Source organism: Procambarus clarkii, chromosome 31, assembly GCF_040958095.1.
Source record: "Procambarus clarkii isolate CNS0578487 chromosome 31, FALCON_Pclarkii_2.0, whole genome shotgun sequence".
In the NCBI taxonomy this organism is placed as follows: Eukaryota; Metazoa; Arthropoda; class Malacostraca; order Decapoda; family Cambaridae; genus Procambarus; species Procambarus clarkii.
In genome coordinates, this window is record NC_091180.1 from 35,136,426 (window position 1) to 35,208,514 (window position 72,089).

General features: G+C 42.7%; 2 protein-coding genes and 1 pseudogene across 3 annotated transcripts in view; all 3 read left to right on the forward strand.

Moving 5' to 3' along the window:
• The window catches only part of LOC138370358 (uncharacterized), a 10,574-nt gene extending 5,930 nt beyond the window's left edge, over nt 1-4,644 (forward strand). For both annotated transcript variants that reach the window (XM_069334712.1, XM_069334711.1), the window contains exon 5: nt 3,564-4,644. In XM_069334712.1, the coding sequence (XP_069190813.1) occupies nt 3,564-3,861 (298 nt within the window). In that variant the 3' untranslated portion in view covers nt 3,862-4,644. The remainder of the gene's footprint in view (nt 1-3,563) is intronic.
• Nucleotides 4,645-18,438: 13,794 nt separating this feature from the next.
• On the forward strand, nt 18,439-24,740 carry LOC123753230 (uncharacterized). Its single transcript, XM_069334710.1, has 4 exons — nt 18,439-18,456; nt 18,651-18,755; nt 19,187-19,422; nt 22,261-24,740. Exons 2-4 carry the CDS (start codon nt 18,651-18,653, stop codon nt 22,760-22,762), a joined length of 843 nt encoding a protein of 280 aa, XP_069190811.1. The 5' UTR covers nt 18,439-18,456; the 3' UTR covers nt 22,763-24,740.
• A 3,972-nt stretch (nt 24,741-28,712) lies between these two features.
• On the forward strand, nt 28,713-53,856 carry LOC138370356 (uncharacterized; annotated as a pseudogene).
• Nucleotides 53,857-72,089: the final 18,233 nt, after the last annotated feature.

Sequence of the window (72,089 nt, forward strand, 5' to 3'; positions counted from 1 at the left end):
GTGGAAATGTGTCCACATGTCATACCAATCGTCTCTAGCAAATATCTTATTTACACTAACAGACTTTACTAAGTCCATATTAACTGATATAACCTACTGGCTGTTTACAACTTAATTACTTGTTTCCATAAAAACTCTCCAAGCCAGCCAGTAGCTTATGTTTAACAATTTAATCATGTTCAGGCAGTGTTGCACGATGTACTGACCAAAATCTTTTAATTTCATAATTTGTTCCTTACAATTTCTTCTCACTAGGCTGGTCTGGCCCTAGCTTCGGTACGGGGCGGACGTGTTGAATCGGCGCTCCAGCAGTTGGTGTTGTTTGCCCGTTTCGGCCGGTTGGGGGCGGGTGTGTCTCTGCTCTGTGGGACTAGAGTTCTCTGTGCGGGCTGGTTACCCGGAGATTGCCCTGGCTTGTGAAATGCTCTCTGTCCCTGTGTTTGCGATTTATGGGGTCGAGTTGGTAACGGCCCGTAGGGCGATTGTGAAGTTTGCAGAGGAGGTGGCGTATCGCGATTTTCTCCGGGGATACGAGGGGCGGACACTGCCCCTGCCGGATGGTGCGGGCACTGTCACCCTCTCGGATAGGAGTGGTGCACTTACTTACATCAGTGTGCATGGGGCTCCCTTGGAGTTTCCAGAGGCTCTGCTACGGCGGTATTTCGGCCGGTTTGGCGCAGTTGTTAGTGTGAGAGTGAACGTGGTGTCTTCTAGTCCTCTTAAGGGTGTGAGGTCTAACATTCGCACCCTGGGCATGAGACTCCGGGCGGATATTCCGTCCTCTGTGCGCCTTATGGGGTACAACGTTCGGGTGTTTTACGCCCGTCAGCCGCGGACGTGTTATCGTTGTGGTCTTTTGGGCCATCAGGCTGCTGACTGTTCTGCGCCTCCTGTTGCACCAGTGAATCTCTTCAGTGAGGAGGATTTTCCGCCCCTTCCTGTGGGGGATGATTCGGTGGGTATGGACGTCTCTTCGGCTGAGGAGGTGCCCTCTGTAGCAGCTGTTGCTCCACCTGTTGCGCCCCCTGTTGTTGCCGCATCTCCTCCGGAGGTTGGGTCCTCGCCTAGTGCTCCAGCTGGTGTCCGTGAGCCTCTTCCGCCTGCCGTTTGCTCGGACCCCTCGTCTTCCAGTTCTTCCTCTGCTGTGTCTGTCCCGGTCCCTGCGCCCTCGCCGTCTGTTCCGGCTGTGCTGGGAGCTGAGGTGGTTCCGGCATTCCCTCCTGTGCCTGGCCTGGTGCCCCGTGTGGTTGAGGAGGCTGCCGTGCTGCGGCGTGCGTCGGTTCGCTCGGTTGGTGCTGCGCGGGTCGCTGAGTCTGCCTCCGGGTCTGATGATGTGCGGCCCGAGCCTAAGCGTTCCCGGCGTTCTTCTGCGTGGGCTGATGTTGGCGAATTCGACGAGTGTCGTCCTTCCGTTGACGGTGGAGTGGCTCCGGATGTGGTGCACACTACGGTGGTGGCGGAGGTACACTTGCCTGAGGATGCCGGCGCCGGCGTTTCGGCCTCACCTTCTGGTCCGGTGTCCGAGGGTCCTGCTTCAGGTGCGTTGCCTGCGTCGGATGGCTCCGGTTCTTCGTGGGCGGTGGTTCCCCCTGCTGTAGTTGGTGGTGAGCGGGGTGGCCTGGTAGTGATGTTGAGAAAGGATGCTCGCTCTGGATGTTCGATGGCCCCTTCCTCGTTACCCGTTTCCTCGGCAGCGGTCTTGCCGCCTCTTCCGTTTTCTGCAGTCCCTTCCGTGTCTCCTGCGGTATCCGTGGAAGTGCTATCGTCTCAGCGTCCGGCACCTGCTCCGATGAAGAAGGCGTGGCAGGCTCGGCGACCCTCGTCCGCTTCTCCGGTGTCATCTGCTTCCTCGAAGGGCGTGGTTAGCGCTCCCCAGCCTCGTTATGCGACTTGCGTCAGTGACCTTGGGCGTTGGCCGATGCCGCCAGATATAGATGTTCCCGAGTTTATGATACCCGCTCGAGAGCGGGGGATCAAAAACCCTACCGACCTTGAAGATCTAGTCTGGGAAGCTTACAAGGGGAAATATCCTCATGCTCTTTTCCCGGAGAAGTACATTTCTCACGAGGTTCCTCGCAAGTGATTTCTATGTATTTTGTGTTGCCTGGTTGTGGGGTGTGTATGTGAGTGGGTGGGGTGGGTATTGTTTCCCGGTTTGTATTGTGGGTTTTCTTGTATGGTTGTCGTGTGCGCTTGTTTGTCATATTGTGTGCCCTTCAGGCTGTTGGGGTGTGCTCTTTGTTATGTGTGCATTATGTGTTTGAGGTGTTAGACTTGTTTTGTAAGTTTCTCGCCTCTCTGTTTCCCTTATGTTTGTATTACGCTGTGTTTATATTTGTGTTATGTTTGTATATGCATTTTTGTTTTGTGGTCAGCCCTTCTGGCTGGTCTTCTCTTGATTTGTTCCTTTGTCATTTAACATATGTGTGCTTTGTACTTTTGTTCTATGTTATATTTGTTCTGTTTTTATTGTATATTATACGCATGTAAAAATAAAAATAAAAAAAAAATTTCTTCTCACTCGAGCTCAAACTTTATCAAAACCTTTATAAAGACAAACTCTGGTCATTACAATAAACATTAATATGTTCTTATTAAAGTGCAAGTTCCATATTTCACTACATTTTCATGTAGTAGTCGTAATTTGTCAATTAAAAGGTTAACCAACTTGACAGATATAAGCTGATTTTATAGTGAAATTATCTGAGATGGGTTTCAGATTTTTGTACAGGAGCGTAATTTAAGTGCTTGTCATAGCAATTATTTTCCCTAGGTTCACTGTTACTTGTGTGTGTGCAGAAAGTTTAATGCTAATTATATTCATTATAACATGGATAATTACAATATCCAGGTAAGTAACTGGTGGAATAAACTCTGAGATAATTTATATATACATAAGTGTAGGAACCAAAATCCTATTATTGGAAATGTTTCAATAGTTGTCAGATTTTGACTAGTAAAGAAAAACTTTATTTGAGAGAGAAAGTCTTGTCATAGTAAGAAGCGTATATTTTATTACAATGTATAGTGAATAAAACAAAACAGGAAAAGCTTAAGCAGGGAATTTATAGAATTTACTTAAGGTATTTTCTTAGCAATTTACCATTGAACCTAGACGGCAAAATACTATTCTACCTTTAATCGTACTTAAATACTTATAAATAATAAAAAAAAATGAAATAGAGTAAATTGAGGAACAATTAATATGAAACTACATGCCGAAATTATAAAAAACTACATAAGAATACATAATGAATTCACAATGTGATATACCAGAAAATCTTTGGAGCAAGATATTGGGACCGATCCACCGTCCTACTCTTAATATTTTTTCTTATGTCAAAATCTTAGATTTTTAGGAGGAAATTACACTGATTTAAGCCAGTAGGAGATTACGTAAGCTCGATAAGTAACCCGCCTTCTGTGCCTATGGAAGATGGACACAGCGGATTTACTTATAGTGTGAGAGTATAAATCAGGCAACAAATGTGCTTGCTGCCTTGGCTGTTTACTTAAAAACATTGCTCTGTACCCAGCATATCATTCTTCCTTTTTGCTCTCAGGAACAATCCAGGTTTCCGTGTCTGTAAACTTGTCAAAACTGGGCTCCAACACCTGCTGGAGAGGAGCAGCTTTAACAAGACCCAACCGCTGGAGTCCACGTGGAGCCTATCGCAGCATCTGCCATCTGTTGGAGTGTTCCTCGACTCGAGCGTGACTAAGGACTCTCCGCTGGACCTCCAGCACCTGCCCTACTCCGGAAATGAGGAAACACCTGTCTCCTGGATGTCGCCGACCATGTATGGAAGCATCGGCATGTTGGGGACGGACGACAGCTACAGGAAAGCTGGGGCTCGGTAGACTGGTAATCAAGGTCATGGGGAGGCTATATGCTAGCCAAGGCTTCATTCCTAACGCCCACGTCGCCTACGACAACCCATCTTCTATAGCAACGTTTAGCAAGATACCAGGCTGGGAAAACACTCACACTGTCGCCTGGATGGCCTTCGAGCAGAGAAATGGAATCAGTGAAATATCACAGGACAAAGCTCTCCAATTACTATAGCAAAATATATTTTATAAGTTCTAAAGAAGAACTAAATTCTTATAAATTAATTATGACTAATTAATTATTATAATTATTATTGTATTTTTGTCATTATATTAATAACTAATAAACACAATTCCAATGTAACATATATTCCTCACTAGCATTGTTGCGTAAAGATTCAGCAAAAAAATTAGTATAGTCAGCTGAATAACTAAAAGGTTCTAGTATTCATTCATCCCAAAGCCGAATTATTATGGAAGATCAATTATACCCATACACTGCTGTAGTTGACTTCTGTATGCGTTATGGAACTGTACTGCAGTTTCAGGGAAAGCTAGTGGTGTGTAATAGGCAGTGGTATGAAAGATTGATAAAAAAGATGATGACACTCGTATCCCTGTTTTAAACTCCCACAAGTTGTTATGCAATACAACAATACAATATTAGCCAGAGTAACACTGTACTTCTATAAATTAGTACAGTACCATTAGTAAATATGGTTTTCACTCCCAAGTAAATACAGTTACTTTGATGAGGGCACAAATGTATCACATAGAGTATGTGAAGAGTAACATTAAAGTCTAATTCAGATACCTATGCCTTCAGATTATACCTATACCTTCAGATTCCTATACAGTATTCACATACTTGCAATTGCCATGATATTTGGGTTTTAGTGCATAAGGTGCCCATCCCGCTTCCAACCAGCTTGGGACTGAATGCATTCATAAATGTTGATTTTACATCTTTTGTAACTTCTTGTCATATCCTTTTGACACCATAAAATATTAATTTATTTCCGATAATACGTCACAATGGGGATGCCCTAAATTCTCTAAACTGTAAGCACGATATTTGGTACAATTGCATATTACACATTAAAGGAATATTTAAAGTACATGAAATAATATTGTACATACAGGCATACATGATAATGGGGGGTATGTCACTACATGGATACAGGCTCAATAGGGCTGCGGAACTTTCATACAGGATAATTTAACACATAACGTAACATTTGCCTTCAGGCCAAAACCCACAAAAACTTAAAAACAACAGAAATGGAATGTTCTCAACTAATTAACATCACACTCACTGTTGCTAGCTCGAAATGAAAGCAGCTAACATATTAGAACCTAACCAAAAACTAGATGAAGCCCAGTAACTACACACATCCTGCTTTGTATCTATTGAAGGGTTAAAATCCTTTCCTAATGTGCCAGAATGACCTATTGAGCAGTTACCTGATTAGAGTGATTGCCTGATCCTATCCTTATGATGGCTCTACTGGCCATCATAAGGATAGGAAGTCCATAGTTTAAGAGTAGGTCTTCCATTCTTTATAACTTGAGATGGTCCATAGTTTCATAGGTTACCCTATGGGTTAAATAACATTATGTTATGTCTGCTCTACACTGAAGCTAGATCAATGAGAAACTGTTACCGCTTGTGTGAGTCGCATTAAACCCATTAAAGTTTAAGTACTGTAGCTTGAATTGAGATTTTAAAACTTGTTCATGATTTGTCACAATAAGATTAACCATTATGTGTCTTGTTTGTAGAATTTTTAGTTCTATGACCTGCAGCCTTAACTAGTATGGGAGATGATTATGATCCTCTCAGATCCTCATCCTCTGGGATGATTTTCGTCACTGATAATGAAAGAACAACTGAACTTAGAATGAATTAATATTCGAATAATTATAAATTATTAATTTAATTCTTATTAATTAAGAATTAATGCATTTCTTTAATATGCACTCTATACCCATCCCGTGGGCGGTGATGGAAAGGGTTACAGAGGCACATAATCAGGCAAAGTGAAGGTCACACCAGTTACTCCATCTATCATCATTATATTATGCAGGAAGAACCCCACGTCTATGGGTCATCCTATAAGGTTAGCAGACTTCTAGATGTTACCACTGCTAGGCTTAGGCTCACCAACAAGTACCTCTGGGAGTCTGCAACATCTGCTGATGTAGATTTGACTATGTAAACTGTCGGCAGAACTATTCGCATACTTTGCGTCATTATATAATGGCATGTGAAAAAAATCGCGGAATTCAGAGATAACACGGTCAATGGAGTCCAAGAAATGTGTAAGTACCTCATTCATAAGAATAAACACTAATCTCATGTAGTGTTAGTGGAAATTTTGTTTTTGTTTTTTATTAATATATTAGGTACATCTTAATATATTAGGTACATCATCTAATATATACATTAGGTACATATAGTCTAGGGTAGCTGCACATTTGTGCAGCTACCCTAGACTATATGAAGGGTAGTACAAGGTAGCAGAGCCACATATAATTGCCTACGGAACTGACCACCTTAATTCATTTGAAGCTCCCCTAAACACATCTAATGGAACCGCTACTGTGCCTGGTAAGTCTACTACGGTCCGCTCCTGTGCCAGGTAAGTTACGGGCTCACCATAGCCCGTGCTACTTGGAACTTGTTCCGAGTAGCTGAATCTATAACAACAACAACATCTCATGGTCGTCCCGGGAGCTCAGTGTACCAGGTGTGTTGCAGAGTGAAGGACCCTGGCTGGCTGCCGCCTCTACAACATTTTCTTCTTGCTATAGTCGCAACAAGATAGATCAGCGCTGTGGATGAAAGAAGCTTTTTACAGTTTCAAGTGTACAAGTGTTTGAGAATAAGCAACTAACATATTCAACATAAAGGTAAATTCAGAATTCATCGTACATAACAGGTTCCTGTGCTAAACCTAATTATATAAGTATTCATCCAAACTAAGTGCCAGTTCATACATTAAAAATTGTAATCATGAAAGTACTACATAGTTTTGAAAATTACCAGACATATCCCAGAAGTCCCCAAACTGCGCTACAGTTCCAATTAAACTATAATAGTGTGTTTTAGGTAGGAGGCGACGAGGATAGGAGAGAAGAATCATCTCGGCCTTGAACCAGCGCCTCGTCGGCCACTTGCCAATCAGTGATTTCAGAAAAATCGATTCAGAATACAACACGGCTTATTTACTCTCAGTAGACCAGCTTAATGAGTGAAGAAATAGTTAAGGCAAATTAATAACCATTCAAAACTGGCAAACACTTAATAATTAGTGACCAAGTTTAAACAGAAGACTAACGGAGAGCCGTTAGTAACTGACCAAGTTGGATACTCATGATTAACAGCACAATAATCGACGGTGTAGGAAAGGATAAATGAAATACAGCTGAACGATCACAAAGTGAAATTCATGTGGATTCCACCTCATGTTGGAATAGTACTCAACGAGGTAGCGGATGACTTGGAAAAACGTGCCTCATCAAAACCACAAGTTGACATTGAAATTGAAATAAGTTTATTAAGGTAAAATACACTCAAAGGGATGAGGTAGCTTAAGTTATTCTCACCCTGTTCAGTACAACGTGCTCATACATATATAGACTCTTCACAAACAGTAAACATATTACCGAACATTCTGAGTGATAAACATATACATTTCTTCCTTTACACGTGTAGTATGTTATCAGACGTACACACAAATACTTTTATGACTAGGTATATAGACAATTTGCAATAGACATTCAGACAATTCAACAAAAGGTTACAATCTTTGTGCAAAATTCTTATATTTCTCCAAAATATCATCAATCTTTCCGTTGTGACACATCCAGGCTATTTGTTCAGGAACAGTCCTTATCTCAGTGTTGCTATATACATTAATCAACAGGCAATCAAGAACATAATGGGTGAGGGTGTGATACCTTAACATACCTCATAGTTTACATTTGGTGTCATTATCATTTAGATAATGATAATGATCATTTAGTTTAGAACCGAGAATTATATGTACAAGCAGCATAAAACATCCACCAGACAGTGTGACATTGTAATTTCCAGAATTAGGCTGGGACATCGATATCCATAGCTGGTGCCTGCAGATAATGAATCCCCCCCCCCCCAATGGTGAACATTCCAATTGTAAACTATGTGAACAAGAGCTGGGACATACTCTCCAACACTATATCTGTGATTGCCCTGTTATAAGTGACTTCAGACCTAATGGTATAAGGTACTTTGAGTTCTGTAATTAATTCGTACACTAAGGAATACTGGAAGATATACTTATGCTGTACCCAGATTTTACTAGTGAGGCTAATAGATCAGCCTTACATGTTATGTTTTCACCTGATTCTTAGTCAGAGTTTTTTTGTATTTCAAGCTGGTATTTTCTCCCCTGATTCCATGTATGACTAACCATCCTGTGAGATGGGAATATTAGATGAACTTATAGCTAGTTTTTGATCTACACTGTAATCTTTCATATAGAATTGGGGTAGCTGCACATTGCTGTGTATTCCTAAGCCTGTTAAATAATAAAAAATCTTCAGAAACATAAATAGGAGCAACCAATTATTTAATTTTTAAATATTATGTATAAATATCTTTTCAGTCACATGATCGTATTTCCTACACTGTATGCGTTTCTTTCAAGTGAACCAGCAGAGTCATCATGGCTGCGCCAATCTTCGCTCAAGTGACCAGTAGGCGCCAACTTATGGAACTTGCTGACAGCCTTAAGGCGGACCTACCCTACTAGGCCACCGTGAGTTGATCCTCACCCGACTGTAGCTCCGGGAGAACTGTGGACTAGCTAAAATCTTAACACTTCCCGTAGTGACTTGCCGATTTCTCCTGAAATTTCTTTCACTTCTTGAAAATGATTTTCAAGGAGTATTTCAAGAAGCTCCTTAAACTATTTTAATGAGTGACGATTATGGCTCAATTTAGTTTCAAGAAAGTAATTGAAATATTTCATTATTCATTGAACGCGAGACGACCTCCTGTATTCAGTGACTGAGTCGATTTCCCTTAAATTATAACAATAAGTCAACTGTTCTTCCTTGGCAACAGTGAGAGGAAAACTGTTTCAGATATATTTTTGCTTTTCAAGATATATCTGATTTTGAGTTAGTTACAAATACTTGTAGTTGAATATATTTATGGACTGAAATATATTGTTTTAAACATTCCCCCGTTGAAGGGCTACAAAGTTTTGGTAATTACTATTATTTATTAAGTAAAATATTAAAAAGGCTTTGTCCTACTATAATATTGCATAATACCTTGTTCTAATACAATTTCATTTCGTAAAAGTTAGTTAATTAACAAGAATGAGGTCTTGAATGCAGATAGTTCTCCTTTTCAATCATAATTTTTGTTTAATTGTTAACTTGAATGTAAACTGTGGCAGATGCACAACATCCTGCTCCTCCACGCTCGAGGGTGGCTGTCCACGACCACGTTCTATACCTTGGGTGCCCAACCACACTCTCACACTCTTGTGGCAGATGACGGTGAGTACTGCGTATCTCCTGCATCCTGTCCTCTCGCATAGTACATCGAATTTTGACGTATAAATCCCCTAAGATCAAAAACTGATGTGATACAAATCATAGCGTCTCGCAAAATCGACGTGATGTTCAGTTTTCTATTTGCGGGTCATCGGTTTGGTTTGGTTTGGGCAAATTTAGTACATCATTTCAGTGATGTTGTGAAGCCGGAAACCATGTGCCCCCGAAACCAAAATGTACTAACAGTTTTGGAATCAACCGCCTTCTTACTTCAATTATTCCAATCGTCTACCACTCTTTTTGCAAAAGAGAATTTTCTGATATTGTCTGCCATATTTGTTTCGTTAACTTGAATCTATGACCTCTTGTACTTGCGTGCGCGCATTTTGAATTAATAGAGACTTACAGATGCTGGTGTTCTTGCACTGTTTCTTTACCTTTAGAACGTGCCCTCCAGTATTGGCGTCTATTGCCGGGAAGCGGATTTCGAACAACTGATAGAGGCGCTTAGGGAGACGCCTCTATTGGACTGGCGACAACACCTGCTGATCGGTCATGTTCCCCACTTCCTGGTTGAGCCGCTGAAGATGCTGGCCAAAGAGCTGGGGAGCTCCCTCGTCATTTGGGATCCAAATTACACATTTACTTACCGCCCTAACATGGATACTGATCTCCTCAGGTTGGTACTTACCTTACCATACAGTGAACTTTAAAGTGGCAATATCAACCGTGCAGGGATATATATACACCAAGAAGTGTCCTCCATTTCTCGGTATACACACTGAGAGTTTACTTTAGTTCTGGACTTTGTTCAGGGCTAAAGTATACCTACTGGTTGGTCAGTAATATAGTGTCAATGCTTTAATAACCCTCGTGCAGTTGATAGGCCTTAAGTCTTAAGCCCTACACCAAACTAAACATTGAATAAAGTGGAAGCTCAGCAGAAAATCAGGAAAGTGTTTACCGGTTCAGTTGAGGGAGCTGTTCTAAGACTACGCAGGCTTCATGCCGTTAGATGTTAGAGACGTCTTGGTGTGTGTGTCAGGGATGGCAAAGACAGTTAATAACCTTTGTAAGGTGGAAAAGGAAAATCACATTAATAAAATGGAATATAAATAATATGAATAATTATACAAAATAGACAACATTTAACTGCAATTTCAACAATTCAATAGAATGACGATATTGAATACATTGTAATAAATGATAAATAAATGAGCTTTTGATATATCAAAAATGATATCAGTCGAATGATCATAAAGTACGTTTGGGTCCGCAGTCGCATATCTAGGGTAGGGCATGTACTCGGGTTCTGTTAGCACTTACTACTGAGTCAAATATATACTCAGATAGTGACAAAAGTGTATTTCACATGCATTATCTGTCTTTGAAAATATTATTAAATATAGTTAAAGGTTATATTTCATACCGTTAACTGTATTGAATACCTATGTACTTATTAAAATCCGATATTTATGTTCTTAAAGATTATTAAGTTCGAGGTCAGAACTGAAGTGAAAATATATGATTAACCTAGACTGCTGGTATTTGCACTACCAGTCAAGCCCTTCGCAATGCTGGATCAAAGAGGCCCAAATTAAACACTCATCTGTCTTTGCACGGCCTTGCAGGAGGACAAAAGGTAAGACCCGGCCTCCAGGAAAATACTCCCAAAATTATACCTGGAAGGGATGATGTCCTCTTGTGGCCTGGGACACAGGTTATTTAAAATGGATGTAATTACTTTCACTTATTATAAACGTAATAAGTGAACACAGAAAACATACATAAGTGAACACAGAAAACACACATAAGTGAACACAGAAAATGGCAGTGTCTGTTGACATTTACTCTACCTTCGAAGAACTCCTTTGAAAAGAGAACATGGCCTACAAAGACTAGCAAAGGCACGCCCAAAAGAGTTAAGTTGAACCACAGTCCAAGAACATCCCCCCCCCCCCCGGTCGCATATAATCCTGTCCAGGAACGGTTATAGCACAACACACCTATTAGTGTCCCTGGAGTTCCTATACCAAATCGTCTCCAAGGTACTGTGCTCAATATCACAACTTGGAATGTATTAAAATCCATAGAAGGTAGAGTTAATGGCCAGTATGAATGAGGAAGGACTTAACATGAATAATAAAATGATGGCACTCCCAGTAATTTGTGGAATAGGCTCTCCCACAGTAACACTATGTTGACAATTGCCTAATTTTGTGGGTTGCTAGGCCCCCCAGGAAGGCATTCTCAAATACGTGTCTAAAGGTAGATAACGATCTCACCAAGCCCACAGGAAAGAAAGATTGCTTGGTAACAATCTCCCACACTCATTAAAAAAAAAATCCCACTCATAACAAATGATCTTGTTTTCTGACATTTACTTTAAGATCCTATACTCTCGTTAGATAGAAGCATGGATTTAGACCAACAAAATACTAGGCAGGAATTAACACTGGTGGAACAGTTAATATTACACACAGAACTCTGGTACACCCCATCAGTACCATATTCTCTTCCAGGTCACTCTACTTGCTACAAAACTGTGAGTGAGCTGAAAGTTCCATTTATAACCTACTTAATAAAAATATATAACCACAGGTGGCAGATATATAAAGGAATGAACTTAACTGAGAGTAAATTATGCTGGCCAACTAGACAGGTGCTGTACAAGAATGTAAGAACTCTTGTACCTGTATATATAAATAAATAAAATAAAAAATAAAAACGACCACTCACAGACCACCATCACCAAACTGAATCTGCTTCCTTCCTTCGGCTGCATACTTGAAAAAACTCATATCATAACCATCTACATTCTCTTATGTGTTCTGCCCAAATATTTAACAAAATCATCTATAAATGCATTTCCCTACTCGCTGCCCACTACTTTGTCAACCACTAAGTCCAAATGCTTAAATACACCCAGTAATTTCCATATTACTACTTGATCGTACCGCCGACTGCACTGCAAACCAGTAGCACACTCAACGGCCAACCCTTGTGTTTCTTTCCTTCTATAAATTCTTGTTTCCCTGAAATAGACCACCCTGGTCGTAACAGTTCATCATCACCAGTCGGACACAATTGAAATGAGCCCCACGATGGGAATGTGTTCACATGTCATACTCTCCAAACCAGCCAGTAGTTTATATTTTACAATTTAGTCATACTAAATGCGTGCACGCTGTACTGACCAAAACCTTTTGATTTCATAATTTTTTTTTATATTTTTATAAAAAAAATACACAATATACAAAACAGACAATAGAAAACAACAAATCATACATACAAACAGGACAAATATAACAAAGTACGGAAACACGGATGCAAACTAAACATACCCAACAAAAACCAAGAAAGAAAATACATGATACAAGGCACAAAATGAGAAAACCCCGAAATGGGCACCGGTGTTTACACACCCACACACACACAAAACAAAACAAAAAAACAACGTTACAAATAAATAACACAATATATAAATGTCATAAAACAGTCACATCCACAAAAAACGTAAGTACAGAAATACAGAAAGAAAACACACAAAACAAGCCCATCCCAACAACCCAAACACAGGTGCAGATTAGTACATAACAACAGGCCTCCTAAACCACCGACACAGAGGCAATAGTACAAAGCTACAGGAAACAACAAAAAATAAATACAGAAATACAGTTAAATACATAAACAGGGAAATACAAACAGAGATAACAAACACAGATATGCCGCATACATAATTAAGCAATGTCACAAGGACAAGATAATAAACACACGCACACAAGCGACATACACAACCACACCGCCCGCCACCCCAACACAATACACAGGGCGAGCGCAACGACACGAAAGAAATAACACCAAATACCCACAACCACACACAACCACAACACAAATACACACACCAAAGGCAAAGCACAAAACATACAACAAAACAGGCCATGCAGGGGCAAGAACAACACCCACATGCACAGACAAGGACACCCACCTGTGCAAGCAGGCACCGGGGAAGCATCACGCACAACACAGACAGAAACCAAACACACCAATAAACCAATCACTCATACTTCTCTGGGTACTCCCGAGCTGGAAACCGTAAGCAATAAGCTTCCCAAACAAGTTGGTCACTTTCAGGAATCGGACACCCAGGAGTCGCAGTAGGCCGAGGCATCGAATTCGGCACTCCCGAGACAAAACACTGCGCTTGTGGAACCCAGATGGTAGATGGGCAAAAGGGAACAGGATGCACCAGGTCATCACACTCAAAAGTCGCAGTTGCCATAGATCTGTCGATCATCTCGCCGGTCAGGAGGACGAAAGGGATGGGTTTCCCCCTAGGAAGCTGGTCACAGGGCCGCACACTTGGAAGCACACCTGACTGCACGGCAGGCCGCATACCGGCCCGCCCACTAAGGCGTGTACTCCGTTCGGTGATGGGACCCGCACCGAGACCCGCGGAGGGTAGCTCCGCAGGGGCCCCAGTGCCCCCCACCAACCGGAACAGGAGCAGAGGCCCCCCGCTGCACATCCTTCGACAACACCACCACAAGGTCGCGATCACCAGGGGCAACTGCCCAGCGAGGGGAGCCACCAGCAGGAGGCACAGCGTCCAACCCAGAAGGCACCACAGGAGGCAACACAGCGTCGGCCACAGCATCATCATCCATCGCATCATGCTCCTCTGCCCACGACCGGCGAGGTGATGCACCCCGAGCCGAACGATGGCGCTTAAAAAGAGGCCGCTGATCGTCGGAACTGTCACCCCCCAGCAAGCGGTGTCCCAGAAGAACCATCGGCAGGCGGCCCCAAAGCCGGGGCAGCACGATCACGCAGAACAGGAGCCTCAACAATGCGGGGCAAAAAGCCACCACCAGGAACGGAGACCGGAGTCGGAGAAGGAAGAGACACAGCAGGCGGAAGGGTAGACTCCAGCACACGTGAGGTAACCAGGGAGGGCGACGGAAGCTGCAGAAGAGGGGAGGTACTCGGCAACGAGGAAGCTGCCAGAGGCGACAAGGTAGAGAACGTGGGTGGAGACAAACATACCACCGTCCCGCCAGCCCCGGGAAGCACACAGCCTCCAGCAGAAGATGCAGGCGCCACCCCTACAGCATCCCCCAAGGCCACCGGATGCGGATGCACCTCCGCAGTTATCGAACGACGAAGGTCCGAAACAGGCGCCCCCAGGTCCTCCGAGCTCACCGGCGGGGCAGACATATCAGGTCCATACGTAGCGACATCCGGAACTGCCGCAGGATCCACACCAGGCACCTGCACAGAGCGAGGATCCGCCGGGGAGTCCACACGCACAGATAAGCAAGGAAAATCATCCTCTAGGAAAACTGAAGGGGCTTCAGCATGAGAAGCGTCGCAACCGGCCACTACGTGGCCCTCCGCACCACACCGGAAACACGTGCGGGTTTGACCCTGATAGAAGGTCCTCAGAGACAGCCCACGATACGAGACCCTGGACGGTATAGGGCTCGTGAGCCGCATGACAAGCGTGTGTGAACCCAGCCGGACCCCCTTCAGCCGGCCCGCACTCAAGGTGTTGAACTGGTGCTTCACCACCAACCCAAACCGCATAAACAAGAACATGAGGGCCGTCTCGGGGAAGGTCACTGGCACGCCGTTAACACTCACAAACGTCAAGGGCCCCCAGGGATCCGAGATCTCCACAGACACAGCCGAAGCTGGAAGAGGAAGCGTGCGGTCATTCCAACGAGCCACAAACTCCCGGTAAACATGTGACGTGGCGAACGACACCATAACACGGGTGGGCGACAACTTCTCGAGGCCCAGGAGCTCGAGGACGTCAACACGGAGGACGGTGCAGGAGGGCAACCTCTACAACGGGCCAGTGCACGTTAGCAGAAAAGTCCAGCCGCACTGTGTCGATCCTCCGAATGCGGCTAGTACCAGCCGCGTCCATACCGGCAGGCGGGGCCCCGACCAGCGGGCGCACGCTAATGACAATCAAGCACTCTACCAACTCCCTACATGCAGTCAATAAAAACTTCCTTCCCACATCTGAAAGTCTACTACTCTGACATCAGGTTCTTCCAGGTGTATTTACCAGGATCCTCTACAGTTCTTCCAGGTTGCTGCACCATGAAGTTTTCCTTGGACTCCAGTGGTACTATACCACTGATTACACAGAAACATGTGAAACTTCACTTCACTGCTCCTCTTCACACAATTTGAGGTCCAATTCCTCACTATGGGGCTTGCTCTTCGACAGGGTACCACATCCACTCCTACAGCCTTGAAGTTCCACTCATTAACTTCTTCTCTGGCCTCAAAGTACTCCCATCAACTCCTTTCTCAGACAAACCTGCAACCCATTGATACGCCAATAAAAATGTTCCTCTACAAACATATAACCGAAATGAACTACACACAATAAATGTTTCACCCGATATCTCCCTGCTTCCCGAACGCCATGAGGGGACTCCCTCGTTCAGAGGAATCCATGCTCCGCCTCACCCGTGCAGCCCACCAGGCAGCTACCGCCGCTGTGAGCCCACCGCGTGGGCTCACGCGTTCCTTCGCCCTCCAGGACGTTCCTCCATCTTTACTCTCTTATTTAAACTTTCTGCTTCAATAAAATTTGCCTAACATATTGTAACGTACGATTATGTTACGTTGTTGAGTAGATTAGATAAACAGTATTTAGTGGGTTTTCATGTTTATATATTTATTTAGTAGTCTTGGATACAGCAGTGTCGTAGACGATGAGACAGAACTTGAAGCAGAGCGGAGAGCTGAGTGATGCCGGAGTCGCGGAGCTCTATGTGGGAGAGCGTTGTAGCTCGATGCTGTCCTAGTCTGCTGTCTGTTCTGTGTCAAAGCTGTAGCGTCTTGGGGTCGATCAGAACTGCATACGCTGAGTATTACATTCTTGACTGTGGAAATTGAAATAAGTTTATTGAGGTAAAATACACACAAAGGGATGAGGTAGCTCAAGCTATTCTCACCCCGTTCAGTACATAGTGTTAATACATACATAAACACTCATCACAAACAATAAACATATTACCAAACATTCTGAGAAATAAACATATACATTTCCTACTGTGGAAATTGTACCGTCGTCTATTCCCATATCGCTTGCTTATATTCGGTGACTAAACCTCAGCTCCTCCACTAGAAGAGGTGGATGGAAGAACTGTTACCTGTAATCAGGGAAGAGATTATATCTTCTGCAATTAGTGCTAATTAGTTACCCCATTAAGATGAGATAATGGAGCGAGTAAAAGGTTTACTGGCTACAGGACTTCCCCCTGCCAGAGAATGAAAGAAAAGCAATAGAACAAAAAATACGAGGCTACTGTTCCCTGGGTCGCTGTGGAACATGTAGTCTGGTACCAAAAGATGCAGGAAGTGTGTGGACAAGCTCGATGTAGCAGGAGAGAAGAATGTGCATGATTGTTGCGTTCTTGGATCGCTGGTGGAGCATTTAGATCTAGGGCGGATGGGCTCGGGCACTAGGACCGTAGGAGGTAAAGTAGGCACGTAGTTAGGACAACGAGGGAATCACTGCTAGAGCTGAATTGTCCTGGAGGCGACGAAGAGTCTGAAACGCAAGCTGTAAGTCCTGTACTGCGCAAAGTGCTTGAGTCGGCAGAGTATCAGAATGCAGTGCACGTGTAGATGAATCTGACGAAAGAGCAGCTTTTGTGGGAGTCCCTGTAGAACATGCAGTGCCCTGGCAGCGACGGATAGTCGGCAGAACAAGCTGTAGATCCCACATGATGTAGTTGCTGATGAATCTGTCAGCTGAATAAGTAACACTCGCGGTGCAGCAAGCTGTAATTGATGAAAATGCAGAGATGATCGCGGTGAAAATCATAGCTGTGGCGAGGGTGTTGGCAGTGTTCTATAACATGTGGCAGCGGTCCACAGCAGCAGCAGTAGCGGTTCAGTGAGAGTCCATGTTGTAGTCCGTCGTGGCTGGGTATCGTCGAAACTCTCTGGGGTCACCAATGTAACGTACGATTATGTTACGTTGTTGAGTAGATTAAATACACAGTGTTTAGTGAGCTCATATTTATTTAGTAGTCTTGGATACAGCAGTGTAGTAGACGATGAGACAGCTTGGAGCATAGCGGAGAGCTGAGTGAGTCTGGAGTCGGTGAGCTCTATGTGGGAGAGCGTTGTAGCTCGATGCTGTCCTAGTCTGCTGTCTGTTCTGTGTCGAAGCTGTAACGTCTTGGGATCGATCAGAACTGCATACGCTGAATGCTACATTCTTGATTGTGAAAATTGTGCCGTCGTCTATTCTCATATCGCTTGTTTGTATTCGGTGACTACACCTCAGCTTCCTCCACTAGAAGAGGTGGATGGAAGAACTGTTACCTATAATCAGGGAAGAGATTATATCTTCTGCAATTAGTGCTAATTAGTTACACCATTAAGATGAGATAATGGAGCGAGTAAAAGGTTTACTCGCTAGAATATCAATAAACACTTGCTACGCCGCTGGGCACACGAATAACTACAGGCAATCACCGTTAACTGGTTAAAATGTGCTTACCATGAAATTGTTTCCTGCGAGGGCGCTCACACGGCTGCCCACGAAGAGGTTTCAGGATGGCTTCACAACTCTTCTTGCCATTCAGGACCATTCAGAACCCACCCGTTCCCAGATTGATTCCACAACTGAAACATCTGCACACTTCCTTCCTCTAGAAGGTATATCAGCCAGGAGGTTCTTCTCTAACAGGAGCTCAACGGAGCGCGACCTCCCATCACGAATTTTGGTGCTCAAGTGAGGTCAACATCCTCAAAATTGAGCCTCACACCCCCAGCAAATTCTTCACATCTCATGACCAGTTATTTATTTATATTCTTATTCACTGCCCATACTCTTAAACTATCTATCAAATTCAATCGAGTGTTTACTATATAAATATCCAGGTCTATATCTCCTTAACCTCTTAGTTAAGTCAGGCCTGGCAGAATAACTTTAAAGGGTAGACTCATTTCTCCTGCAGCCTGTGATCATAACACTGTTTATGGACTGAAATATATTGCTTTGAACATTCCCCACTGAAGGACTACAAAATTTTGGTAATTATTATTATTTATCAAGTAAAATATTAAAAAGCATTGTCTTACAATAACATTGCACAAGATCTTGTAATAATATCATTTCATTTCGTAAAGGTTAGTTTATTAGCAAGAATGAGTTCTTGAATGCAAATAATTTTCCTTTTTAATCATAATTTTTATTTAGTTGTTAACGTGAATGTAAACTGCGGCAGATGTACAACAACCTGCTCCTACATGCTCGAGGGTGGCTGTCCACGACCAGGTTCTACACCTTGCCCACCCAACCACCCTCTCACACCCTCTTGTGGCAGAAGACGGTATAAGTACTGCGTACCTCCTGCATCCTGTCCTCTCGCATAGTACATCGCATTTTGACGTATAAATCCTCTAAGACCAAAAACTGATGTGATACAAATCACAGCGGCTCGCAAAATCGATGTGATGTTCAGTTTTCTATTCGCGGATCCCCGGTTTGGTTAGGTTCGGGCAATTTAGTACATCATTTTTGTGACGTTGTGAAGCATGAAGCCATACGCCGCCAAAACCAAAATGTACTAACACTTTTGGAATCAACCGCCTTCACACTTCAATTATTACAATCGTCTACCGCTTTTTTTTCAAAAGAGAAATTTCTAATATTTTTTGCCACATTTGTTTCTTTAGCTTGAATGTATGATCTTTTGTACTTACGTGCGCGCATTTTGAAGTAATAGACGCTGGTGTTCTTACACTGTTTCTCTACCTCTAGAACGTGCCCTCCAGTATTGCCGTCTACTGCCGGGAAGCAGAATTCGAACAACTGATAGCGGCGCTTAGGGAGACGCCTCTATTGGACTGGCAACGACGCCTGATGATCTTCCATGTTCCCCACTACCTGGTTGAGCCGCGGAAGTTGCTGGCCAAAGAGCTGGGGAGCTCCCCTGTTATTTGGGGTCCAAATTACACATTTACTTACCTTCCTAACTTGGATGCTGAACTCCTCAGGTTGGTACTTACCTTACCATACAGGAACTTTATATTGGCAATATCTACCGTGATGGGATACATACACCAAGAAGTGTCCTCCATTTTTCGGTATACACATAGTTTACTTTAGTTCTGGGCTTTGTTCAGGGCTAAAGTATACTTGCAGGTTGGTCAGTAAGCTAGTGTCAAGGCTACATTAAGGCCTATCAGCTGTACGAAGGTTAAGTCTTAAGCCCTACACCAAACTAAACATCGCATAGAGTGGAAGCTCATGTAGAAACTCAGGAAAGTGTTTACCGGTTCAGTTGAGGGAGCTGTTCTAGGACTACGCAGGCTTCATTCTGTTAGATGTTAGAAACGTCTTGGTGTGTGTGGCAGACAACATTTAACTGCAATTTCAACAACAGCATGAAGATACTGAATACGTTGTAATAAATGAGAATGAAATTTAAAAAGCTGGCAAAAATGAAAAGAAATAATTAAACAATGTTAAGCATAACATCAGTATAAGAACACATTACAAGCATTAACAACAATTGTTAAGTCTGCCATGATATCATTCGAAGGATCATACAGTACACTTGGGTCCGCAGTGGCATCTTTAGGGTAGGGCATATACCCGGTTCGTCACTGAGGACTTAATATTAGTCACAAGTACTATCCTTGGATAGTGCCAAAATGTTCTTTACATGCATTATCTGTATAATAGTCTAATTTTGCGGGTTGTTAGACCCGGATCCAGGAAGACATTCCCAAGTACGTGTCTAAGGGTAGATACCGACTTCACCAAGCCCACAGGAAAGAAAGATTGCTTGGAAAAAAAATCCTACACATAACAAATGATTTAGCCTACTGACATTTACTTTAAATCCAATACTCTCGTTGGATAGAAGCAGGGATTTACATCAACAAAATACAAGGCATTACAAAATACAATACATTAACGCTGGTGGAAAAGTTAATATTGCACACAGAACACTGGTACACCACATAAATACCATATCCTCTCACAGGTTACTTGCTTCAAAACTGTGAGTGAGCTGTAAGTTGCATTTATAATCTAAATAAAAATATATAAACTCGATGGCAGATACATAAAGGAACGGACGTAACTGAGAGTAAATTATGCCGACAAACTGGACAAAACTTCACTCACAGATCCCCAAATTGAATTTGCCTGCCTCCTCCGGCTGCATACTGCAAAAAGCTCATACCATAACCATCTACATTCTCGTATGAGTTCTGCCCAAATATTTAACAAAATTATCTATAAATTCAATACCCTACTAGCTGCCCTCTACTTAGTCAACCACTAAGTCCAAAGTCTTAATTACACTCAGTAGTTTTCATATCACTACTTGATCGTACCGCCGGCAGCACTGCAAACCAGTAAACACTCAACGGCCAACCGTTGTGTTTCTTTCTATAAAATCTTGTTTCTCTGGGCGGTTATGACCACCTTGGTCGTAACAATCTACCAACACCAGCCAGACACAATTAAAATTAAACCCAACGGTAGGAATGTGCCCAAAGTGGAAATGTGTCCACATGTCATACCAATCGTTTCTACCAAATATCTTATTTACACTAACAGACTTTACTAAGTACATATTAACTGATATAACCTACTGGCTGCTTACAACTTAATTACTGATTTCCATAAAAACTCTCCAAGCCAGCCAGTAGCTTTGGTTTAACAATTTAGTAATGTTCAGGCAGTGTTGCACGATGTACTGACCAAAACCTTTTGATTTCATATTTCGTTCCTTACATTTTCTTCTCACTCGAGCTCAAACTTTATCAAAACCTTTATGAAGGCAAACTCTGGTCATTACAATAAACATTAATATGTTTTTATTAAAAGTGCCATTTCCATATTTCACTACATTTTCATGTAGTCTCATAATTTGTCAGTTAAAAGATTAACCAACTTGACTTGATATTTTTTAGCTGATTTTATAGTGAAATTATCTGAGAGATGGGTTTCAGATGTTTGGACAGGAGCGTAATTTAATTGCTTGTCATAGCCGTTATTTTCCCTAGATTCACTGTTACTTGTGTGTGTGCAGAAAGTTTGATGCTATTATATTCATTATAACATGGATAATTACAATACCCAGGTACTGTAACTGGTGGGATAAACTCTCGAGATAATTTATATATACATAAGTGTAGGAACCAAAATCCTAAAATTGGAAATGTTTTAATAGTTGTCATATTTTGACTGTAGTAAATAAAAACTTTATTTGAGAGAAAAAAAGTCTCCAAGATATGTGTTGTCATAGTAAGAAGCGTATATTTTAGTACAATGTATAGTGAATAAAACAAAACAGGAAAAGCTTAAGCAGGAATTTATAGAATTTACTTAAACGGCTTTTCTCAGCAATTTGCCACTGAACCTAGACGGCAAAGTACTATTCTACATTTAATCGTACATAAATATATATAATTAATTAAAAAAATTGAAATAGAGTAAATTGAGGAACAATTAATATGAAACTGCATGCCGAAATTATAAGAAACTACATAAGAATACATAATGAATTCATAATGTGATATACCAGAAAATCTTTGGAGCAAGATATTGGGATCAATCCACCGTCCTACTCATAAAATTTTCTCTTTTGTCAAAATCTCAGATTTTTGTAGGAAATTACACTGATTTACGTCAGTAATGGACGGCGTAAGCTAGATAAGCGACCCGGCTTCTGTGCCTATGGCAGATGGACACTCAGCGGATTTACTTATAGTGTGAGAGTATAACTCAGGCAACAAATGTGCTTGCTGCCTTGGCTGTTTACTTAAAAAATAACATTGCTCTGTACCCAACATATCATTCTTCCTTCTTGCTCTCAGGAACAAGCCAGGTTTCCGTGTTTGTAAACTTGCCAAAACTGGGCTCCAACACCTGCTGGAGAGGAGCCTCTTTAACAAGACCCAACCGCTGGAGTCCACGTGGAGCCTATCGCAGCATCTGCCATCTGTTGGAGTGTTCCTCGACTCGAGCGTGACTAAGGACTCTCCGCTCGACCCCCAGCACCTGCACTACTCCGGAAATGAGGAAATACCAGTCTCCTGGATGTCCCCGACCATGTATGGAAGCATCGGCATGTTCGGGACGGACGACAGCTACAGGAATCTGGGGCTCGGTAGACTGGTAATCAAGGTCATGGGGAGGCTATATGCTAGCCAGGGCTTCATTCCTAACGCCCACGTCAGCCACGACAACCCATCTTCTATAGCAACGTTTAGCAAGATACCAGGCTGGGAAAACACTCACACTGCCGTCTGGATGGCCTTCGAGCAGACAAGTGGAATCAGTGAAATATCACAGGACAAAGATCCCCAATTACTATAGCAAAATATATTTTATAAGTTCTAAAGGATAACTCATAAAATTAATAATGATAAATAAAAAATTAATAATAATAACAATAATTATTGTCATTATATTAATAATTAATAAAAACAAGTCCAATGTAACAAATATTCCTCACTAGCATTGTAGCGAAAAGATTCAGCAAAAACCAAGACTCTGCGACAAAATTTAATTCTGCAACAAATTATGTGGAAATTCTGTTTCTCACTTGTTTCTCACAAACTGCTTGCCGTTCTTCCCTGGGTTTACTCTGATCCCATCTCCACGACCAATAAAAACCTCAGAGTTTTGGAGCGTTAGGTAATTACCACAGTCCTCTATGGGCTCACCATAGCCCGTGCTACTTGGAACTTTTTGTTCCAGGTTGCGAATCTTAACAACAACAACAAGTTAGGTAATGAGTTCCCTCGTATTACATATATGCCTGTGTATGCATATAATTTAATATGTTTAAGTAATATTAAAGACTGTGTAACTAGCTTCACAATATTGTCACTTACGTAGCTAAATGAACTATTGGGTTTGATTCTTGGGCCCCTTATGTACCTCTGTAAACCTTTCTACCATCGCCCACGTGATGCGTATGGGGTGCTTAATAAATATATGAACGAATAATCTCTCTCAGCTGGACATACAGGTGACTATCCTCTTATGATGCCGTTACGTTCACTATTCCTCGAGTACGTCCCCCTGTACTTTGGCAGAGCAGGCCAAAGTACACACACACACACACACACACACACACACACACACACACACACACACACACACACACACACACACACACATATATATATATATATATATATATATATATATATATATATATATATATTTCCTGAAATATAAAATAATCCATAATAATCTCTTTTAAATATAAATTAACAAATACTAATACAAAACTTATAATGTGGAAACGAAAAAAAACACTCTAAAGAGCAAACTGATATGGTCATGAATGTATAAATTGTGTATATATATCACTAGGGTTAAGTCTCCAATCTTGGTACATTGGCACTGAAAAAATCTAGAGCGATTGGGCAAGTCCATAGAAAAAGAAAACGAAACTATAAACATATCCAGAATTCTTTGAATATGCTCTAAAATTATATTGAAGAATGTCGGATAACTAATGGAAGCCTATTACAATACATATTATAATGTTAATCTTTCCATGGGCCTCCAGTCTGGTGCCTTCTTTTGATAATTACTTACTTTCCATGGGCTTTGAGAAAAATAAAATCAAAGTATATTTTGTGTTACATTTAAGGTGCTAAACCTGATATATTTTCTATTTTTGTTTTCAGGCTTATGTACTGAAAACAAATAACATTTTTGAGCTATAGGGTCACATAAGGCTAGACACCTGGAAAGTTGCATAATGGACAACTGTGTCCAGAAAAAAACTACCATAATTAACAGTTTCTGGTCTCGAGATACCAAAACCAAGTACTGTATCTCCAAATCAATTAAAAATGTCAACGACGCATGCCAACTACAGCATACTACTAATGTCTACAAATAAATACTGTACCAGACTTCAGTGCTTAGTGGTTCTCACGGTCCTGTAATATCAGATATTACAGCTTGGTGGTTCCTGGGAAATAAGCCACTGAGCATTCTATGTTCAGTGACTCATGTTCCCATGGTGATTTCCCACTGACGTTCAGAATATATATATCTTGCCGTCCGGAGACTGGACATATGAGACAACTCCTAACACCTCAGTTATGTAATAACCACCAGTAAGTGTATATCCATGAGTATAGCTTCCATTTTCGTGTAATATGCATCCTTATTCATAAATACAGTAATCACACTGCCTTAATACGTGGTAACTGCACAGTCAACTGTCATCACCGGAGTATATCTTGCCATAAGTTTTGCAATAAACTGAATATAACCTTTTTAGTGTTTTGAGAACGTCAATAAAGTGTTTAAAAAGACCAAAACTTTTTCCCAAGTATTTTTTAAACTGTAATCCTCTTTATTCTATTTATTATATATATTATTATCCATTAAATTAGTAGGGTTAGCTGAATAACTAAAAGGTTCTAGTATTGGGCATTCATCCCAAAGCCTAATTATTGTTATGGAAGATCAATTATACCCATACACTGCTGTAGTTGACTTCTGTATGCATTATGGAACTGTACTGTAGTTTCAGGGAAAGCTAGTGGTGTGTAACAGACAATGTTATGAAAGATTGATAAAAAAGATGATGACACTCGTATCCCTGTTCACTACATGGATACAGGTTGAATGAGGCTGCGGTACTTCTATACAGGATAATTTAACAGCATAATGTAACTTTTGTCTTCACGCTAGCTCTTTGATACTGTATTCCTCTTCATATAGTCTAGGGTAGCTGCATAAAGGCAGATGTACCTAATGTATTAATAATAATAATAATAATAATAATAAAGGCCAAAACCCATAAAAACTTAAAAATAAGAGAAATGGAATGTTCTCATATAATTAACATCATGCTCACTGTCTACACACACATTCAACTTGGTATATAATGAATAATGAAGAGTTAAAATCCTTTTCTAATGTGCCAGAGTAACCTATTAAGCGGATGCCTAATTTTCTTGACCAGTCTACTGGCCATCATGGGGATATGAAATCCATAGTTTGTGAGTAGGTCTTTCATTCTTTATAACTTGAGATGGTCCATGGTTTCATAGGTTACCCTATGTGTGAAATAACATTATGTCTGCTCTACATTGAAGCTAGATAAATGTGAAACTGTTACCTCTTGTGAGAGTCGCATTAAACACTTTAAAGTTAAGTACTGTAGCTGGACTTGGGATCTTAAAACATGTTCATGATTTGTTTGTCTTGTTTGCGGAATTTTTAGTTCTATGACCTGCAGCCTTAACTAGTATGGGAGATGATTATGATTCTCCCAGATCCTCATCCTCTGGGATAATGATGATCATCACTTCTGGGATGATTTTCGTCACTGATAGTGAAAGAACAACTGAATTTAGAAGAATTAATATTCGACTAATTATAAATTATTAATTTATTTAATTCTTATTAATTAAGAACTATTAATTTTTTTTATTATGAACCCCCATACCTATCCCTTGTAAGGCACCACGGGCTCACCATAGCCCGTGTTACTTGAAACTTTTTGTTTCAGGTAGCGAATCTTTAACAACAACAACTATCCCGTGGGCGGTGGTGGAAAGGGTTACAGAGGCTAATGATCAGGCAAAGTGAAATTCACACCAGTTACTCCATCTATCATCATTATATTATGCAGGAAGAACCACACGTCTATGGGTCATCCCATAAGGTTAGCAGACTTCTAGATGCTACCACTGCTAGGCTTAGGCTCGCCAACAAGTACCTCTGGGAATTTGCAACATCTACTGATGTAGATTTGACTAAATGTAAACTCTGTCAGCAGAACTATTCACATACTTTGCGTCATTTTATAATGGCATGTGAAAAAATCGCGGAATTCGGAGATAACACGATCAATGGAGTCCAAGAAATGTGTAAGTACTTCATTCATAAGGATAAACACTAATCTCATTTAGTGTTTGTTCACTCACTATGCGCGCATACTATTCCTGTGGATGGTAGTGGAAAAGTTTTTATATTAATATATTAGGTACATCTACATTTGGGCAGCTACCCGAGACTATATGAAGGGGAGTACAGTGTGTCAAAAAGTTAGCTACATTGTGTAACGGGGGTGGGGGGGAATGGCTTCTCTAGTTCATTATTCCTCCCCCCAGTTAACTAACGAGGCCGGGGAAACAGCTCTCTTTAGTCCGTTATCCCGGTCACAGTTAGCTAACTATTCTAGAGTTCCCCAACCAGAGCTCCTACTGCAACTTCTCCAGTTCAACACCTTGTAACCTAGGTATTTGACTATCTTGGTGCTACAACTACAAGGCATTGTAACTTGATCAGCTACTCCTAACTCTAGAGAGAAACTCTTGCACAATTCACCGCCACAAACGTATAAGAAAAACGAAAGGAAAGAGATGAATATTGAAGTAATTAGTGAGGGTTTGGGGTTAGAGAGGTGGGAGGAGTGAGGAGGGTCGTCAGGTGAAAGGGAGAGTTTGGAGAGGGGTGGAGGGAGAGTAGATAGGTAGAAGTAGAAAAATAGATAGTAGAAGGGCTGCCTCCATCCATTCTGGTCAGTACATACAAGACAAGGAATGGAACTTGTCTGTACCAAAAGATGTTATTAGCATGTACCAACTCTAAACATGTACTCATTAAAATCATGTAACCAGTAACCGCAGAGGCTCTCTCATCTTAACTCAAAAAGCTCTAGGGAACAAAGTTAAAGACAATTTAAACAATAAATTCATCACTTATATTTCACATGATAAGTATCATAATTTAAGCAATTCAACTTAATGTGAGTCATTACCCAAGAATTCGAGAACCCTGCAACTGTCTACCCCTGATCCTCACACAACACTTGTAAACACGACTAAGTCACCTTCACATTCACTCACCGAGGACCGAGTCTAAGTTGAATAGAGAGGGCGGGGGAGGGTCTGCAGTTGTCAAGCAGCGTCACCCCCCGTCCGGCCGACAGCCTATCTCGGCGGCTGTCCTCTGCTCTGCTCTGCTAGCTGTTCTCCTATTGCTTATCTCTCTCGAATCTACATCTCCCTCAGTATATATTGGGAAACCTAGTACCTAACTTCGCCCACAAGTAGATAGCCATAGGCTTTCTACCAAGCCACACCTAAAACTGGCGGCTTGTTTGAAAGCTATCAGGCTACAATTATCAGATTAGCATATCCCAGAAGTCCCAAAACTGCCCTACAGCACCAATTAAACTATAATAGTTTGCTTTGGATGGCGGGGGGGGGGGGGTCGGGGTGTTGGTAGGAGAGAAGAGTCATCACGGCCTTGAATCAGCGCCTCTCCAGCCACTTGCCAAATCAGTGATTTCAGACAAATCGAGACAGAATACAACACGGTTTACTTACTCTCAGCAGACCAGCTTAACGAGTGAAGAAATAGATAAGATAAATTAATAACCATTCAAAACTTACAAACACTTAATAGTTAGTGACCAAGTTTAAACAGAAGACTAACGGAGAGCCGTTAGTAACTCACCAAGTTGGATACTCATGATTAACAGCACAATAATCGACGGTGTAAGAAAGGATAAATGAGAGACAGCTGAAAGGTCACAAAATGAAATTCATGTTGATGCCTGGTACGTACTCCTAGCTGGATACATATATAAATTTAAATAAACTTATTTTGTTCCATGTCATCATTACCTGTATATGTATATATATTATATTTTTATAAATTATGGTGTGGTGTGGCTGGGGACAGAGGAGCGGGTTGCTCTAGTCATGTCCAGTTCCTGTGAATTTTGTGATTATAATTTTGATCCTGTTCAGTTGTGTAGTTGCCAGCAGTTTCCTCTTTATTATTAAATATACATAATTGTGTTTATTATAAACTACATTAATTCTGTTTATGCATGTAAATTTATTCATTCTTATTTAAGTTATTTTAATGTTTGCCTTAGCACAGTATTGTTGCTCATTAAAGCTAATTAATTTTATATAAATCTACCATTCGTTATGTTTTGAGAGCGAGTGTGGGGCGTCCTGACGGCAGTTTAGTTCAGTAGCTGGGAGACGAGCGTCGGTTCAACTGGTCTGATAAGTGTCTGTTCTGTTTACTTATTTCTGTTTTTATTTGTAGTACAGTTATCTGGATATATATATATTTTTTTTTTTTTTTTTTTTCTGAATAAGTCATCTGATTTACTATTATACCTGAAGGAATAATTACCTAGATTATTGTACATTTTTATTTAATATAAATCCTTTTATATGCAGGTGTTATATTTTTCCCTGGTGATTTTGATTCTAATTATTTTGTATGTACGTAACTACGGGTTTACAATGGTTGCATGCGATTAGATACAGAGTCTTAATTATGATCTCCCTAGACCGTTAATTTTTGTCTCTGGTAGTGCAACGAGCCGTAAAGTACAGTTACGTTACAATGCCATCTCATGTTGGAATAGTGCTCAACGAGGTGACGGATGACTTGGCCAAACGTGCCACATCAAAACCACAAGTTTACATTGAAATTGAAAAAAATTTATTGAGGTAAAATACACAAAAAGGGATGAGGTAGCTTTAGTTATTCTCACCTCGTTCAATACAACGTGTTCATACATATATAGACACATCACAAACCGTAAACATATTACCGAACATTCTGAGTGATAAACATATACATTTCTTTCTTTACACGTGTAGTATGTTACCAGACGTACACACAGATACATTTATGACTAGACATATAGATAATTTGCAATAGACATTCAGACAACCAACAAAAGGTTACAATCTTGGTGCAAAATTCTTATATTTCCAGAATATCCTCATCCCCGACCGTCCAAGTGGTTGGGCATTATTCCTTCTTCTGTCCCATCCCAAGGTCTTATCCTGACCCCTTCCAAGTGCTATAATGTCGTAATGGCTTGGCGCTTTCCCTGATAATTAAAAAAATAATAAAGTAAACTCAGTGCATATAGTATCAGGAAATGGTCTATATCACGGAAACTTGTACATATAGCTAAAGATAAAGAAAACCACAATTATTTTTATTTATTTTTTTACTTTACCAAATACCATGTACATCTCAGCAGTTTCTGTTTTAAAGCAAGAGTCAATCTAAAATAACAAAGCATGGTTGTGATGACGAATAAAACGTATTGAAGAACAGTCTACGGTAAATTTCGACTCCAATAGATTCACAAGATTTTTTGTAATTTGTTCACAAGATTTTTTGTAATTTGTTTCATTTCGGATAGATGCCCAAAAAGCAATCATGTGTTTGGGTAAGATTATCATACTGCTTGAAATTATCATATTAATAGGATAATTTTTCATGCGCCTGAGCCTTTTCTTTAGCTACCTTTGATATTATTCTGATATATGTTAAACACTATAATAACTCTTTCTGCATCCCTTGACAGTGTACCTATATTTCTATTTCAAATCATTTCAGCAAACGCTGCAAACGTTTTCACAGTACTTTCAGCAGCTATACGATGGGCAAATCAAATGTTCAGGTCGTGGATGGAGGACTTTGAGTATAAGAACTTTCATTTGCTACATCAAGACATTTTGGTTCAACTTTTATCTTAATAAGGTATTTCCTCCATAAAGGATCCAGCAGTTTCTTTGAATTCTGTATGAATATGTCATCACGGAATTTGTTTCCTTTTTGTCCCTTAAGAATTCTGGTTATTTTTAATGTTGCCGAAAATCTTCAGAAGCATAAATAGGAGCAACCTATGATTTTATTTGTTAAATATTATGTATAAATTTCTTATCACTCCCATGACTGTACTTCCTACACTATGCATTTCTTTCAAATGAGCCAGTAGAGTGAGGAAGGGAGAGTCATCATGGCTGCGAGAGTCTTCACTCAAATGACCAGTAGGCGCCAACTTATGGAACTTGCTGACAGACTCATGGCGGACCTACCCTACTCGGCCACCGTGAGTTGACATGCCTCACCCGACTGTAGCTCCGGGAGAGAACTGTGGACTAGCTAAAACCTTAACACTTACAAGTGATATAGTCGTAGTGACTTGCCGATTTCTCTTGATAATTCCCTTCTCTTCTTGAAAATGATTTTCAAGAAACTCCGTTAACTATTTTAGTGAATGACGATTATGGTTCAATTTAGTTTCAAGAGAGCAATTGGACCATTTCATTATTCACTGATCGCGAGACAACGTCATGTATTCAGCAACTGAGTCGATTTGCCTTAATTTATAACAATGAGTCAACTTTTCTTCCTTGGGAACAGTGAGACGAAAACTGTTTCAGATATATTTTGTTTTTAAAAATATATCTGATTTAGACGTAAAGTTACAAATACATGTAGCTGATTTTATGGTGTTGTCTTTGTCAGTTGCCCGTCGTTTATGGACAAACCAACCCAAAATCTGTAGAGTGCTTATCTCTAGATCAGGAGATCACTCTGTACGCTTCCTACTCTCGGAGATGGGCTCAGCGCCACACCTTTAGGGGGTGCGGCCCCAACACTGGCCTCGTTGTCACGTGTACACACCCAACTCGAGCCGCTGTGACTCCCCACTTTTTCCTTATTTTTGGTATGACCTCCTCAATCCCTCTTTCATTTGAATTATAACTCTGTACCACCCTGTCCACAGCTATGGCGCTTTCTCTCTCTCTCTCTTTTCTACTTCCTGGAAAGCCTCACTAGGACAAGAGCAAACACCTCTTCATTACAAACATTTAATAGCAACACAGAACATATATAAAGGACTCACATACAATATATAAGTATATAAACTTCAACACCTTATGATATTATAACCTGGTTGTAAACCAATACCCTCAAGACTCTATCAGCTGCTTATACCAAGTGGTAGCGCAACTCCTGGCTTGCCACTTATGCTACCAACCTCACCAAGCAGGTTAAACCTTGTAAAACAATTAGGGCACTATCAGCCCTAGGACATATTATATATATATATATATATATATATATATATATATATATATATATATATATATATATATATATATATATATATATATATATATATATATATATATATATATATATGTGTGTGTGTGTGTGTATATCACGAAAATAAACACGTGATTAAGAATGTGACAATGTCAGACCACGGAGGAAAAATGAAACAGGAAATTTCCTTAAGTACTTTCGTATATTAAATACATCTTCAGAAGGTCATTTTACAGATCGAGTGATGGGTATAAATAGGCAGGAGAGAGTGGTGAAGTAAGGTGAGGTACAATACTTGTCCAAGTATTGTACCTCACCTTACTTCACCACTCTCTCCTGCCTATTTATACCCATCACTCGATCTGTAAAATGACCTTCTGAAGATGTATTTAATATACGAAAGTACTTAAGGAAATTTCCTGTTTCATTTTTCCTCCGTGGTCTGACATTGTCATATATATATATATATATATATATATATATATATATATATATATATATATATATATATATATATATATATATATATATATATATATATATATATATACATACATATATATATATATATATATGTATATATATATAATATATATATATAATATATATTGTTATGATCTCAGCCTGCAGGAGAAACGAGTCTCCCTTCTTGAGAGTTATTCAGCAAGCCTGACCTAACTAGAAGGTCTAGCAAATATTGAGGTGATAACCCATATGAAAAATGGCTGGTTGGATATGTAAAACAATTTAAGATTATGGGCAGTAAGTAAGGAAATAGATAAATGACTGGCTAGGAGATGTGGACATTTTGCTGGAGGCGTGAGGCTCGCTTCCGGAGGACCTTGACCTCACTTGAGTGCCAGACATCGCAGGGGGAAGCCGCGCTCCGTTGAGCTCCCGTCAGAAGGGAACCCCTAGTGATATATCTCTAAGAGAAGAGAAGTGTGCAGACGTGCCAGCTGTGGAATCGAGCTGGGGACGTGTGGTCTCAAGTCGTGGACGATAATTAGTGAATATTAAGCCGCCCGGAGGCATTATTGTGGGCCGTGGGAGCGCCCTGACCAGACGCCGTCAGAGGGAAAGCGCCCTCGACCAATTAATCTGTGGTAAGCACGATATACGCCAGTTCATAGTAATTGCTTGTAGTTTGGTCGTGTGCCCAGCGACAGTAGCGATGTTTATTTATAAGTTAGACATGTTTTAATAAGGCAGAAAGCCTGAAATAAGAGAGTGGAGAGGGAGGAACACGGAGCGACGTCCGCCCCCTCTGAGCGCTGGCGGACGACTGAGGGAGCCTGGCTCCGGATGGAGGAAGACCCTCCCAGTGAGTGAGGACCGCCGCCAGGCGAGGTGGAGTATGGACCCGCCCAAAACGGGGGAGTCCACTCTCACTGTATGTAGAGGACAGATAGAGGTTTGAGGCAAGCATATTGTGTGGTTATTTTTGTTTATGTGTTAAAGGGGAACATTTTATTGGAGTGTCGATGGGTTGCAGGTTTGTCTTTTGGGGAAGAAGTTGCTGAGAACTTCGAAGCCAGCAGATGAAGTAATTGATGAGACTCCAAGGTAGCGGAGCAGAGGACCTCGAGCTGTGAGGAGAAGCAGCAGTGAAGAGGAGTGTCACGTGCTTCTGTAGAGGTGGAGAAGCACCATACTTGCTCGGGGAAACTTCATGGTGTAGCAGCCAAGAGAGCTGTGGAGGACCCTAGCAGAAGGGTGAAGCACCGTAGTTGCTCAAGGAAACTTCATGATAGCAGCCTGGAGGAGCTGCAGAGGATCCTGGTAGTGAAGCCCGGAAGAACCTAAGGATATTAGGGTAGTGAACTTCCAGAGGTGGAAGGGGAAGTTCTGGAGGATTACTTATAGGGAGTTGATAGTGTTTGGTTGTCATTAGCGTGCAAGACGCAGTGAGAGGTGAGTGACTGTTTGTATTCTTATGTCAAGGAGTGATTTAGTCTGAAGCTTAGAGTTGCAGTCGTAGGCTTGATTACCTACAGATGTATGCGTTCTAGGACTGATATTGATCGATTAATCATTGTTGTGTATCAATGAACATTTATACTGGTATATGTTATTGCATTCAAATGCTGATTTTCTATATATACATTATCTTGCTGATAGTGCAACAGTGTGTGTAGGCTTGATCAACTTGAGGAGGTTAATAGTATCAGGTGGTGAACCAGGATATAGGATACCACTGGATAAGCTAATAATAGAGTTCTGATGGTGTTGGAGTGCAACCTGATTGTGATTATCGAGTATAGGATTCATTATTATTATATGTGTGTATGTATCGTGTATGTGCTTTGTCCAGTAAATGTGTCACAATTTGCTGGTGTTTGCCCTTGTCCTAGTGAGGCTTCCCAGGAGGTAGTAAAGAAGGAGAGAGAAAGAACCAAGAACCACTGCTGTGGACAGGGTAGGAGGTAATACTAGTAAGTCATAGGGGGATTGAGGAGATCATATCTCATAAGGAGAGAGTGGGGAGTCACAGCGGCTCGAGTGGGTGTGTGCACGTGACAACGAGGCTAAGTGTTGGAGCCGCATCCCCTAAACGTGTGACGTTGAGCCCCTCTCCAAGAGCCAGAAGCGCCAAGGGTGATCTCCTAGTATAAGCACTCTACCGAGTTGTGGGTTGGGTTGTCCGTAGAGAAGGATCAACGACGACAACTCCAACCAACCCACAGTCTATATAAGAATATATCCTCACTGAACACTTTGATATTTTCTTCTCCTACCACCCCTATTCTTTTGTTAAGTGTGTATATTTATCTAACTTTATTTGAAAATGTCATTACACAAAAAAGTTACAATATTAATTACATGCAGGGTACAAGGCTGCTTGTCACAAGTTGAAAAGCTCCCCCAGCTCCTCAGATGGCGGGCAGGAACCGTGGATGCAGTGAGCATTTCCTCTCTGGATGGCCACACTAAGGCGCTGAAAAAGAAAACTGGCAGCTCTAGGGTCTCTAGTTGTTTCGATTAGCTTAGACCCCAACTCCTTCAAAAAGTTAGCAGCACTTTTACCCCAGGCACCAAGTGTCTCTGAGGCAATGGGGACAAAATTGTAGTGGTGCTCAAGGTCTCTGTATTTACGTGACTTGGCCACTTCCCGGTGATTGGCAGCTCCTCCTGCTTGTGTAGCACTGAAGTCAACATAGGTATTGGCTAAAGTTGAAACGCAAGTGTAGTCTCACACCAACTGTCTACCATTCTTCCAGGGGTTCACCGTAATTCCGTCTGGGCGACCGACAGGCTCATCAGAGTTGCGGGACATTAGGTAACAGGGCTCTCTCTCTGCTGGACAACCGGCTGTGGTAAGGCTTCTCTTAATAATGTCATTAACCTCGCCGTGTCTTGCATGCCATCCTCCCGTCCTTTGGCAAAGAAGGCCATGCCGTCCTTATCTGTCGGCCTCTGCCTCGCCGCAAATACACCTGTATTCGGTGTGGATTGGGGCAGCTAGGCGGAGAGCCACGGCAATTCGGAGGGCCTGCGGTGTGAGACGGGTGCCGGTTGCTGACATTGGGGTTGCTAATAGGAAATCACCTGCATGGGGAGCTGCTACAGCTCTAAGTCGGGCAGTGTCATGTGGTGTTGTCGCAGCTTCTAGCAAAGTTGACATATATATATATGTCTATCTATATGTCTATATCTATGTCGATATCTATGTCTATATATATATCTATATATATCTATGTCTATATCTTCTATATATATATATATATATATATATATATATATATATATATATATATATATATATATATATATATATATATATATATTGCAGGTAATCCAGCCTATAGCTGTAACTCTATAAACCTCAGTATAAGTATTCCTTGGCACAAAAATGATAACCAATCACCCACCTTTCACTGTCTTGTAAATATCTAATGAAAATCTCACCGACCTAACAAATTCACAAAGACCTGAAAGTTGTAGCATTAAATATTATGATAGATATCGTGAGGAGACATTCACATATGGGACTAATAGAACAAGAATCCGGCAATGTGATGTTATAGTGGCCAGAATACGCCTGGGATATAGACGTATCTGGCAGCTTTCTCAAAACTCAAATGTCGAGTACACAATGTGTCAACTTTGTGAAAGAGAAAACATGCACTCTCTTGAACATTATATTGTAGAATGTCCCATACTGACTGACTTTCGCCCTCCTGGGCTAAGGTATGCTGAACTCTGTAATTACTATATGAGTACTGGAACACTTGATGATATATTGGACTTGTATCCAAGATTGACCATGTAATATATCAATTATACAATGTATATATATGATGTAACTGTATAACCTGAGCTTGTGAAAGCACCTTCAGTGATTAAGTGCTTAATTGCATACTAGTTTCTTTATCAGCTATCTCACCCTGTCAGAGTAAATGAGACAAATGTATGTGAATGCATGTGTGTGTATATATGTATGTATATGTGTGTGTGTATGTATATGTATGGGTATAAAGTATATATGGAAGCTGATCAGAATTACATTTCACCTTTGTAAATGTACATTAATGACACTATGTAAAAGACACATCAAACACTTTATGTAGGGCATACGTAAATCTGTGTATCTATGTATTTACATATGTAGGTTAGCTTAGGTTTTTAAAACACCGAATCACCTTCTGTGGTTGAGTGTTCAATAAACCCTTGAACTATATGTTTAACACTTCTCTAACCCTGTCCATTGAGGACAGAAGAAAATGTATTTATGCTGGTTAGCATTGTAAATGTGTGGCCACGTCTGTGGTAGTAAATAATAATAAATAAAAAAAACTGTCTTGTACGCTAATGACAATCAAGCACTCTACCAACTCCCTACATGTAGTCAATAAAAACTTCCTTCCCACATCTGAAAGTCTACTACTCTGACATCAGGTTCTTCCAGTTGTATTTACCAGGATCCTCTACAGTTCTTCCAGGTTGCTGCACCATGAAGTTTTCCTTGGACTCCAGTGGTACTATACCACTGATTACACAGAAACATGTGAAACTTCACTTCACTGCTCCTCTTCACACAGTTTGAGGTCCAATTCCTCACTATGGGGCTTGCTCTTCCACAGGGTACCACATCCACTCCTACAGCCTTGAAGTTCCACTCATTAACTTCTTCTCTGGCCTCAAAGTACTCCCAACAACTTTCTCAGACAAACCTGCAACCCATTGATACGCCAATAAAAATGTTCCTCTACAAACATATAACCGAAATGAACTACACACAATAAATGTTTCACCCGACATCTCCCTGCTTCCCGAACGCCATGAGGGGACTCCCTCGTTCAGAGGAATCCATGCTCCGCCTCACCCGTGCAGCCCACCAGGCAGCTACCGCCGCCGTGAGCCCACCGCGAGGGCTCAAGCGTTCCTTCGCCCTCCAGGACGTTCCTCCATCTTTACTCTCTTATTAAAATGAGAGTAACTTTCTGTTTCAATAAAACTTTCTGTTTCAATAAAATTTGCCTAACATATTGTAACGTACGATTATGTTACGGTGTTGAGTAGATTAGATAAACAGTATTTAGTGGGTTTTCATATTTATATATTTATTTAGTAGGTTTGGATACAGCAGTGTCGTAGACGATGAGACAGAACTTGAAGCAGAGCGGAGAGCTGAGTGATGCCGGAGTCGCGGAGCTCTATGTGGGAGAGCGTTGTAGCTCGATGCTGTCCTAGTCTGCTGTCTGTTCTGTGTCAAAGCTGTAGCGTCTTGGGGTCGATCAGAACTGCATACGCTGAGTATTACATTCTTGACTGTGTAAATTGAAATTGAAATAAGTTTATTGAGGTAAAATACACACAAAGGGATGAGGTAGCTCAAGCTATTCTCACCCCGTTCAGTACATCGTGTTAATACACACATAGACACTCATCACAAATAATAAACATATTACCAAACATTCTGAGATAAACATATACATTTCCTACTGTGGAAATTGTACCGTTGTCTATTCTGTTGTTGTTGTTATAGATTCAGCTACTCGGAACAAGTTCCAAGTAGCACGGGTTAAGGTGAGCCCGTAATTTACCTGGCACAGGAGCGGGGCAAATAGCACGGGCTATGGTGAGCCCGTAGTGGACTTACCTGGCACTGGAGCGGTGGGTGTCTATTCCCATATCGCTTGCTTATATTCGGTGACTACACCTCAGCTTCCTCCACTAGAAGAGGTGGATGGAAGAACTGTTACCTGTAATCAGAGAAGAGATTATATCTTCTGCAATTAGTGCTAATTAGTTACGCCACTAAGATGAGATAATGGAGCGAGTAAAAGGTTTACTGGCTACAGGACTTCCCCCTGCCAGAGAATGAAAGAAAAGCAATAGAACAAAAAATACGAGGCTACTGTTCCCTGGGTCGCTGTGGAAAATGTAGTCTGGTACCAAAAGATGCAGGAAGTGTGTGGACAGGCTCGGTGTAGCAGGAGAGAAGAATGTGCATGATTGTTGCGTTCTTGGGTCGCTGGTGGAGCATTTAGATCTGGGGCGGATGGGCTCGGGCACTAGGACCATAGGAGGTAATGTAGGCACGTAGTTACGACAACGAGGGAATCACTGCTAGAGCTGAATTGTCCTGGAGGCGACGAAGAGTCTGAAACGCAAGCTGTAAGTCCTGTACTGCGCAAAGTGCTTGAGTCGGCAGAGTATCAGAATGCAGTGCACGTGTAGATGAATCTGACGAAAGAGCAGCTTTTGTGGGAGTCCCTGTAGAACAAGCAGTGCCCTGGCAGCGACGGAGAGTCGGCAGAACAAGCTGTAGATCCCACATGATGTAGTTGCTGATGAAACTGTCAGCTGAATAAGTAACACTCGCGGTGCAGCAAGCTGTAATAAATGAAAATGCAGAAATGATCGCGGTGAAAATCATAGCTGTGGCGAGGGTGTTGGTAGCGTTCTATAACAGGTGGCAGCGGTCCACAGCAGCAGCAGTAGCGGTTCAGTGAGAGTCCATGTTGTAGTCCGTCGTGGCTGGGTATCGTCGAAACTCTCTGGGGTCACCAATGTAACGTACGATTATGTTACGTTGTTGAGTAAATTAAATACACAGTGTTTAGTGAGTTTTCATATTTATTTAGTAGTCTTGGATACAGCAGTGTAGTAGACGATGAGACAGCTTGGAGCAGAGCGGAGAGCTGAGTGAGGCTGGAGTCGCAGAGCTCTATGTGGGAGAGCGTTGTAGCTCGATGCTGTCCTAGTCTGCTGTCTGTTCTGTGTCGAAGCTGTAGCGTCTTGGGGTTGTGACGATAATCTCTTTCAAGAGAGATTGAGCCTGCTCTTCCCTACCTAAAGTTACGTCCAGTCTACAAGTATAAGATGCTACATTCAAGATACGTCACCAGTAGCACAAAACGTTTTGACCAGGAGGCAAAACGTACCCTAAACCCCTAACTCCACACACCCTCCACGCCGGATCATCATCAACCAGCCAACTACCCATCCCATCCTGCCTGTTCCCGATTGGTGACTCGCCGACCGAACACCTGCACATTGCACCTCAGCGCCATCTACCTGAGTCGATGTCTGAGCCTGGACCAGCTATCAACTTCAGAATATTCTTTGTGCTCTTAGAGTTGACATCTCTCTCTGGCATACTAAGCTCTCTGGCTTTTGTATACTAAGGGAGGTCTCAGCCATAGCCAATATTCTCAGCACCATTTTACCATTTACTATTTTGTCTCACATTGTTTTTGCCTTTATCTTTGTTATTTAATTGCACTATTCATTTCCCCGAGATTTGTCTTTATTTTTATTTATGTTTAAAGTATATATTAAAGTTTCATTGTTCATACTTTGTGTTTTACGTGTTCCTCCCTCTCACTTACCACAGACAACAGGCAAGCAGTCTATCTTTTTTTGTAAGTGTGACCAGGCATTGACACCTACCATTGGAGGACTGCCGAACATCTATACTCCAACACTTTCCCGTCACAGGGTCGATCAGAACTGCATACGCTGAGTGCTACATTCTTGACTGTGGAAATTGTTCCGTCGTCTATTCTCATATCGCTTGCTTATATTCGGTGACTACGCCTCAGCTTCCTCCACTAGAAGAGGTGGATGGAAGATATCAATAAACACGTGCTACGCCGCTGGGCACACGAATAACTACAGGCAATCACCGTTAACTGGTTAAAATGTGCTTACCATGAGATTGTTTCCTGTGAGGGCGCTCACTCTCAGACGCTTCACCAGGGCGCTCACACGACTGCCCACGAAGATGTTTCAGGATGGCTTCACAACTCTTCCTGCCATTCAGGACTTGAACCCACCCGTTTCCAGATTGATTCCACAGCTGAAACGTCTGCACACTTCCTTCCTCTAGAAGGTATATCAGCCTGGGGGTTCTTCTCTAACAGGAGCTCAACGGAGCGCGACCTCCCCTCACGATTTCTGGTGCTCAAGTGAGGTCAACATCCTCAGAAGTGAGCCTCACACCCCCAGCAAATTCTCCACATCTCATGACCAGTTATTTATTTATATTCTTATTCACTGCCAATGCACTTAAACTATCTATCAAATTCAATCGAGTGTTTACTATATAAATATCCAGGTCTATATCTCCTTAACCTCTTAGTTAAGTCAGGCCTGGCAGAATAACTCTAAAGGGTAGACTCATTTCTCCTGCAGCCTGTGATCATAACACTGTTTATGGACTGAAATATATTGCTTTCAACATTCCCCACTGAAGGACTACAAAATTTTGGTAATTATTATTGTTTATTAAGTAAAATATTAAAAAGGCTTTGTCTTACAATAATATTGCACAAGATCTTGTAATAATATCATTTCATTTCGTAAAAGTTAGTTTATTAGCAAGAATGAGCTCTTGAATGCAAATAATTCAACTTTTTAATCATAATTTTTATTTAGTTGTTAACGTGAATGTAAACTGCGGCAGATGTACAACAACCTGCTCCTACATGCTCGAGGGTGGCTGTCCACGACCAGGTTCTACACCTTGCCCACCCAACCACCCTCTCACACCCTCTTGTGGCAGAATACGGTGAGTATTGCGTACCTCCTGCATCCTGTCCTCTCGCATAGTACATCGCATTTTGACGTATAAATCCCCCAAGACCAAAAACTGATGTGATGCAAATCACAGCGGCTCGCAAAATCGATGTGTTATTCAGTTTTCTATTCGCGGATCCCCGGTTTGGTTTGGTTCGGGCAATTTAGTACATCACTTTTGTGACGTTGTGAAGAATGAAACTATACGCCGCCAAAACCAAAATGTACTAACAGTTTTGGAATCAACCGCCTTCACACTTCATTTATTCCAATCGTTTACTACTCTTTTTGCAAAGAGAAATTTTAATATTTTCTGCCACATTTGTTTCCTTTGCTTGAATCTATGACCTCTTTTACTTGCGTGCGCGCATTTCAAAGTAATAAATTCACAGACGCTAGTGTTCTTACACCGTTTCTCTACCTCTAGAACGTGCCCTCCAGTATTGCCGTCTACTGCCAGGAAGCGGAATTCGAACAACTGATAGTGGCGCTGAGGGAGACGCCTCTATTGGACTGGCAACGACGTCTGAAGATCTATCATGATCCTCACTACCTGGTTGAGCCGCTGAAGATGCTGGCCCAAGAGCTGGGGAGCTCCCTCGTCTATTGGGAACCAACTTACACATTTACTTACCGCCCTAACATGGATACTGAACTCCTCAGGTTGGTACTTACCTTACCATACAGTGAACTTTAAAGCGGCAATATCTACCGTGCAGGGATATATATACACCGAGAAGTGTTCTCGATTTCTCGGTATACGCACTGAGAGTTTACTTTAGTTCTTGACTTTGTTCAGGGATAAAGTATACTTGCTGGTTGGTCAGCAACCTAGTGTCAAGGCTTTATTAATAACCCTCGTGCAGTTGATAGGACTTAAATCTTAAGCCCTACACCAAACTAAACATAGCATAGAGTGGAAACTCAGGAAAGTATTTGCCAATTCATTTGAGGGAGCTGTTCTAGAACTACGCAGGCTTCATGGTGTTAGATGTTAGAGACGTCTTGTATGTAAGGCAGGGGATGGCATAGAGAATTATTAACATATGTAAGATGGGAAAGGAAAATAGCTTTAATTATATGGAATATAATATGAATAATTATACAAATAGACAATATTTAACGGCAATTTCAACAATTCAACAGAATGAATATACTGAATACGTTGTAATAAATGAGAATGAAATTAAAAAAGCTGACAAAAATTATGAAACAATTAAACAATGTTTAGCATAACATAAGTATGAGAACACATTACAAGCATTTAACAACAATTATTAAGTCTGCCATGATAGCAGCCGAAGGATCATGTAGTACACTTGTGACGTATGTATGGTAGGGCATGTACCCGGGTCGTCACAGAGCAATGCTTTCACAAGCAATATCTGTGTTTGATTATATTATTATATATAGTTAAATGATATATTTCTTAACGTTGACTGTATTGCATATATATATGTACGTGTAAAAATCCGTGGAATATGGAACAAAAAAAAAATGTTCTTAAATATTATGGAGTTTGAAGTCAGAACTGAAGTTAAATGTAAGATTAACCTGGACTGCTCTTACTTGCACTACCAGTCAAACACTTCTCTATGCTGGGTCTAAGGGGCCCCAATTAAACACCAAAGCATATATTAACAGGCCGTCCAAGGCCAAGAGGTAAGACTCGGCCTCCAGGAAAATACTACAAAAATTATACCCACTATGGATGATGTCTTCTTGTGCCTGGGACACAAGTTATTTAAAATTGATATAATTACTTTCACTTATTATAAACGTAATCTTACCAGAAAATGACAGTGCCTGTTAACATTTACTCTACCTTCCAAGAACTCTTTTGGAAAGAGAACCTGACCTCCAAAGACTAGCAAAGGCTCGCCCAAAAGACTTAAGGTGAAGCACAGTTCAAGAACATTTCCCCCCCCCCCCCCCCCATGCTGTCGCATATAATCCTGTCCAGGAACGGTTATAATATTCGTCCATATTATGAGTGACCAGTGAGGATTATAATATGGGTGTTTGTTTAGTATTAAGATAAATCAAAATCACCCTATTTATATATATTAAATCAGTGATGGTACCCCTAAATAAATAAATAAATAAATAAATAAATAAATAATAAATTAAAAAAGCCTTCACTTACAGACCACCATCAACAAATTGAATCTGCCTGCCTCCTTCGGCTGCATACTACAAAAAGCTCATACCATAATCATCTACATTCTCTTATGTGTTCTGCCCAAATATATAGTAAAATCATCTATAAATTCACTACCCTACTAGCTGCCCACTACTTAGTCAACCACTAAGCCACAACCACCAACCAAATTATTAAGTACACCTAGTAGTTTTCACATCACTACTTGATCGTACCGCCTGCTGCACTGCAAACCAGTAGCACACTCAACGGCCAACCCTTGTGTTTCTTTTTATAAAATCTTGTTTCCCCTGAAATAGACCACCCTGGTCGTAACAATCCACCATCACCAGTCGGACACAATTGAAATTAAACCCACGATGGGAATGTGTCCACGTGTCATACCAACCGTCTCTTAACAAATATCTTATTTTCACTATCACTTTACTTAATACAAATTATTTGTTTTTATTTATAATTTTACATGCAAGCATGCGTATCAAAACCATAAAACGAGAACAAAACAAACAGAACACAAAACACATATTACAGAATCACAAAAGTACAAAATGACAAATATACAAAATACCGGCCTGAAGGGCCGACAACAAAAACACAACAATAAACACAAACACACAGAAATAACAACGTACAAGACATGAGGGTAATGTTAGCCTGACACGCATGCGCATAAATACAATAAACCGAGAACATAACAAACAGAACACAAATCACAAATTACAAAGTCACAAAAGTACAAAATTACAAAGACATAAGATACCGGACTGAAGGGCCAACAACAAAAACAACAAAAAGCACAAACAAAATGCAATACAGTACAAAAATAACAACAGAACAATACACAGTACCCAAACTCTCACCCAACCACCCAACCATCGAAACTACACAAAACAAGCCTACCGGCCCCTGAAATCACACACAGAGAGGTACCAGTACATAATGACAATAAGAAGAAAGGAAACATAAAAATATAACACATAAACAAAAGGAAATTAACATCGGCAATTCATGATAATAGGAACAAAAACAGGCATGGCCACACAAGCAGCCCGAAGGGCACGGAACCACTCCAAAATCAAGCAGACTCCGGAACTCACAGGAACATGAAATACGGAGCACACAGGAACCGGGAAAACAAACCCGGCCCACCCACACACACACGCAACCTCACCCCGCGTCCATGCACGCAAACGGACACAACCCCACAACACATAGCAAACAAAATAAATCACTTGACAGGAGAACAAACCTCAATGGTAGGTGAATATTTCTCAGGGAACCCAAACACAGGATATTTCTGCTTATAGGCCTCCCATATCAAATACTCCATGTCGGTAGGGGAACGATTCCCCTGCTTCAGGGGGGGGGCGCATAAACTCATGAATCACTAAATCAGGCAGAAACGGCCGCTCCCGGAGTTGGTAGACAGAAGTCGCATAACGAGGTAGGGGCTGGCGAACCACCTCCGCCATGGAAGCAGAAGATACCAAAGAAGCGCACGTAGGCCGCCGAGACGGCCTCGCCACCGGATGCACAGGAGAAGGCGAAGGCTGCCGAGACGGTAACACCACACCCGACACCGCAGGAGATGCAGAAGAAACAGCCGGAGACGGCAGAGTCGGTAAAACCGCCGCCGATGAAACAGGGACCGAGGCTGGGGTTACGGAACCCCCAGAGCAAGCAGCCTTTTTCAACACCATAACCAGGTCACCACGCTCACCATGAACCTCATCAGGGGGAACTACCCCACACGAAGAACCGGAACCATCCGACGAGGGCGACGCACCCGAAGCAAGGTCCACAGGCACCACACCTGAAGGGAAGTCCGAGACACTGTCACCGTCAGCGGGAGGCACAGGTACTTCTGCCACCACCGTAGAATGTGACGCAACCGGAACCACCCCGCCATCGCTGGAAGATCCAGAGTCGTCGGAATCTCCCACATTAACCCAGGCAGAAGAAGAATGCCGGGAACGCTTGGGCTCTGGCCCCACATCATCAGATCCGGAGGCCGACCCAGAGACGTGGCCATCACAAGCCAGGCGAACCGACGCTCTCCCCAGGACGGCAGCATCCTCAACCACATGGGGTACCAGGCCAAGCACAGTAGGAGGCCCTGCATCCACCCCAGTCAAAACACATGGCGAGGGCGCAGGGACATGCACAGCAGTTGGAGAAGGCGAAGACGACGTACAGAGATCCACCGGAAGACCCATGGGACCATCAAGGACACTAACGGGAACAGGCCGATCATCCCAAGGCACCATAATCCCTGGAAGAAGGGCCACCACAGCAGGAGACACGTCGCGTGCCACAGGGGGGCCCCAGCAGCCAACGGGATGGCCACATCCCCACCCACCAAATCCTCCTCCACAGGGAGCAGTGGAAAATCCTCCCCATGGATGAGATTCACAGGGGCGATGACAGCCTCAGAACACCCCAGCAGCCTGATGCCCCAGCTGGCCACACCAAAAACATGTCCGCGGTTGATGGGAATAATACTCCCGAACATAATATCCGAGGAGCCGGACGGAATGTCTGCCCTCAGGCGCATCCCCAGGGTCCGAATGTTCGTTCATAAACTCTGGAACTTTCCCGAGAAAAGCTTGTGCAGCCTTGTGCAGGGAGCCGGTTGGCCGAGCAGGGAGCCGGTCGGCCGAGCGGACAGCACACTGGACTTGTGATCCTGTGGTCCTGGGTTCGATCCCAGGCGCCGGCGAGAAACAATGGGCAGAGTTTCTTTCACCCTATGCCCCTGTTACCTAGCAGTAAAATAGGTACCTGGGTGTTAGTCAGCTGTTACGGGCTGCTTCCTGGGGGTGGAGGCCTGGTCGAGGACCGGGCCGCGGGGACACTAAAAGCCCCGAAATCATCGCAAGATAACCTGGCAAGATAGCCTAAGACTGACAACAGCTCCAAACCTCCCTGAAGTAACGCCGCAGGAGGTCCTCCGGAAACTCCAAGGGCGCCCCATGAACACTCACGTACGTCAATGCACCACTCCGATTGGAAATCTCCACAGTGCTGGCACCACCTGGCAGGGGCAAGGATCGCCCCTCGAAGCGTTGGAGAAACGGACAGTACTCTGTGTCCTCCGCAAATTTGACAATTGCTCGATGAGCGGTAACCAGTTTAATACTGTAAATCACATCCACGGGGACACGGAGCATGTCACACATTACAAGTTCTACCTCAGGATACCCGGCACGGCCAGAAAATTCGAGGCCTACAGAGTGCACACGCATAACAGGGGGAAGAGGACACCCCATCACGGAGCGTCACCGACGAACACTCAAGCACCACTTGACGGCCAATACAAATTAAATGATATAATGTTCTGGTTGCTTACAACTTAATTACTAATGATTCGCCGCTCTGCTACCGGAGGGCGCTGACGTTCGGCCCGGGCTGTCAGTGTTGACCTGTACCTGCTGCGTGGTGGTCGTCTTGTTGACGGTGTGGTGCGGCCATTGGTCGGGGCCTGGCGGGTGTCATGGCGTCGACTAGTGGTGGCCGTGTTCGCCGGGTCGACACCGCCCGGCTTGATTTCTCGGCCCCCATTGACTGGCCCTTGGTGGAGGTTGCCCTTATGGACGTCATGCGTGTTGAGTACCAAGATCTCTACGGTGTTGAGAAACTTTCCCCTACCCGGGTGGCGGTGACGTTCTCCTTGGCGCAGGTGTATCAGCTGTTTGTGCGTCGATGGGGTACACGGACGCATGTACTTCCAGGTTCTGCTGTGTCGGTGGAGGTCTCCGATCCGTGGGGCCCCCTGACGTATGCGAGCGTTCATGGTGCGCCGGTGCAGTTTCCTGAGGAGGAGCTGTCCGCCGCGTTCCGTCGGTATGGTGAGGTGGTGGGGCAGCGTCATGCCTGTCTGCTTAGTGGGCGCCTGAAGGGGCTCCGTATGGGTGCCCGTACTTTGCGCATGCGGCTCTCTGGGGCTATTCCCTCTCGGGTGGCTGTGTGTGGGTTTTATGTGCGTGTGTTCTACCAGGGGCAGACTCGCTCCTGTTTCCGGTGTAGTGAGGTAGGCCATTTCGCTGAAGCTTGCCGTGCCCCTCGCCCGGAGGACTCATCGGTTTTCCATGCGGATGATTTTCCACTTCTGCCGGAGGCTGGGGCGCCCCCAGCGGGCCCGGGCTCTGTGGGTGTGCCTCTGGAGGCGTCGTCCCCAGCTGTCCCTACCTCTCCGTCTGCTGCTGGGTCCTCTGCTATGTCTGTTGACTCTGATGCTCTCGCGGCTCGTGCTTCGGGTGCGCCTATGCTGGTGGCGGCGGAGGTACATCGCGACCCGAGTGTCTCCTTGGAATTCGACGTGTGTGGTGTAGTGCCGGAGGGCGACCCGTGTGCAGTGGCCAGTGTGCTTCCCGAGGCCAGGGGCGGTGTTGATACTGTGTCTCCTGACGGCCAGCCTAGCGGTGTTCCTGATGCTGGTGCCGTGGCGCAGCCGCCTGCTGTCGCTTGTGCTGTGCCTCCTGTGGTTGCATTGGGCTCTTCTGTTCCTCGACGAAAGCGTGCTCCGAGAGATCGGTCGCACAGCAGGGGCCCCCCTGGGAAGAGGATCGAGGCTTCGGGTGGTGTGCCTTTGGCTGGTGCTCCTCCCTCCGCTTCTCCAGTGGATCCTCCTCCCCTTCGGAAGCGGGATCTGGGGATGAGCGGGGCATTGAGCGTGGTGTCGGGCTCGGGGCGGCGGAGGCAGTGGAAAAACTGTGGATGGTGTCCTCGACGCCTGGGGCGCCCTCTTCGCATGGTGTGTCTCCTGTGATTTTGAAGGCGGTTCCTGGCCGGTCGTCTTCCAGGGTGCGGCAGGGGGTTGAGCCTGGTGGTGTGGATGTGGCTCCCGCTGCGGGTGCGGTTGTGTCCCCTGGGGGACGCGTTGGGTTGGGGGTGTCTTGAGGTTCTCCCGATGGCGCCCTCTGTTGTCTGTGCGTCTTTGAATGTTCGTGGTTTGAATGATCTTGGGGTCCAGTTGGGCCTGTTGGATGTTCTGCAGGAGCAGCGTGTGGATGTGGCTCTGATCCAGGAGCATAATGTTCGTGAGGTGTCTGTGCTGCAGTGTTTAAGTGCGCATTTTCATGTTGTGCTCAACCCGCCGAGGACGTCCTTCAGGGGGACGCTTATGTTGTTTTCTAGGAGGGCTTCCTTCTCCGTGCTTCACACGGAGATGGATGAAGATGGGCGGGTTTTGTTTGTGAGGGTTGAGTTTTTGGGGGTCGTTCTTCCGTTCCTGACGGTGTACGCCCCCTCGGGGGTGGCTCGCCGTCGGGAACGGGAGGAGTTTTTTCGGGTAGGGCTTCTCCCTTTCCTGCGTCATGATACGCGGAGTATGGTTTTTGGTGGTGATTTTAACTGTGTGACGAGTGCGCGGGACTGTAGTAGCGCCCGCCCGCAGAATGTCTCGGGTGCGCTGCTGGAGGTGGTGCGTTCTTGCGGTTTCAAGGATGCTGCTGTGCTCTATGGGGGCGAGTTGTCCTTTACTTTTGCTGCGCATGGGGCGCATTCGCGGATTGATCGCGTGTATGTTACTGGCGGGGGGGTGTTCTGTGTTTGCTTTCCACACTGTCCCGGTTGCTTTCTCGGACCATAGTCTCGTGGTGGTCCGGGTTGGTGTGCCCAGTCAGGTACGGGTCGGCGCGGGGTGGTGGAAGCTGAATTGTGGGTTGTTGCGTTCTCCGAGGGTTTGTGGGCAGTTTCGGGTTTGGTGGGTCGGGGTTCTCGCCCGGCGGTGTGATTTTCCTTCTGTTTTAGATTGGTGGGAGTGGTGTAAGGAGCAATGTCGGTTGTTTTTTCGGGTGGCTGCCAAACGTGAGGCTGCTGGAAGGTTTGGGTTGTTGCGGTTGTTCCAGGCGAGGCTTTCGCGGTTGTATGTGCGGTACAATGCTAGGATTGACTGTTTTGGGGAGATTGTGGAGTGTAAGGAGCGTATTTGTGGTTTGCGGAATGAGTGGGCCGAGGGTGTTCGTGTGCGTGCTCGTGTGAGTGAACGTGTTGACGGGGAACGGCTCTCTCCTTATCTTTTAGGGAAGGTGAAGGCTGCGCGGGACGGTGTTCTTTTTACGGCTCTGCAACGGCCGGATGGGTCTGTTGTTTCGGACACCGGTGGTGTGTTGCATTATGTGCGGCAAGAGCTGGTTGCGCTCGATGGGGAGGTGGTAGGGGACGACACGATTGCGGAAGGTTTTTTTGGGTGGTTGTGCTCCGGGGTTGTCTGCTGCTGATTGTGTTGGTTTGGAGGAAGATGTTTCGTTGGGGGAGCTTTTCGGTGTGGTGAGGTCGTTTCGTTCCGGGAAGGTGCCGGGCTCGGATGGTCTTCCTGTCGAGTTTTATGTTGCCTTTTGGGATGTGTTGGGAGATGTTCTCTTGGAGGTGGTCCGGACCTGCCTCCGGGGGTGCGTTCTGCCTGTGTCTCAGTGCGTTGGGATTGTGCGGCTGCTCCCGAAGCCGGGCGATTTGCGGTTCTTCTCGAACTGGAGACCCATTACTTTGTTGAATGTGGACTATAAGATCCTGTCCAAGATTTTAGCTGGTCGGTGTCGCCGTGTGGTTGCGTCTGTGGTTTCCGTGGAACAGTTTTGTGGTGTTCCAGGTCCCTCGTTACTGCAGTGCAATGCGTTATTTCGGGATGTGCTTCTGTACGTGTCGGGCTCTCGCTTGTCTGCAGCGATGCTTTGCCTGGATTGGTCTAAGGCTTTTGACCGTGTTTCGTTAGCTTTTGTTTTTCGTGTGTTAGAGAGGCTTGGTTTTCCGCCTTTGTTTGTTCGTTGGGTGCGTATGTTGTACGCTCAGTGTTGCAGTCGGGTTTGCATCAATGGGTTCTTGAGTGCTCCTTTCCCTGTCCGCCGTTCGGTGAGGCAGGGTTGTCCGCTTTCCATGCTCCTTTATGTGCTCTTTCAGGAGCCTTTTTTTCGGGCGGTCAAGGCTTGTGCGTTGATCCGTCCCCCCCGGCTGCCTTCTGATCTTCGGTTACCCATCTGCGGTTATGCGGATGATACCATCCTGTTCGTGGCCTCTGCTGGTTCTGTTCGGGCTGTCCAGGTCGTGGTTGAGAGGTTTGAGTTGGCCACTGGGGCCCAGGTCAATCGTGCCAAATCTGGTCTTATGGGTATCGGTGGGTGGTCCTCTCGCCTTGTGTGGGAGGGGTCTTGGTTTCCGGTGGTCTCCTCTCTGCGTGTTCTGGGGATCACCTGGTTCGCTTCTTACTAGAGATCTTTGGAATTTAATTGGGGTGCGGTTTCTCGTAGTCTTGGTGTTGCGGTTGGGTTGTTGGCTGCGCGCCCGTTAACAATTTATCAGCGGGCGTTGCTTGTTACTTGTAAAGTTCTGTCACGTGTCTAGTTCGTGGCTCGGTGTTTCCCCCTAGATCGCCGGCTGGCTCTGGGGTTGGAACGTCAGGTTTATAGGTACGTGTGGTGTGGTCGTTACCACCCGGTTCGTCGCTCGACGTTGGTGTTAGCGGTGCGGGAAGGTGGGGTTGGTATTCCTGATGTGTTTACCAGGGCTCGGGCGCTGTTCTGGGTCTCGTTGCGTCAGGGTTTAGCATTGGGTGGGGGGCTCAATGCTTTGTGTATTTTTTATTGTTCGGTCCGGTTTAGTTTTTTGGTGGATTGCGGTGTTTGTCGGGAGGTGGCCTTTTGTACCCCTCCTGTTTACTCCTGGGCGGTAGACATTCTTCGGGCTGTCTGTCGCTGTCCGGGTTATATGTCTCTCTCAGTGAAGGCGATTTATGGGGTTCTATTTTGTCGTGTTCAGCCGCGGGTGGAGTCTTTATTCCCGTGTTGGGATTGGGGGGAGGTGTGGGCGGCGTTAGGGGCGCGGTTTTTGGCACCGCAGCAGCGGGAGTTGTTGTTTCGCATGTTGCATTTGTCGTTGGCGACAAATGACCGGTTGTGCATGCTGGGTTTGCGTGCCTCTGACGCATGTGTCCACTGTGGTTTGCCTGAAACTCAGTTACATGTTTTCTATTTTTGTGAGAGGCTGAGTGGTTTGCTTGATTGGTTTCGTGCTGTGTTGGCCGTGGTTTGTGGGCCGGGATGTCGGGGTGGTTTTTTGCCGTTTTTGTTTTTGTCTTTTCCGCGGGGCTCTCGACGGGTGCGTAATACGCTCTGTCTTCTTGTCGCTGACTATGTGTATTGTGTGTGGGTTGGCCGGAGGGAGGGTTATGGGGTTGATAGGGTTTTGGGGTTTTTGAGAGGGCGCTTACGGTTCACCTGGTGGTGGCTGCAGCGTGCTTTTCCGGATGATTTTTGTGGTTGGTTTACTGGTGCGTATGTTCGTGGGGCTGCTTTTGAGTGATTGGTCGTGGGTTGGGCTCGTGGATGTTGGCTGTGGGTTGGTTGGGTGGGTCTTGTTCCGGTTTGTTTTCGGTCCCCGGTCCTCCGATGGGCCTCCTCGGTGGGGGTTGGGCGGGGTGTGTGTGTGTGTGTGGTTGTTTTGTTTCTGTTGTGGTTGCTCCTGTGGGTGTGTGTTTCGTTTGGGTGTGCTTGTGTGTGGGTGTGGTTTTTTATGTTTTCCCTGGCTCCTGCGTGGGCCTTTTTGTTTGCCTTGTATGGGTTTTATGTTTTGCGCATTTTTGTTCTTTATGGTATGTATGCTTATTTGCTCCTATGTCTTTGGAGCGTGCCTCTTCTGTCTTTTGTGATTTTCTGTGTGGGGGTTGGGGTGCCCGGGTTATGTTTTGTCCTACCCCCCCCCCCCCCTTTTCATGTACTACTGTTCCTGTGTTATGAGTGTTTTTTTGCCATTACTGATTGTTATTTCTCTTTTTATGTGCCATGTACTTTGCCTTGTGCTATTTATGTATTATTTATCTGTTCTTTCTTGATTTGTGTTTTGTGTTCTGCCTTTGTATTATGTCTTTTTAATTATGCATGAGGAAACGGAGTAAGAAAAAAGAAATGTGCTCAGTTATTTCTGTTTGACTTTCCATGTTCTGTATTTCCATGTTTTTTGTTTACTGTAGTTTTGTAATTTTGCCTCTTAGGGGTTTCGGAGGCCTGTTGTTCATGTACTTTTATGCACCTGTGTTTGGGTTGTTGGGCTGGGCTTGTATGTGCGTTCTCCTTTTGTATTTCTGTACTTAAGGTTGTGTGGATGTGCCTATGTTTTATGTTATTTCTATTGTGTGCTATTTATGTCATGTTCTGTTTTTTTGTGGTACATACTGTCCCCGTTGCTGGTTCTTTTTTTTTTTTTTTTTTTTTTTTTTTTTTTTTTTTTTTTTTTTTTGTGTGCCTTGTGTCATGTGTTTTCTTTCTTGGTTTTTGTTGGGTATGTTTAGTGTATCCGTGGTTTACTTCCTTTGTTATATTGTCCTGTGTATGTTCATAACTTGTTTGTTCGGCGGGTGTCTGTTTTGTACATTGTGTATTCTTTTATAAAAAAAAAAAAAAAAAAAAAAAAAAAAACTTAATTACTAATTTGCATAAAAACTCCAAACCAGCCAGTGGTTTACATTTTACAATTTAGTTATGTTCAGGCAGTGTTGCACGCTGTACTGACAAAACCTTTTGATTTCATAATTTGTTCCTTACAATTTCTTATCACTCAAGCTTTATCAAAACATTTATAAAGACTAACCCTGGTCATTACCATAAACAGGATAAGAAATTTATAGAATTTACTTAAACTGCTTTTATTAGCAATTTGACATTGAACCTAGACAGCAAAATAAAATTTTACATTTAATTGTACTTAAATATTTATATTTATTTTAAATTTAAATTAATTTTAAATCTTAATTTAAAAATTTGAAATAGAGTAAATTAAGGAACAGTAAATATGAATTTGCATGCCAAAATTATGAGAAACTGCATAAGAATACATAATGAATTCACAATAACAATACCAGAAAATCTTTGGAGCAAGATATTGGGATCGACCCACCGTCCTACTCTTAAGATTTTCTCTTATGTCACATTCTCAGATTTTTAGGAGGAAATTACACCTGATTTAAGCCAGTAGTGGATTACGTAAGCTCGATAAGTGACCCGGCTTCTGGGCCTATGGCAGATGGACCCTCAGCGGATTTACTTTTATTGTGAGAGTATAACTCAGGCAACAAATGTGCTTGCTGCCTTTGGCTGTTTACTTAAAAAATAACATTGCTCTGTATCCAGCATATTGAGACTTCGTGGGGGGGGGGGGGCGAGTGTGTGGGCCATCGCGCCTCTTTAACTCTTGTGAAAGCCTATACCTCCCGCCAACTAGTTTAAGGAGCAGGTTGCCTATGACGGGTGGTGGTCACTCACCTGGCGGCGGCGGCGTCTACCTTTGCTACCGCCACACCTCCACACACCCATCACACCAGATGAGGCGACAGAGGCTGGTTTGGGGATCTCTGTGTGGGGGGGTAAAAAGGGGGCATAACCTAACTAGGAAATAGCCTGTACCCAGCATATCATTCTTCACTCTTGCTTTCAGGAACAAGCCTGGATTCCGTGTCTGTAAACTTGTCAAAACTGGGCTCCAACACCTGCTGGAGAGGAGCCTCTTTAACAAGACCCAACCGCTGGAGTCCACGTGGAGACTATCGCAGCATCTGCCATCTGTTGGAGTGTTCCTCGACTCGAGCGTGACTAAGGACACCTCTCGACCCCCAGCACCTGCCCTACTCCGAAAATGAGGAAACACCTGTCTCCTGGATGTCACCGACCATGTATGGAAGCATCGGCATGTTGGGGACGGACGACAGCTACAGGAATCTGGGGCTCGGTAGACTGGTAATCAAGGTCATGGGGAGGCTATATGCTTGCCAGGGCTTCATTCCTAATGCCCACGTCAACTACGACAACCCGTCTTCTATAGCAACGTTCAGCAAGATACCAGGCTGGGAAAACACTCACACTGCCGTCTGGATGGCCTTCGAGCAGACAAATGGAATCAGTGAAATATCACAGGACAAAGATCCCCAATTACTATAACAAAATATATTTTATAAGTTCTAAAGGATAACTCATAAAATTAATAATGACAAAAAAAAATAATCATAATAACAATAATTATTGTCATTATATTAATAATTAATAAACACAAGTCCATTGTAACAAATATTCCTCACTAGCATTGTAGTGAAAAGATTCAGCAAAAAAACAAGATTGTTTAATTCTGCGACAAATTATGTGGAAATTCTGTTTCTCACAAACTGCTTGCCGTTCTTCCCTGGGTTTACTCTGATCTCATCTCGGCGACCAATAAGAACATCCGAGTTATGGAGCGTTAGTTAATGAGTTCCCTCGTATTACATATATGTCTGTGTATGCATATATTTGAATATGTTTAGGTTATATTAACGACTGTGTAACTAGCTTCACAAGATTGTCACTTACGTAACTAAATGAACTATTGGGTTTGATTCTTGGGCCCTTTATGTACCTCTGTAAACCTTTCTACCATCGCTCACGTGATGCTGAACGAATAATCTCTCTCAGCTAATATATATATATGTATATATATATATATATATATATATATATATATATATATATATATATATATATATATATATATATATATATATATATATATGCGAACAAGCCTGAATGGTCCCCAGGACTATATGCGAATGAATATATCATATATATATATATATATATATATATATATATATATATATATATATATATATATATATATATATATATATATATATATATATATATATATAAAGTATATAAACTTTTAAATAAAAACAAACAAATACTAATACAAAATTGATAATGTGAAAACAAAAAACACTCTAAAAAGCAAACTGAAATGCTCATGAATGATTAAACTGTGTATATATCACTATGGTTAAATCTCCAATCTTGGTACATTGGCACTGAAAAAATCTAGAGCGACTGTGCAAGTCCATAGAAAAAAGAAAAAGAAACTACAAACATATTGAGAACTTTTTGAATATGCTCTAAAATTATATTGAAGAATGTCGGGTATCTAATGGAAGCCTATTACAATACATATTATAATGTTAATCTCTCCATGGGCCTCCAGCCTGGTGCCTTCTTTTGATAATTACTTACTTTTTATGGGCCTTGAGAAAAATAAAATCAAAGTATATTTTGTGTTACATTTAAGGTGCTAAATCTGATATATTTTCAATTTTTGTTTTCAGGCTTATATACTGAAAACAAATAACATTTTTGAGCTATAGGGTCACATAAGGCTAGACACCTGGAAAGTTGCGTAATGGGCAACTGTGTCCAGAAAAAACTACCATACTTAACAGTTTCTGGTCTCGAGATACCAAAACCAAGTCCTGTATCTCCAAATCAATTGAAAATGCCACCGACGCATGCCAACTACAGCATGCTACTAATGTCTACAAATAAATACTGTACCAGACTTCAGTGCTTAGTGGTTCTCACGGTCATGTAATATCAAATGTTACAGATTGGTGGTTCCTGGGAAATAAGCCACTGAGCATTCTATGTTCAGTGACTGATGTTCCCATGATGATTTCCCACTGACGTTCAGAATATATATATCTTGCCGTCCAGAGACTGGACATATGAGACAACTCCTAACGCCTCAGTTTTGTAATAACCACCAGTAAGTGTATATCCATGAGTATAGCTTCCATTTCCGTGTAATATGCATCCTTATTCATAAATACAGTAATCACACTGCCTTAATATATGGTAACTGCACAGTCAACTGTCATCACCATAGTATATTTTGCCATAAGTTTTGCAATAAACTGAATATAACCTTTTTAGTGTTTAGAGAACGTCAATAAAGTGTTTAAAAAGACCAAAAATTTTACCCAAGTATTTTTTAAACTATAATCCTCTTTATTCTATTTATTATATATATTATTATCCATTAAATTAGTAGGGTCAGCTGAATAACTAAAAGGTTCTAGTATTGGGCATTCATCCCAAAGCCTAATTATTGTTATGGAAGATCAATTATACCCATACACTGCTGTAGTTGACTTCTGTATGCGTTATGGAACTGTACTGTAGTTTCAGGGAAAGCTAGTGGTGTGTAACAGACAATGGTATGAAAGATTGATAAAAAAGATCAAGACACTCGTATCCCTGTTCACTACATGGATACGGGTTCAATGAGGTTGCGGTACTTCAATACAGGATAATTTAACAGAATAATGTAACTTTTGTCGTCAGGCTAGCTTTTTGATACTGTATTCCCCTTCATATAGTCTAGGGAAGCTGCATAAAGGCAGATGTACCTAATGTATTAATAATAATAATAATAAAGGCCAAAACCCATAAAAACTTAAAAATAAGAGAAGTGGAATGTTCACAAATAATTAACATCATGCTCACTGTCTACACACACATTCAACTTGGTATATAGCCACAGGGGGAGGGGGGGGCAGCAGCCAATGGGATGGCCACATCCCCACCCACCAAATCCTCCTCCACAGGGAGCAGTGGAAAATACTCCTCATGGAAGAGATTCACAGGGGCGATGACAGCCTCAGAACACCCCAGCAGCCTTATGCCCCAGCTGGCCACACCAAAAACATGTCCGCGGTTGTTGGGAACAATACTCCTGAACATAATATCCGAGGAGCCGGACGGAATGTCTGCCCTCAGGCGCATCCCCAGGGTCCGAATGTTCGTTCGCAAACCCTGGAACTTCCCCGAGAAAAGCTTGTGCAGCCTCAGACTCACGACAGCTCCAAACCTCCCCGAAGTAACACCGTAGGAGGTCCTCGGGAAACTCCAAGGGCGCCCCATGAAAACTCACGTACGTCAATCCACCACTCCGATTGGAAATCTCCACATTGTCGGCACCACCCGGCAGGGGCAAGGATTGCCCCTCAAAGCGCTGGAGAAATGGACAGTACTCTGTGTCCTCCACAAATTTGACAATCACTCGATGAGTGGTAACCAGTTCAATACCGTAAATCACATCCACGGGGACACGGAGAATGTCACACATTACAAGTTCTACCTCAGGATACCCGGCACGGCCAGAAAATTCCAGGCCTACAGAGTGCACACCCACAACAGGGGGAAGAGGACACCCCATCACGGAGCGTCACCGACGAAGACTCAAGCACCACTTGACGGCCAATACAAATTAAATGATATAATGTACTGGTTGCTTACAACTTAATTACTAATTTGCATAAAAACTCCAAACCAGCCAGTGGTTTATATTTTACAATTTAGTTATGTTCAGGCAGTGTTGCACGCTGTACTGACAAAACCTTTTGATTTCATAATTGGTTCTTTACAATTTCTTATCACTCAAGCTTTATCAAAATATTTATAAAGACTAACCCTGGTCATTACAATAAACAGGATAAGCTTAAGCAGGAAATTTATAGAATTTACTTAAACTGCTTTTATTAGCAATTTGACATTGAACCTAGATGGCAAAGCAAAATTTTACATTTAATCGTACTTAAATATTTATATTTAATTTAAATATCAATTAATTTTTAAATCTTAATTTAAAAATTTGAAATAGAATAAATTAAGGAACAGTAAATATGAATCTGCATGCCAAAATTATGAGAAACTACATAAGAATAGATAATGAATTCACAATAACAATACGAGAAAAATCTTTGGAGCAAGATATTGGGATCGACCCACCGTCCTACTCTTAAGATTTTCTCTTATGTCACATTCTCAGATTTTTCGGAGGAAATTACACCTGATTTAAGCCAGTAGTGGATTACGTAAGCTCGATAAGTGACCCGGCTTCTGGGCCTATGGCAGATGGACCCTCAGCGGATTTACTTTTATTGTGAGAGTATAACTCAGGCAACAAATGTGCTTGCTGCCTTTGGCTGTTTACTTAAAAAATAACATTGCTCTGTACCCAGCATATTGAGACTTCGTCGGGGGGGAGGGGGGCCGTGTGTGTGTGGGCTATCGCGCCTCTTTAACTCTTGTGAAAGCCTATACCTCCCGCCAACTAGTTTAAGGAGCAGGTTGCCTATGACGGGTGGTGGTCACTCACCTGGCGGCGGCGTCTCCTTTTGCTACCGCCACACCTCCACACACCCATCACACCAGATGTGGCGACAGAGGCTGGCTTAGGGATCTCTGTGTGGGGGGGTAAAAAGGGGGCATAACCTGACTAGGAAATAGCCTGTACCCAGCATATCATTCTTCGCTCTTGCTTTCAGGAACAAGCCTGGTTTCCGTGTCTGTAAACTTGTCAAAACTGGGCTCCAACACCTGCTGGAGAGGAGCCTCTTTAACAAGACCCAACCGCTGGAGTCCACGTGGAGCCTATCGCAGCATCTGCCATCTGTTGGAGTGTTCCTCGACTCGAGCGTGACTAAGGACTCACCTCTCGACCTCCAGCACCTGCCCTACTCCGGAAATGAGGAAACACCTGTCTCCTGGATATCACCCACCATGTATGGAAGCATCGGCATGTTGGGGACTGACGATGTTACCTATCGTACGTTACGGCTCGTGACCCTGAAACAGCTAACAACAACAAGGTCTAGGGTTACGAGAAAACTGCTGTTCACAAGAGCGGGTCACCAGTATAACCCCTTGATAAGTAATGAGCACGTAAATAAAAATCTTCCTTTAGGACTGAAAGAATAGATACAAAATCTTATATAGATATATATTACATAAATCTCAATAGCAAACAGATGATTATTTGGTCACAATATATCACATTAAAAATATCACTGTATCTTCCAGACATTAAATTAATATTATTATATGTATGGCTATGACAGAACAAAAATGTATAACTTAACTCCACAAGATGCTAACTCTCTGGTTCCGGATCAGCTACTGAATAACAATAACGCGGGAGTCAAAACATTGCCTTGCCCCGCGAACAATTTGCCAAAGTTACAATATTTATTATTTCTACAATGGAGCAATACATTGTGACAAGAGTAATCTTAAACTAACTTAATGAATAATTAATACATATTGATATACAAAAATAAGGTAATTATTTCTTTACATAGTAATTAAAATACGCATACAGAGGGGAATAATGGCATGCTCACCCAGCAACGGACTATCCCACGACAATTTGCCAGATGCAGTTCACTCAATTATTATTCACCTCTGTTACCCACATATGATCACATATAAATCATTAGTTCCCGTGGGAAAACTGAGCACACAAAGAAATAAAACAATCATTCCCACGATACGTTGGGCCTAACGCCAACACTGTAACATGAAATTACTTTTGCATAGAACATATAAGTATATCAATATACATGCTTGTAATTTACACACAATTATAAATGTACATATTAATTTATTTACTTACGTATCTTATAGGGGTACGTAACAGACGACAGCTACAGGAATCTGGGGCTCGGTAGACTGGCAATCAAGGTCATGGGGAGGCTATATGCTAGCCAGGGCTTCATTCCTAACGCCCACGTCAACTACGACAACCCGTCTTCTATCAACCCGTTCTCGCAAATTCGTAAAGTCAATATTGACTTATTAACTACGTGCATAGGTGATATACTAAACATAATAGATACCCTTAAAAAGATTCATAGAAAACACCGACTTTACCTAACCTTGTTAGTATCTTAAGATAAGCATCTTATTGCTTCGTAATTACAATTATTACTTAACCTATACCTATTATAGGTTAGGTAATAATTGTAATTACGAAGCAATAAGATGCTTATCTTAAGATACTAACAAGGTTAGGTAAGGTCGGTGTTTTCTATGAATCTTTTTAAGGGTATCTATTATGTTAAGTATGTCACCTATGCACATATATAATAAGTCAATATTGACTTATTAAATTTGCGAGAACGGGTTGCTTCTATAGCAACGTTCAGCAAGATACCAGGCTGGGAAAACACTCACACTGCCGCCTGGATGGCCTTCGAGCAGACAAATGGAATCATTGAAATATCACAGGACAAAGCTCCCCAATTTTTTTAGCAAAATTTATTTTATAAGTTTTTAAGGTAACCAAATTCTTATAAATTAATAATGTCAAATACAATAATCATAAAAATAATTATAATTATTGCCATTATATTAATAATTATAAACACAATTCCAATGTAACAAATATTCCTCACTAGCATTGTTGCGAAAAGATTCAGCAATAAACCAAGATTATTGAATTCTGCGACAAATTATGTGGAAATTCTGTAACTCACAAACTGCTTGCCGTTCTTCCATGGGTTTACTCTGATCACATCACTTCGACCAATTACAACATCTGAGTTATGGAGCGTTATGTAATGGACTCCCTCTCATTACTTATATCTGTGTATGCATATATATGTATATGTTTATGTAATATTAACTACTGTGTAATTAACTTTACAAGATTGTCACTTTGCTAAATGAACTATGGGGTTTAGTTCTTGAGCCCATTATGTGCCTCTGTAACTCTTTCCACCACCGCCCACGCCATGCGTATGGGGTGCTTAATAAATAAATGAATGAATGAATCTCTCAGCTGGACACACAGGTAACTCTCTTCTTATGATGTCGTTAAGTTCACTATTCCTCGAGTGCCTTCCCCTGTACTTTGGCAGAGCAGGCCATGCTGGCCGCACCTGTCAACCACCACTTCGCTGCAAATACACACACACACACACACTTTAGTCACACTTATCCAGACCACTGGATAAGTGTGGGAAGCATGATCAGTAAACTAATGTCTATTTAACTGGCTGGCCACTGATGCAAATTGCTCACCTTAAAGGCTGTTGTGGTCCAATTCTTGAACCAATTGTGCTATAACATATTACTATTATAATATTATATATATATATATATATATATATATATATATATATATATATATATATATATATATATATATATATATATATATATATATATATATATATATATATGACAATGTCAGACCACGGAGGAAAAAAGAAACAGGAAATTTCCTTAAGTACTTTCGTATATTAAATACATCTTCAGAAGGTGACCTTCTGAAGATGTATTTAATATGCGAAAGTACTTAAGGAAATTTCCTGTTTCTTTTTTCCTCCGTGGTCTGACATTGTCACATTCTTAATCACGTGTTTATTTTCGTGATATACACACACACACATATATATATATATATATATATATATATATATATATATATATATATATATATATATATATATATATATATATATATATATATATATATATATATATATATATATATATATATATATATATATATATATATATATAAATATATATATGTATATCTTCCCAAAGTTATACATATATCATCATGAGATATATATACCTATATCTCATGGTGATCTCTCTCTGTCATGGTGACTTCTCTCAAATGGTGAGATCTCACTGCCATGGTTACTTCCTTTCCTTTACTTTATACATTTATATCCCCCTCCCCAAACACTCTTGTCAATCACTTGGGCTGGACAGTAGAGCGATAGTCGCGCTTCATGCAGATCAGCGTTCAATCCCCGACTGTCCACAAGTGGTTGGGCATCATCCCTTCCCCCTCGTCCCATTCCAAAGGACGAGGGGGATCATATTCCATTCCAAGTGTTATATATAATCGATCCTGAGATTGTATAACACTGAGATCGATTGGCTCGTTTCTGAGCCAAACATATTGGCTCAGGAACCTGTACATCAGTTGATTGACAGTTGAGAGGCGGGACCAAAGAGCCAGAGCTCAACCCCCGCAAGCACAACTCGGTAAGAACGCTCTTCATGTTTTCATCAGGTTCAGATATCTTTTTTATTTTCTGTTTTATGCATTTTAAGGCGAGGGCTTCAGTTTGGTGGCTGATATGCCAGCCGCCAAGCGATTTACGTTGGAAAGTGGTGAGGGGTAAGGAAGGTGGTGAAGAGTAGGGAAAGTCCTGAAGGGTAGGGGAAGTCCTGAAGGGTAGGGTAAGTCCTGAAGGGTAGTGACAGAACGGTGGTGACAGAAAAGGAGAGCAGAGAAGAATAGTGAAAGGAATGTAGATTTAAGGAATATAGAGTGAAGGAAAAATTAGTCTGTCCTAGGTCTCTCTTCTGGCCTTAGGTCCTTTTTATCCTTTTTGGCAAGTCTGAGGGCCATTATCTCTCTCTAGTGTCTTCGACGAGAGCAGTAAGCCGGCGGCTTGTCAAACGACTTCCCCCATTTATCCCGATTGACGTGAGATACCTGTGTACCACTTGTGTACCTTAGTTCTTGATGAATTTAGAAATCACATTGCATCACACATCTCTCCTACTGAACCCTCTCATCGTCTTGAAGCCCCCTACTGAAACCAGTCCAAGTTTTGCAGCGAATGGTGGAGAACCCAACATTATCTAAATAATGTTGGGTTCTCCAAAATGCATTGGGGTGATAGGTTGGTCCTGGCCTGTACAATAGGGGTCCTTGAGACGTCTTGTAGATTCTGTGAAATTTCAAGATGAATAACTTATGTCGTGGTTCAGCGGTAAAATGCGAGGACTGGGAGTACCCAGGTCGAGGGATCGAATCCTAGCATTGCTGTAATTGATATCGTCACAAAAATAATTTTTTCAAACTTTATACGAATAAGTAACATTTTCAAGATAAAGTTGTGAAAACGGGTGTCGTCTGAAAAGAGACTAAAAATGATTACATTTTGGAAATGCTATGGAAATATTTTAACAAGAAAACAAGTAAAATGATTACTTTAAAAAACTTTTGCGATGTTATTTAATGTCGATCATCAGTTGGGTATTAACCCAGTTGGGATCCGTTGTTAACGCCTTTTTCACGAATGTTGGTATAGCGAAATTGCTTGTTTATCGTTTTCTAACAATTAGACCAATCGAGAGGAAGGGGTGACTCACGCGCCTTTCATATACTGCAAGTTGGGTCGTATGCTTTACACAGATCCTGCTGTGAGAACAGTCATGTGTTCACCTGGCTATGCTCATATTGGTTGGGCTCTGCTCCTGGGCTCCCCTTTTCTACCTATGGTGTACAGTGGTGTACAAGTTCTTGAACACTTTAGACTGTCATATCTAAATATGGGAGTGTGTAAGTAGTCTCACCTGCGTCAACTTATTTGTGTCCCGACCCTTATTAATTAGTTTCTTAGTGCCAGCCCTATGCTGCAACTTGTCCTGCAATAAATAACGTCACTTTCCGCTCGTAGGCGTTACATAAGGCCAAAAATTTTCGTACTAGAAAATGGAAGCGGCTGGCGAAAGTGAGGTACTGTCCCGTTTTCTGTTGTTGGTCCTCTGGTAGGTTAGGAGAGACCACTTTAAATTGACGTTGGGAAGACCTTATAGGAGAACGGGGCGGCCTCTTGAGTTCGTCCTTAGCTATCAGGTAATACTAAGTTCATTACCGACAATAGACCTATTCCCGTAACACCGGGGTAATCACGCCGCTATTCTCACCTGTGCACAAAGGAGCTTAATTCCCACATACACACATGATAAAGGTGGTTTTCATGAGCGAAATCGCGAAAGAGGAACTACTAGCAAGGAAGTGTTGTCTAAAAGGTGTAGAGAAGTTCAAGAAAATATTCCTGCAGAGGGATATGACAAGGGAAGAGAGAATACGGACAGCAGATGCGAGGAAGGAGCGCAGGGAGAGAGAAGGAAATCAGAGTACCACAACCCAGAACCCTACAATCCCAGAGGGAAGTGGAGAACCCTCCTCAAACAGTGCAACAGCCACAGGGATTGGGGCACCACCCCCACATTCTACCCAACAGACACCCAACCTGCCCCATCCCCTGTCAGCCCCCCACTAAGTACCCACCTAGGGCACCCTCCCCCCACCCACCCCCCTCCCCCCACTCACCCCCCTTCTCCCCCTCACCCCTCTCCCCAGGACCTCCCTTCTCCCCCATCCCCCATGCCCTCCCTTCTCCCACATGCCTTCCCGTCTCTCCCACCCCCATGCCCTCCCTTCCCCCCTCCCCCCTAAGCCCCCCACTCTCCCCCACCCCACCTAAGTCTTCCCCTCTCCCCCACTCCCCTAAACCCTCCCCTCTTCCTCACCCACCTCAGCCCTCCCTTTTCCCCCACGCCCCCCAAGCCCTCCACCCTTTTCTCTCCCCCCAAGCCCCCCATCTCCCCTATCCCCCACAGCCTCTCCTCTCCCCATGCTTCCCCAACCCTCCCTCTCTTACCCACCCCCTGTACCCTCCCCCTCTTATCCACCCCCTGTACCCTCCCCCTCTTATCCACCCCCTGTACCCTCCCCCTCTCCCCCACCACCCCAAGCCCTCCCTCCTCCACCAATCCCCCCGTGCCAGGTCCCCCCAGCTCCCACTCACCCCAGATCCCAAAGGTCCCCCCCCAGAAAAGAAGCAGAAGAGAGTCAGTTTCAGGGTGATGTACTCGAACATAGATGGGATCACAAGCAAGACAAGTGAACTAAGGGAAAGAGCACAAGAAGTTAACCCAGATGTAATCGGACTCACTGAAACAAAACTCTCTGGAATCATAACGAATGCCGTGTTTCCCCAGGAGTATACAGTAATAAGGAAAGAGAGGGAAGGTAGGGGAGGAGGCGGAGTGGCCCTACTCATGAGAAGGGAATGGAGTTTTAAGGAGATGGCCATCCCGGGCTGTGAGGAGTTCAGAGACTACATAGCAGGCACCATAACAATGGGAGGACCAAGAATAGTAGTAGCAGTAATATACAACCCTCCACCAAATGACAGGAGACCCAGTCAAGAGTATGAAAACAACAACAAGGCAGTTAACACTATAATTGAGAGGGCAGCCTCTGCTGCCTGTAGAAATAGATCCCACCTGCTCATCATGGGCGACTTCAATCACGGAAAGATTGACTGGGAGAACAAGGAACCGCATGGAGGCGAGGATACGTGGAGAGCCAAACTATTGGAGGTGGTGACAAGCAACTTTTTAACCCAGCATGTCGGAGAACCCACAAGGATGAGAGGCAATGACGAACCAGCGAGACTCGACCTAGTCTTCACTCTGAACGACTCCGACATAAGAGAAATCGGTTTTGAGGACCCAGTAGGAATGAGCGACCACAGTGTACTGGTGTTTGAGTACTTGATTGAAGAAGGGTTATTGAACTCGAGGAGGGATACCGAAACCAAAAGGTTAGCATACCGAAAGGGAAACTATGAGGGGATAAGAAAATTCCTAACAGATATAGCATGGGAAACAGAGCTCAGGGGAAAGACGGCCCAAGATATGATGGATTACATCACGCAGAAGTGCAAGGACGCAGCAAACAAGTTTGTCCCAGTCCAAAAGGAAAACAGAGAAATGAAGATGAGAAACCCATGGTTTAATCAAAGATGTAGGCTAGCTAAGCAGCAAAGTAAAAGGGCATGGAGAAACTATAGGAATAACAGGACACTGGAGAGCAGAGAAAGATACCAGAATGCCAGGAATGAATATGTCAGGATGAGAAGAGAGGCAGAAAGACAATACGTAAATGACATCGCAAGCAAGGCAAAGACTCAGCCTAAATTGTTGCATAGCCACATTAGGAGAAAAACAACAGTAAAGGAACAGGTTATGAGATTAAGGATAGGGGCGGAAGGATTCACTACAAATGACAAGGAAGTGTGTGAGGAATTGAATAAGAAATTCCAGGAGGTCTTCACCTTAGAGCAAGGAGAAATTCCAGAGGTGAGGGAATAGCTAACCAGGAACCACTGGAAGAGTTTGAGATTACCAGTGGGGAAGTAAGGAAGTGTTTACTAGAGTTGGACGTGACGAAGGCTATAGGCCCAGATGGAATCTCCCCTTGGGTTCTAAAGGAAGGAGCAAGAGAACTGAGCCTACCACTCTCCATAGTGTATAACAAATCACTGGCAACAGGGGAACTGCCAGATATTTGGAAAGCAGCTAACGTAGTCCCGATATACAAGAAAGGGGATAGACAGGAGGCACTGAACTACAGGTCAGTGTCCCTAACCTGCATACCATGCAAGCTGATGGAGAAGATTGTGCGAAAAAAACTAGTGGAGCATCTGGAGCGAAGGAACTTTGTAACACAGCATCAACATGGGTTCAGGGATGGCAGGTCCTGCCTCACAGGGTTACTTGAATTCTACGACCAGGCAACAAAAATAAGGCAAGAACGAGAAGGGTGGGCAGACTGCATATTTTTGGATTGTCAGAAAGCCTTTGATACAGTGCCACACAAGAGGCTAGTGCGAAAGTTGGAGATGCAGGCTGGAGTGAGAGGGAAGGTACTCCGGTGGATAGAGGAGTACCTAAGCAACAGGAGACAACGAGTCTGTGTGAGGGGTGAGGTCTCAGATTGGCGAGACGTCACAAGTGGAGTCCCGCAGGGGTCAGTCCTTGGACCTATACTGTTTCTGGTATATGTAAATGATCTCCCAGAGGGTATAGATTCGTTCCTCTCAATGTTTGCCGACGATGCAAAAATTATGAGGAGGATTGAAACAGAGGATGATAGTAGGAGGCTACAAGATGACCTGGATAGACTGAGTGAATGGTCCAACAAATGGCTGTTGAAGTTCAACCCGAGTAAATGCAAAGTAATGAAACTAGGCAGTGGAAACAGGAGGCCAGGCACAGGATACAGAATAGGAGATGAAGTACTTAATGAAACAGACAGAGAGAAAGATCTAGGAATTGATATCACACCAAACCTGTCTCCTGAAGCCCACATAAAGAGAATAACGTCTGCGGCATATGCGAGGCTGGCTAACATCAGAACGGCGTTCAGGAACCTGTGTAAGGAATCATTCAGAATCTTGTACACCACATATGTAAGACCAATCCTGGAGTATGCGGCCCCAGCATGGAGCCCGTACCTTGTCAAGCACAAGACGAAGCTGGAAAAAGTCCAAAGGTATGCTACTAGACTAGTCCCAGAACTAAGAGGCATGACTTATGAGGAAAGGCTGCGGGAAATGCACCTTACGACACTGGAAGACAGAAGAGTAAGGGGGGACATGATCACAACCTACAAAATCCTCAGGGGAATCGACCGGGTAAACAAGGATGAACTATTCAACACTGGTGGGACGCGAACAAGGGGACACAGGTGGAAGCTGAGTACCCAAATGAGCCACAGAGACGTTAGAAAGAACTTTTTCAGTGTCAGAGTAGTTAGTAAATGGAATGCATTAGGAAGTGTTGTGGTGGAGGCTGACTCCATACACAGTTTCAAATGTAGATATGATAGAGCCCAATAGGCTCAGGAATCTGTACACCAGTTGATTGACGGTTGAGAGGCGGGACCAAAGAGCCAGAGCTCAACCCCCGCAAGCACAATTAGGTGAGTAAAATTAGGTGAGTACACACACACACACACACACACACACACACACACACACACACACACACACACACACACACACACACACACACACACACACACACACACACACACACACACACACACACACACACACACACACACACACACACACACACACACACACACACACACACACACACACACATACACACACATACACACACACACTCACCGCTTCGGACCGGGAAAATTGGTTTTAGATCAGGGATATCCTGCACATCCAACCTCCCTGATCTTTAACGATAGTTACAGAAATCATACAGGAAAAACCGGCCACTGTATTTGAAAGATTTAAATAGACATTTCGAGGAATCTAGCCAGAGGAAGAAAAAGGTACGGACACAATTAGAGAAACGCCGATGTTACAATAAGAATGTTTATATTCGCATTCGCTGTGGGCTAGGACGTTGCCCAGCCTGCTAATAGGAGTCAGCAGTCATCCGTTCAACGCGCTTGTGTAAAAAACAAATGTCAAAACATTCTCTACGGCTATGGTGAGATGCATGTCACCTCGCTTCATCTCACGTCCAACTCACCTCTCTTGAGTTTACTGAAGCACACATTTCCCCCTTGATGTTATTACCGCTCAGAACTCCAGAATATTAACTGTCACAAAAGGGCAATATACTCGTGGTCCAGTTGGTCTGGAAAGTTTGTGTGGTTTGTACAATGCTGTTTGATGTTGGTGATGAGTATTTGGCAGCCCTGGAATGATGAGTTGACGGCCAAAACACACAGTCACACTTTTCTTGCAGGATTTCTTTCAAGGATAAATCTTGCAGAATTTAGCAGGGGTTGGGACACAGGTGGAAACTGAGTGCCCAAATGAGCCACAGAGATATTAGAAAGATCTTTTTTAGTGTCAGAGTGGTTGACAAATGGAATACATTAGGAAGTGATGTGGTGGAGGCTGACACCATACACAGTTTCAAGTGTAGATATGATAGACCCCAATAGGCTCAGGAACCTGTACACCTGTTGATTGACAGTTGAAAGGCGGGACCAAAGAGCCAGAGCTAAACCCCGCAAGCACAATTAGGTGAGTACACACCTGCAGCACCAAAATTTGGTTTGTCTGCTAACAGTTAGAGGCAGTTGTGGGGACCCGTGAGAAACTTTATCCACGATGAGGTGTTGAGCACAGTTTTCAGAACATCCGGTGTTGTAATGTGTTGAATATTCCTCACTGCAATCTCCAGAAATTTACATAAAAGGTTTGTTGTAGAGTAGAAAGTTTAACAACGCAGACGTTTTATATACTAATATATATGACTCATGCTCAAGTATATCGTTCTATGTTATACAAATGACTTATATAAGAGCAGCAAATATTTTGGAACAAATAATACTTTATCTATTCTCATTATTGTCTTTGTTTTGACAGCATAAAATGACAATCGCATTCAGTTTTTTATTGCCAAACTCCGCTACTTCAAGGAATCGTGTCCCAAAGACTTATCACGAATCAAAGTTACTCTTGCACAGATCAGTGTAAAAATTGTATTCACTGTCATTTCAACTGTTTACTGGTATATCACAGTATATTTAACGTACATCGTTCACCATTAATTATTGATTTAATTAACAAAGTACCATGATTTCACAGCTCATTGTAGCTTCACAAGTAACGTTCACGACCTCACATAACTAATCAAACGTTAGACTCCCCACTCGTCACTAATTACCTGACCCTGAAGCACCAAGGCTTGATGAAACGACCACAGTTCCTTCTCCAAGTGCCTCCCAATTAACCGCAACACTGCCAATTATAAACGGCTTCCCTTGATTTCCTGCAGAATGGTGCCATTTTCACGGGCCTCCCTCCCTCCCTTCTTTCCCCCTTACGCTGACAATTATAAATGTCCTCTCACACTCAGCTTGGTATCGTGGGAGCTCGTGGCCGACCGTCGATTGTAATCACAGTTAATCTGACTGTCTCCTGATTGACGAACGAACTGGGAGTTGAAACTCCAGTGACGTTATCACTGTTCGCTTGGTGATTTGTCATTAATTTTATTTTTCCAGGGGATCGGTTTAGGGATGTTTGAGCTCAACATCATCCCAGGGGATTAGGGATGTCTCAGCTCTCCCAGCTCAACATCATTTCATGAAACGAATTGCTAAAAGTCGTCAGTTATGGTCCGTAAATCCCTTGTCAAAATGCTAGTTTAAATTGTTGTCTTTTAGTTAATATAAATGAACTTTACTTAGCGTAACTTCTAATCAATAAGGAATTTGATTTTGAAGTAGAGAGGAGTCAGAAGGCGGGAGATCGCATCACCAAAACACAACTTGGAAATACGGCCTGTTTACAGTGTACAGCTTCAAACGAACCTTTGTTTTCTATTGGCTTGTCCAAACCGTCTCCGATACAGTCGTTTGTGTGGTTCGTATAGGCAGTGTCTGTCTCCTTATGACCTCCCTGGAAGGTCACATGACCTCAGTGGAAGGTCACATGACCTTTCTAGTAGGTCACCCTCGTATTATACTCCTCTAGAACTGTCCTTCATGGAATCAACACCAACATATTTTCCTTTAAAAACTTTTCTTCACAACTTTATTTATGTTACCGCTAGTGAGTGTTTAGTTTTAAAAGAGGATCATAGAGCATTTTATGCGGTTTATCTAGTTTACTTATTGTTAGTTTCGAGAGTTCTAATCCTTTCCAAGCTCAGATTGGGAGCGGGCTTATCAGCTGATAACCTGCTCCATCAAGCTGTTGCTTGAAGCGGCCTGTAAGCCCACGTATTAACTGCAACTCAGCTGGTCTTTCTCTTTTTACAGAAATTTATCAAATCTTTGTCTTAAGAATCATCTATCTTTGCTCAAGCAATATTTGTATTCATGGTGGAAAGGGGATTAAAAACCCCTCGGAATCTGATGTTCATACAAATGTTCTCTGATCCTGATTAAATCTCCCTGATCTTCAATTGGGCTGTTCAATACTTTCTACCTTAATTATTTCTCAATCCAGTAAGCTGCTATTTTGTGCACATATTTGGAACCTGATCTTCGAGTTTATTCCAAGTATGCGTTATACAATACTTTTCCCGACTTTTTTTCCAGAGAGTATATTTTGAGTGCTTTGAAACAGTCTCTGTTATTTAGCTGTTTCACGCTGTCTACGCATGCATCACATGTTCTATGCGTTCATTTATTTCTGACATATCTGCTTTGAAAGGGGAGGTGAATATCGAGCAGTAATGAAGGAGGATTTACACAACCAGCCAAACACACACCGAAACTAAGACGTTGCTACAACGTTCGAACAAGTCTTAACACCTCCTAACCAGTTATAACAACCAATATAACAAGTTGTAACAACGTTCTAATTCGTCATAAACATGTTAAGCCAAGATGTAACAACTTTATTTACAAGTTGTAACAAGCGGAAAATAGAGACAGTTACAGTTTATGTTTCCATGGAAAGTACTTGAAAAGGTGTACTGATGTAGATTTTCTGGAATTCGAAGGTTCTCATAATCTACCAAATCGTTTTCTCGACTGATGCCCAACCACTTTAATTAGTCTGTTTAAATATTTTTTCTCCTTGTCTGTTCTCTCCTTGGTCCTCATTTTATGTGCTATCACTTCATAGTCACATACATTAAATATTCCAGCATTCTTCCAGCCAGAGTCAGAAGATATGTATAATATATATATATTGTGTTGTAGAATGATTACTGAATTAAATATGTACTGAGTATATTGCAAGCAGCTTCACATACAAGGTATTCATTCTTTTTGTTATACATACAAGCAACACCTCCGCATCATATTATTTTTACCCCAGTAGTAAAAATTCGATGTTGCTAGCAACACTGACCCCTTGTCGAGCCCATTAAACACAGCTCAGAATCGGCTCAGTGATTTAAATTGTCCACCTCAGGGAATCCAGTTTAGGAGAACTCCTCCGTCTTATCGGACCTAACAAATCGAGGGATTTGGCTTCTGAATGGTTACCTCTACCATGGGTCATTCGTTTTTTCGTTAAATTTTTTGTTTTTTTTTTTCAGGTAAAGCTTCGTTTTATTGGTCAATTGTTACAGGTTTGGACATATATTCTTTCATACTCACAAAATCTTACACACACACTTTCCACACTGAATTCGCAAAAACGTTTTGAATGTATGACAAAATATTGAGGAATGAAATCCTGTCGAACTCACAAACCTGGACGCTCTCAGGAGGTGAATTCGATCCCATTCCGTTGCTTTAATATTATCTGAAACTATTTGCTTTCAAAAACGTGTGAAAAAGGATGATTTGCCTTTTCAGCATCCCGAGTTGCAATTGGATTATCCTTCAGCGGGGATTAAGTCTCTAAATACGACAGACTTTCAGAGCGTTGTTTTTCCAATGATCAACATATTGCAATGCGACCTTGAGTAAAGATAATTGGGGTTGAGACGATTGTGAAACACTAACAACATCAATCATAAAACCACTGCTAAGAGAACAGACGTATTTAATAAAAACTGACACGGTAAAACATTTCTCTCCCTCCAGGAGAATCGAACCCGGGATCCCTGATTGCTGGTCTAGAACGAAGCCAACTGTACAACGAAACCCTTATTTTGATTCAGCTACCTGAACACATGAATGAGAGCAGTCATGAATTTATTCATGAATGTAAATGTATTTTTCCTAATCACTTATGCATTAAGCAATGCAACTCTGAGGGCAGGAATAAAAAATTGGCTTAACAAAGACAAAGGGAGTTTTCAGCAGGATTTGCAAATAGTAATGATGTGCAGGTTACCGGTTTAAAACTCGTAGAGGCCATTTGAATATATATGATCAAAAAGACATTTGTGCTGCAACGTAAACGAGTTGAATGTAAGCGAAAACAATGAACGAGATCGCGTGCTAGCAAGAGCAATGGGTGAGAGTGCTTGCTAGCAGGAACAATGAGGGAGAATTCTTGCTAGCAAGAGCAATGAGGGAGAATGTTTGTTACTAGCATAAGCAATGACAGAGTGCTTGCTACTAGCAGGAAAAATGAGAAAGAGTGCTTGCTACTAGCAGGAACAATGAGATAATGTGCTTGCTAGCAAGAATGTTGAGAAGGTGATGATAATCTTCACATAATGTTTAGACAGGCCTTGAATATGAATAAATGTAATATTGTCATCAGTGGAGAGAGACAAGTCAGCCTCATTCATAAACTTTTATATACATGCTGGATGATGGACGATGATGTCATGTTCACAGAAAATGGTACCATCCGTTTTCTATGTGCGGCGGCTCAGACGCCAGGGAAGGCAAACAAGAGTGTACAGGACGCTACCAGCTTGGAAGCTTCTAGTCATGTATCAGTTTAAGTATTAAAGTCAATAACCAAGAAATGGCTTTATATTAACCTTACAACCAAGATTTCCTCAG

Coding starts and splice junctions, on each gene's coding strand:
- LOC123753230 (XM_069334710.1), top strand. CDS start 18,651: ATGTACAACAACCTGCTCCTACATGCTCGAGGGTGGCTGTCCACGACC. Junction 18,756..19,186: donor CCCTCTTGTGGCAGAAGACG/GTATAAGTACTG, acceptor CTCTACCTCTAG/AACGTGCCCTCCAGTATTGC. Junction 19,423..22,260: donor TTGGATGCTGAACTCCTCAG/GTTGGTACTTAC, acceptor TCTTGCTCTCAG/GAACAAGCCAGGTTTCCGTG.